The 69,260-nt window shown below is 56.1% G+C and overlaps 1 protein-coding gene and 1 pseudogene across 1 annotated transcript; both read right to left on the bottom strand.

Annotated features, from left to right (window-relative positions):
- Window positions 1–13,873: 13,873 nt before the first annotated feature.
- On the bottom strand, window positions 13,874–15,690 carry LOC118712233 (annotated as a pseudogene).
- An 11,074-nt stretch (window positions 15,691–26,764) lies between these two features.
- On the bottom strand, window positions 26,765–40,309 carry CUNH14orf132 (chromosome unknown C14orf132 homolog). The gene is made up of 2 exons (XM_036425801.2): window positions 40,147–40,309; window positions 26,765–27,073 (listed from the first exon to the last, which is right to left on the bottom strand). The coding sequence occupies exons 1-2, from the start codon at window positions 40,171–40,173 to the stop codon at window positions 26,849–26,851; spliced, it is 252 nt and encodes an 83-aa protein (XP_036281694.1). The 5' UTR covers window positions 40,174–40,309; the 3' UTR covers window positions 26,765–26,848.
- Window positions 40,310–69,260: the final 28,951 nt, after the last annotated feature.

The following is a 69,260-nucleotide window of genomic DNA, read 5'->3' as shown; positions in this document are numbered from 1 at the left end:
GCTTCAGTTTTTAAGTCATCGTCCTCCTCCCCCTCCTCATTTCCTGTAGGCACTGGTTTCAGTGAGTTTCTGTAAACAGCGGAGAAGGAGAAAACAATTTGATTTATTTTTATTTATTTTTTCAAAATATAGTTATTGATTTTTTACAGAGAGGAAGAGAGGGATAGAGAGTTAGAGACATCGATGAGAGAATCATTGATCAGCCTCGTATTGCACACCCACTACTGGAGATGTGCTTGCAACCGAGGTACATGCCCTTGACCGTAATCAAACCAGGGACCTTTCAGTCCACAGGCCCAGGCTCTATCCACTGAGCCAAATCGGTTTCGGCAACATTTTGATGTTAAATAAAATGTGTATATTGACTAATGAGCACAGGCTGGGACCTGGCCCAGAATGGCCAGCAATTCCCTGGAACTCAGACATCACGGAGCTCATGACTGTCATGCTTGTCACGTTTAAATACGGGGATGGAAGCAAGTGGCCTGGGCCCACCGACCTGGCCCCTGCTCCAGGTGGCTTTCCCCATTCGTGACAGGGCACCTTTCTGTTCCGTGTCTACGTTACTGCCGCTCAGAACAACTGACGTCCCGGACCGTCATGCTCGCCGCATGGGGATATGGAGATGGAAGCATGTGGCGTGGGCCTGGGAACCTAACACGCGAGGAGACCTGCTAAAGCCCCAAGGATCAGGCTGGACCTCATCTCAAGAGAGCAAAGCCCGAACCATGTGAAACTCAGGATCCCAAATCCGTGGGCTTTGAGAGCTCACACCCTGGTTTCCTTGCTGGAATATGAGTCCCCCGGATTGAGGCAGCAGCTCAGGCTCCTTTGGCCAAAAGGCTGCTCAGGTCCCTCCTAATCCGGGGCTTTTCCGAGCTCCCCATAAAGTAGGCAGAGTGAAAAGTGATGACTCACAAACCGCTGCCTAGGCCCACCGAACCCGCTGGGTTCCCAGTGCCCTCGGCTCAGCATCTGCTCTTCCAGTCTGTGTTCTTCTCCTCCCACAGTCGTACTCCTCGGCCTTATGCTAGAGTGCTTCCCTGTCTGCTTTGACCGACCCCCACCCTTAGGCACACAATCTCAGGGAGCACAGGCCCCGCAACCCTCCCTGGGCTGGGAGGACTCCCGTCGGAGCAGCTCAGGAAGCCAACCAACTCCCTGGCCTCCTGCAGACACTGTCTAATGCAAACCATCACCACATCATCGCCTGGGTACCAAAGCCCGATGCTTCCAGTTGGCACCTGACCAACCTCCGCTGGTCATTTGTACCCACTGCGTTACAGAGAGCCAACTCAGGCCACAGTCCTTTCTGCCCCAAACTACGATGTGGCTTTCCAGGTCAGCCATCCTGAGTGGGTGGCGAGCCGGCTGGAGCTGAGCAGAAGAATCCGGGAGAACGGTGAAGCAGCACCCTGACCCCGGGGTGCTGGGACAGGACCCTGTGGTCACTGTGACCTGGTCCCTGTCCCTCAGGGCCAGCCATACCCCACCACAAGGAAGGACAGTCCAGCAGCACTAGGACCGAGGGGTGAAGGCCACCCTGGGCCCACCAGATGCCTCTCGGGTTACTTGACTTCCAACCACCAGGTTTCCAGCACCGAGCCGCTCCCTCCTGCCTCATTTCAGGCAGCTCCCTCGGCCTCTAGAACAGCCTCCCATAAACACTCACTCCTAGTGAATCCCACTCCTTAGCGAGGCATGGAAGCCTTCCACATCTCATTGCCCCCTGCTCCGGCTTTCCCTCCTGCCACTGGGTGCGCCTTCCCTGCACCCAGACCACCCCTGCTCCATCTTCACGCCCCCCCACGTCCCGCCCCACTGGCTGGCCCTGGCTCCATCCGGGTCAGCAGCAGAACCCCGATGCTCACCACCACGCTTCCTTCTACACCTCCATGGAGCTCCTCACAATCTGTCTGCTGTGCACACACCGCTCACATCCCATCACCCCTCCTGGTGCCTGGCTACCGGGTCACAGGTCCTGTGTCCCTTGCAGTGTCTATGCCACATCAGGGCCTTGTCATGTCCGCAGAGGGAGGACAATCACGGCGCACCCACAACCCCCCCTCCAGATCACTCGGGGGAAGTCAGACACAGAAAGGGCTCATCCCGTGATCCTGGATCTCTCTCCTAGGTGCCTCTCTTCACCTCTCATATTTTTTAAACGGAGCTTAACTCAAAAGCAGAGGAAGAAGGGGCTGGCAGTGGGCCATGTCTTGGAAGCCAGCAAAATGCAACCACCCCTCCTTGCAGAAATCTAGACCATTCCTGGGAAAGGAGAGGCGAGGGCTCTGGGAAGATGGTCTGTCCCCTTGCCCTGCCCTGGGGACGCCAGTGCGCCAGGGGGCTCTCTGCCCTGAATGTGGAGGCTGGGCGTGGAGAGGGAAGCCCGGAGCCCTGGGGACAGGCGTCGGTCACCCCACCCGCTTACTTATTCTGAGGCCAGGCCCCCGCATGCTCTTCCAGGAGAGTCCTGCTCAGCTGTTTCACCGTGTTAATTTCGCTCGACAATTGCCTTCTTTCCTCCTTCAACTCCTTAGTCAAGAGGGTGAGCGACTGAAACAGAGATCAACAATGTGTCCCCCACCACGGCCCCTGTGGCTCCACTGCTGGGAAACTGCTCCCAGAGAAGAAAGGCCACGTGCACAAGAGGGCCTTTTCGGTAGGAGCCACACCTGTCCTCAGGACCAACACAGCCAGTGACATGGGGAGGACAAGTGCACCGGCCAATCGGGCGGCCACTGCCCACGTGTGGCCGCTCAGCACTGAAACGCAGCCAGTCGGAGCTGAGAGGCGCCTAAGTGCAAAATGTACAGCAGGTTCTGGGGACTTCACAGCCATTTTCAAAAGAAACGTAAACGATCTCATTAATAAGCTGCCCAGCAGTGGGTGGAGGGGCCTCCCAGGCACCAGGAGTTCACTGGTGAGATGCTTATTCAAGCAACACACCCAGGAAGAGCTGTCGATCCCCAGGAGGGGGCGTGCAGAGGAAGCCATCACAGATTCTCTCTCATCACTGATGTTTCCATCCCTCTCGCCCTCTCCCTTCCTCTCTCTGACATCAATAAAACAAATGACGGGCTGGATAGGAATTTCGGGCTGAGGTGGGAGGGGCAGGAAAGCCCAAGCTCTGGCTTCAATCAAACCGAGTCCAGACCCTCTGCCTCAGAGGTCTGACTACAGGCCCCCCAGCTCACAAAGGCATCGCGAGAAGTCAATGCGATGACATGGGAGCACAGAGCACAGAGCTCAGCCCAGAGGACAGAGAAAACGGCACTTGGCTATTTCCATGCACCGCCCCGACCCTGCAAAAGCAAAGGTCAGGCCCTAACCAGTTTAGTGCAGTGGATAGAGCATCGGACCTCGTACTAAAGGGCCCTGGGTTCCTTTCCGGTCAAGGGCATATGCCTAGGTTGTGGGCGGTATCCCCCACGGGGGTGGTGTATTATAGAAGGCAGCTGAATGATGCTTCCCTGTCATCATTGATGTTTCTATCTCTTTCTCCCTCTCCCTTGTACTCTCTCAAATAAAAAAAAAAAAAAAAAAATGTGCTTAAAAAAGAAAACAGCAAAGGTCCGCTGAAAGGTCTTTTCTGACACATCCCACCAGCCAAGGTGCTTGTGCCCTTTAAACACCTCTGGCTGCCTCCCGGACTCTGGGTGACATTCACACACAGTGTTTGGGCACAGACGCCAATGAGGACCCATGCGGACCTGGCTGAGCCCCCGCTGTCAGCTCAGGGCTCAGGCTCGGTGTCCTGGGGCCGGTGGGCCTCACCTCGCACTGGGCGCTGAGCTGTGGCAGATTGATTTCCTTAGAGCGTTGCTCCTCCATCATCTTGTAGTACATGTTCTGGAAGATCTGAAAATTCTCCTGCTCGTTCTCTAAGGAGGCCTGCAGATCCTGGTTCTTGGTGAGCAGCTCCTCCTGCCTCGCCTGCAGCTGCTCGGTCCAGGAGGTCAGTCTGCGGGTGGACAGCCACAGGGCCCAGGGCTGAGCACTCCCAGCCTCCATCCCAGGGGTGCGCCTCCATCACACCCACCACCCCTCAGGGCCTCAGGGTGTCCCCTGTAAATGAGGGCTGAGCACAGTCAGTGCTTCTCCAACTGTGCCCGCTGGGGTTCTATGTGGCCACCCAGTTGCCTCCTGTGGGCTGGGGACACAGGACAGGCAGGCTCAGACACTCCAACAGAGCAGCCTGTGACAGCCCTTCCCATGGAAGGCTCTGCAGAGCCGCATCCTTGGAAAACGGTTCTTGCACTCAAACACTTTTGGAAAACATGGAATCAGAACATCTTTGCTCTGAAACTGTCTTTGCCCAGTTCTTCTTCCCAGGCCAAGTCCCTTTCTGATTTCAACTCCTGACACAAATAAACTGTGAGATTCTGGAGCATTATGTAAAGCCACTGACATCATCATCATCATCATCATCATCATCATCACTGTCATAATTACCCGACTGGCTTTCTGGGGTAAAGGGTTATACCTGAAATCTCAATGCCCAGAGGCTCACAGACTCAATGTGAACACAGAGGGCCCCTGTTTGACCCACACAGCTTTATTATTTAATTTAAGTTAGTTAATTAGTTAATATTTTAAAATGTCAAGTTTCACATCAACTCTCAGCTATTGCCCTTCTCGGAGGGTGGGAGAAAGCATAAAGCAAAGGCCCCGGCAGGTGTGGCTCCGCAGAGACAGCGTCCGCCTGTGTACGGAACCGCCTCGGGTTGGATTCCCAGTCAGGGCCATGCACCTGGCAGTGGGACTGCTCTGTGGCATAGAGGGGTGTGTGCTGTAGGCAGCCAGGAGAAGTGTCTCTCGCATCGCTGTTCCTCTCTTGCCCACTACCTCACTTCCTTTAACTCTCTCTGAAGGGCAGTGCAGAAATTATCCTGAGATGAGGATTAACTTTTTGTTACAAATCAGAAACAAAAGGATGACCGGCAGCGCGGGCCTGCCTCTAGCTGACAGCTTTCAGAGGGTGTGCATTCTCCAGGAGGCCTGGCCTCTGGCTGACACTCCTCCCCCACCTGCTGGACCTGCCTGCCCCCGCAGGCACCTGAGTTTGTAGCCCCAATATCTAGTCCAACAAGGCTGCGCACAGGAAGGCTTCCTGTGGTCACGCCTCTGGGATGAGATAAGACCTGGATTTGAATCCTGACTGGCCACTAACCCCAGGATTGACCAGAACATCTTAGTTACTCTCTCAGAGCCCCTTTGCTCATCTGTATGGGGGGAAAAGGATAATAGCGCAGTCAGTTCTCACGATTCACAGGATAATGTCCTAGGAAGCCACTGTGAGCACTGAGTCAGTGTAACTGCAACTGTCCCAACTGTTCCTGGAGCCTCTGGCCACATTTCTGTCAACCAATCAAGACCTAAAGACGCTTTGGTCACTATGCTCACAGCCAACAGCACCATACCTCGGGCCTGAAGGACCCTCAGGTGCCACTCGGATATTTTCCCCAAGGCCCAGCGCAGCTTGCACTTGGGGACACTAGACAGCCCTCAGCACTCCATTCGGGGCCATTTCACACGGCGACATCGCCACCGAAAAGCACGAAAATAGAGCCCACGGTCCTCAATGGAGCGCGGAAGGGACGCTCGTTTGCAGTGTGAGAGCTGAAACAGGCAGGAGTCAGAGGCCTGTTCAACCGCAGCTGCAAATGTGCACGTCAGGCAACCCCCGTGTCTCCCCCACTGCACAGGCCCCTGAGAGGCCATGGGGACCGATGTGGGGGCGACAATGCATGTCAGCCTGCAGGTGAATTCACCCACAGAGAACGCGAGAATGATGCGGAGGGAGCACAGGTCCTTCCCGGGATCGCAGGTGTGAGAGGATGAAGCTGCCCGTGCCCGACACCGTCATCACCATCATCAAGTGGGATGGGCTGCCCTCCAACCCTGGACCACGCTCCATCCCAGCTGTCACTAGTCCTTCCAACCCAGCCACCAGCTGGAGGCCCTTCCCCCGAGACCATCAGCTGTGACCCTAATGGGAAAGGGGGGAGGGTGCGGGGGCCTCACTGGAGCTGAGCTCAGGGGGCGCTCAGAGAGCTGGTGGAATGAAACCCGGCAGATGCCGCTGCAGGGCGGAGGGGTTACCTGGCCACCTCCTGCTGCAGCCACTCATTTTCCTGGGTGACCAGGGCATTGGTCTCCTGCTCCTGCAGCAGGGCCTCCTGGACTTCAGTCAGCTGCTTCGCCTGCTCCCCCAGCTCCTCAAGCTGCTTCTCCTTGGCCCCCTCCTGGTTCACGGGGAAAAGGTGAGGATGCCTCACTGGATGCAGGCCCCGGGGAGCCACTCACTCCCCATCCCTGCACCCCCACACCCAGTGAGGGGCCAAGAGCAGGGCAAGTGCAGACCCCAAAGGAGCAGGGACACTCGGGGCAGGCAACACCCAGCCGTGCTGAGTGCAGTTCTCCCAGCGCTTAAGGAACTGCACTGGGACGGCCCAGGACATGACGGGACCATCGCATGGGGCTACGTGAGTCCCGTGTCCTCTCCACACATGGGAACTTTAGGGCAAATGGATCAGCTCCTTGGCTGCCCTCTTTGACCACATTTAAAACCCTATTTTTTAAAGCACATGGAACCTCAGTAAGGATGCAGAATACCTGGACAACACTAACATCTAATTTTCCCAGATATTGACAGAACAACTATCCACCCTGCATAGCCAGCAGCACCTCCTTCTCGGGCCCCCAGTCCTGTCCATCAACAACAAGATGGCCAGTGTCCCGGCGAGGCAATACCTGCCCCGGGGCCCTGCCGTGGCTGAGAACTGCTGGTCTGAGATGCCGCTGAGCTAGGGAACTGCTCACCGGGAATCACTGATCAATGACCAGGTCATGGTTGTGATCCTGGACCCTCTCTCTGGCAGGCAGGGGCAACGGGGGCCTGTGCTCTGAGTGCCTACCTGCAGTGACCTGGGCAGCATCTGAATTTCTATGAGTTTGAACAGCTTTTCTTTGAGGCTGCTCAAGCGATGGTTGGTGTCCTTCTCATTTCGTAGTTGGATCTCCAACTCTGCCACCTATAAGCCAAAGACCCAGCCCATGCCAGTCAGGTCACAAAGTGAACTTGGCTTTAACGAAACCGAAAACCTTTCACCCCATGGCACACCCGGCCTCCGGCTGGCCCATATGTTCCGGACACACACACACACACACACTCTGTTACCTGCTCCCGGAGCTGCCGGTTCTCTTTCATCAGCTCCTCATACTTGCTGTTGCTCTCCTGCAGGGCCTGGGTATCGCCCTGCAACTCCAGGACTGTGTCCTGAGGGGCCAGGGAATTTTGCCCCAGTGCCAGGGTCGCGCTGGAGACTGAAGAACAAAGTGGAGTGAGAGCCCCGATCCCAGGGCCTCCGCTCCCCTCTTGACTCCGCCTCGAGACGGTCATCCCTCCGAGAGGGCCATCCCCCTGAAGCCAAGGTCTAAAGACCAGAGACGGCCAGCTGGATGCCCTCTGTCGTTCACAGGGTGCTGTCGCTGTGGGTTGTGGCCCCTCTGCTGGCTCCTCTTGGGTGCATTGGGGAGCCACCCAGAGTTTAAGAAGAAAGCAGGTGACCGTGGACAGGCCAATACAAAAGTTCAAGACTGCTCGAACTGCTGGAACCACTTTTTGCCAAGTTCCAACCTGAACGTCAAGTCAAGGATTTCAGACACTCACAGAGAAGGCAAACACATGGCATGGTCTCTGCCAACCCTCAGAGTGGGGTGTTGGGTAGCTCAGCTGGCAGTGTGGGAGGCACAAAAATTGACCAGTATATCTGTGGGGGTAGAGCCTCTGGGGCGCGTGTGCCCAGAACTTACCACCCCCGGGTAAGGCCCTTGGGGAGGAAGGGTCCCTGAGCAGCCAGCCCCTGCCCAGGGAGACAGAGCAGACTGCACCCGATGAGGACAGGAACGGAGGAAATCAGCCCAGGCTCCTGTGACAATGCAGGTTAGTGACCGCTGGGGAAGGTGCCTGCCATCCAGAGCGCTCAGTCCCCCACGCACAGTTGTAAGACAGCCGCTGGGGGTCAGCGTGCTGTCCTCTGAAGGCTCCTGGGACTGTCCGCACAGGAGCTTAGAAAACTGGCAGCACTGACTTTGTAGTTCATGTCCTGACTTCAATGCTGCCAGACCCTTCATGTTCTCCTTGGGGAGAAGGCAGTTGACAGTTCCAAACAGCCCTTGAATCAAACCCCATGGACTTGGGCTGAGGATGGGCTGACCCAGGAGATTCAGAGCCAAGGGCTCAGCTCCCTGGCTGAGGGAGAAGCTGCGGCCAGGCCGGCTCCCCAGCGCCAGGGGCTGCTGCCTACCTTCTGACTCCTGGCCCAGCTCCGCGCTCCGGTGGTCGGACTCGTTGATCCTTAGGCCCTTCTCCACCTCCAGGGCCATGTTGTCCCCCAGCAGCTCCTTAAGGAACTGCTGGGGGCTCTGTCCAGGCTCCTAGTGCAAGAAGAGGGGTGGGTGAGCATGCGCACCAGGGCACCCTCTGGACAGGCCCTTCCCCGTGCAGCTGCCCTCCTTCCCCCCGGATGCAGGGCCTCCATGCACCTGCTCACTTCCTAACGCACAGCTGCACAGAAGTGACTCCAACACAGGGCCCCGCTGGGACACCTACAGCCACTAAGACATGCTGCCCCAGTGGTAGGTGATAGAGACACCCGAGGTCAGTGATGTCTGAACAAAGTGATGCACAGCCCAGAGCTGTAAAGCAAGGATAGGAGGACGGACTGCTCTGAGGCCCTTAGCCGGTTTAACATGTCTTGGAAAGGCCATGGGGACCAAAAATCACAGCTTAACGCACATCCTAGATGCCAGCAGAGACCATTTTTGCCACATCAGCCACCTACATCCATCCTTTCAGAAAAGCAACACAGCAGCCAGGCCTTATCTATAGTTTTTTTGTTGTTGTTGTTGTTTAAATATCTATACTAATAAAAGGGTAATATACTAAATAGACCAGTAGTCTTCTGGACATCCTTCTAGATAAAGCGAAGGTGGTGGGGACTAAAGCACAGGTGTTAGGAGTATCAGGGCGGCAGGGGAGAGAAGGTAGGAGTGATCAAACCAGCAGCAGGGGAGAGGAGTAAGGGAGGGATCAGGCTGGCAGAGGAGCAGTTAAGGGATGGTCAGGCAAGCAGGCAGGCAGGGGAGCAGTTAGGAGCCAGCAGTCCTGGACTGAGAGAGGGATGGCTGACTGCCATATTAGGCCTGATCCCTACAGATCAGGGAGCCCCAGATTGGAGAGGTGCAGGAGGCCAGGCTGAGGGCCCCCCACCCCGAAGCATGAATTTCATGCACCGAACCTCCAATGTATTTCTTTCAAATATATTTTTATTGATCACAGAGAGCAAAGGAGCCAGAGAGATAGGCACATCAATGACGAGAGAGAATCACTGACCACCTGCCTCCCACAGGACACCCCTCGACATGGAGCCACAACCGGGGCATCACCCCTTCAGCAGGCCCTGTCTGCTTTGAGGGCCTCTGTGGTGCCCATTAAGCCGCTAAGCTTAGCCTATGACTCTTGGCTGGCAGCAGGCCCCTGTGTCCGCAGGAGCAGAAAATCAGGGAAGCACACCACATAAACCTAACACTGCCCCATCTCTGGTACCCTGATGCGAGAGTGTCTGACGTGTACAGCCTCGCCTGCTTGGATGAGAGACCTGCTGATAGGTATGGGACTTCACTGAGCCCATTTCCTTAACCAGGAAGGGGTGGGGCTGAGAGCTATCCCAGTATGAGGGCTGAGCCTAGGCCTCTTAATGCCACAGTCACTCCACTCATCTGGGCGCTGGAAATAAATGGCTATTCGGGCGAGTTGTTGTTAAATACAGTTTCCTTCTGAACAGGTCACACATGTCGTCTCAGAAAACCAACAGCTCTGGACAGTGTCCCGGAAATGAGGGCTGAGACACAAGAGACAGGACTGTGGGCCTCCAGGGGTCAGGCACATCTGGTGTGGGACGCCAAGGCTGGCCCCTCAAAGGCCCCCTCACGGGAGGAGTCCATGGGGCCTATTCCTGTCCCAGGGCCCAGCACACACGGGGGAGCCAATCAGCTCTTTCTCTCATCTCTCCTCCCGCCCAGATCCCTCCCAGAACCAGCGGGTGTCCTCGGGGGCTGAGCCTCCCCAGTCTGCCTTCTCAGACTGGGAACACGCATACACGGGATGTGTCCGTTGCTCTCCGTGGGCAGCTTTCCAAGCCTGGCCCCATGCACAGTTCTAACAACTGGGAGTGGGCAGTAGCTCCAGCTTTTCCATCTCGTGTTCATTTTACCCCCACGATCCAGCACCCAAGTTTCTTGGTGGAAGGGAAGCCGTGGACCTACTGCCAGTGGGCGCGGTTCTGATCAATGCCTGGCAGCGGGAAGGGTTAGCTCACAGAATCTGGAGTCGCCTGAGCCCAGTCTCTCTGCCCATCCCCAGCCCAGGGCTCGGTGCCCTCTGTCCTTGCTCATTCAATCTTCACAAGAGCCCCGAGGGGGAGGCAGGGAGAGTCCCTTCTTACCCAGGAAGAGGCTCTGCACTCACCGACTGTATGTCCACCGGCTCTTCTCACACAGACTTTTCACACCGACTCTCCACAAACTGACAGTTCACCAAACTACTCTGAACCCTCCAACTCCACACAAACCCTCTCCGCTCCCACCAACTCCTCACCTACCGACTCCTAACCCTCCAACTCCACGCCTACCCACTCCACAACCACCCACTCTGCACCTAACATTCCACTGTCTCCATGCCCACCATGCCAAACGGCTCTAGGCCCCGCATTCTAAACGGCTCTGCCAGCGGCTCAGACCCCTCTCCCTACAAAACTTCAGATTTACCTGGGCATATAAAAAACAAAGAAACATAAAAGTTAATTTATACACCCTATATCATTATAAATGGAAACTAACCACTTCATTCTAATATGTCTAACCATGTTTTGAAAAATTACTTTCTTCCCATCAGCCAAATTATAAAGATTTGACCCATTCCTTTAAGGGAACAACACATTCACTTTATTTTGTGAAGTCTTACCTAGAGAGCTCAGCTCGGGAATTCTTCTCCCCATCCACTGGGAAGAGTTCAGACATAGAACCCTGAAGTCCACCAGTCAGCTGCCTAAAAAACAATTTGACAGACCACTAACCAATATGTATTTTATAAGAAAAATGACCAAAGTAATGCTGTATATTTGGAAAATACTTTATTTATTTAAAAATATATCTTTAGCCGAAACCGGTTTGGCTCAGTGGATAGAGTGTCGGCCTGCGGACTGAAAGGTCCCAGGTTCGATTCAGGTCAAGGGCATGTACCTTGGTTGCCGGCACATCCCCAGTATGTGTGCAAGAGGCAGCTGATCGATTATTCTCTCTAATCGATGTTTCTAACTCTCCCTCTCTCTTCCTCACTATAAAAAATCCATAAAATATATTTTTATCTTTGCCCATAGCTGGGGAAAGAAGTCTTATGGCCGGGCCATAAGAACTAGTACTGTAAAATCCAGTGTGGATTGGGACTGAGTGACACACAGGCTGCTGGAGACCCAGCTGCTCCTCTTAAAAGGCCAGCACCACAACTGAATTTACAAGCTCCCACTTGTGCCGAGCCAGTGCCTCACAAGGCTCTGGGGACCCAGACAAATACGGGGAGAAACTGGACTGTCTGGCATCGGGGTAGGAATGCGGGGGCGGCTTTCAACCAGATGGAGATGCTAGTAGTGGTCATTATTCCTGTGCTGGAACCTCCCTGGTGCAGGGCTGACTGGCAGCCATTTCTGTTTGCTCTACCCTGAATATTCCCTTAGACATCTCCTCACCCAATTTACAACCCCAACCAAGCTGTGAGCAAAGGCTATTATATATAAATGGCCTGTCCTTGTTCAGCCTAAAACTTGTCTACCAAGCTGCAGCTGGAACAGGAAACTGTAAAGCTATCAATAAAGGAACAGGATCAGTCGGAAATTATGTATACATGGACTAAAATAAAGAATAATATATGGAGATTTAGCAGTAGACTAGAGGATCCCAAGAATGAAATCAAAGTTCTGAAATATGAGAAAGCAAAAAACACCAACCAGAAAAACAAAAAGAAAAAAGAATCCAGAAATATAAAGATAGTGCAAGGAGTGTCTGGGACAACCTCAAGCATACCACTATCCGAATTATGAGGGTGCCAGAAGAAGAGAGAGAGCAAGATATTGAAAACGTATTTGCAGAAATAATGACAGAACGCTTCCCCTACTTAGTGAAAGAATCTGACTTACAAGTCCAGGAAGCACAGAGAGTCCCAAGCAAGAGAAACCCAAAGAGGGCCATACCAAGACACATGATAATTAAAATGCCAAGGGCAAAAGACAAAGAGAGAATCTTTTCAATTCAATCAATACTTATTGTTCAGATTATTACAATTGTTTCCCCTTCTCCCCCCATAGCTCCCCTCTACCCAGTTCCCACTCCATCCTCTCCCTTTACCTCCCCACCACTGTCCTCATTCATAGGTGTACATTTTTTGTCCAGTCTCTTTCCACACCTCCGAAGAATTGTCAGTCCACTCCCTTTCTATGCCCCTGATTCTTTTATATTCACCAATTTATTCTGTTCATCAGATTTTTTAATTCACTTGATTTTTATTTTTATTTTATTTTTTTCTATTTTTATTTTTTAGAGTGGAATCATAAACCAAAAACTGAATATTTATTGCTGTGAAAACAAACCTGTAGTACAGTAGATGAATCTTGGGTATTAAGCATCATCAGTTGAATCAAGTTAAGTTGAAAACCTGGTAAGAAATCTGTATGTGCCTGTGAGAAAGTCTGTAAGCCAGTTGACCCAAGAGCAACTGAGATATCTAACTGTTGAGTGAGACCAGACATTATTTTAAATCTCCATTTTTGGAAGGCAATTAAAAATTACAATTCCAACAGGCCACAAACCATGTTTCAAAAATTGTAGAAAGCAATTAAAACTACTTTCAAAGAGCCTTTTTCCCTAGCTCAATTTCAGCACCCCAAGGAGAAATAAAAAAGCATCCATGACTATCACAGATGAAAACAAAATGAACGTCACTGGAATCAGTTGTTTTTCCCCACCGAGGTATAAAATCTATATAGAAATTTGATTCTGTACTATAACAAATTGTACTTCTCATAGTTCTGTTTTAATTTCCTTTAAACCCTGTTTAATATAGTTTTGTTTTGTTTTTTTGTAAAAATGTTGTTTTCATGATTCTGAACCTGGTTCCATTTCTTTTCATATATTTTTATATCCATCTTTAATATACTGGCCGAGACCGGTTTGGATCAATGGATAGAGCGTCGGCTTGGGGACTGAAGGGTCCCGGGTTCGATTTCGGTCAAGGGCATGTACCTTGGTTGCGGGCATATCCCCAGTAGGGGGTGTGCAAGAGGCAGCTGATCCATGACTCTCTCTCATCGATGTTTCTAACTCTCTACCTCTCTCCCTTCCTCCTTGTACAAAATCAATAAAATATATATTTAAAAATATATATATGTATATTTAATATACTGGCTACCAGTTCTATCTTGGGAATTCTTCATCGTGACAGCATTTCCAATGGAAATCACTGCTGTGCGAGCAGACCCTCAGAGGTGCAGCTTTCCGGAAGCACATGCTGTTGATTATTTCACTGTCGGAATAGTCTTTACAATGACTCTTGACGAAAGCCTCTTCGACCTTGTAAACATCAGTGTACACAGTCTTGCTACGTGGCAGGAGGCTGGTTCACGGCGTTTGAGGAGTCAGTCTAGTCTTACTGGCTGAGAACCCTCACCTGCAGGAGGGAGCACTGTCCCCTTTTTGCTACTTAAGAATGTGGCAGAAATGTGTGCTGAGGTAGCCCAGTCAACCCTTATTGTTTCCGTGTGTGAATTTGGTCTCAGAATATTTCCGGAAGGGTGACGTTGCGGAGAAGCCACTGCTGGGACCGGGCTCCGCTGCAGTCTCTGATGCTGGGCACCTGGCTGTCCTCCTCCATGGCTTTGTCCAGGCACTGGTTGCTGTTCACATGCTGCAGGGTCAGTTTCAGGGGATCATACTCCCAAAGTTGGTTGCCTTTTAGGTGATGGCATTTGACCATTGTGACTGGGCCATTGAGTTTGGAGACATCCAAGCAAAGGTCATCCGTCCTAATTTCTTTGTTGGCAGTGTAAGAGAAAACCTGATTACCTCCCATACCATGACAGTTAAAGATTCCAACTTTTTCATTCTCTTTTCTAGCCATGTTATCAAGACATTGACTTGTTTCCACATTGTGTATCTCTCCCAAAGAGAAATAGTGACGTGGAATCTGCGAATCAGGATAAATATTCTCTAGGTACCAAGAGAAAGGTTTGCACTGGAGTTTGTGTCTTAGACCAAGTCTTGATGTTATATCTCCATAATCTACCTTCGTAACACCTGGAGAAATTATATAGAAGAAATTCTTGAATTCATCCATCCATACTTCTGCGAGGCATCTGTTATTTTTATTGATAATCTGTCCTGTGCCTCCTGGAAACGTATAAGGTGTCGCTTTCCGAAACACATGTCCAACATGTGAGCAAGTAACAATCTCCAGGGTGCCTCCCCATTGCCAAATCCTAAAGGAAATTTCTAGGTTTTCTCTTCCCCAGATATCCATTCCAGCATCGTATGTTCCAATCTCCTGGAAGTAATCTCTGTCTATGGAAAACAGGCCTCCAGCCATGGTAGGCGTTCTGACAGGAAGAGTCCGGTCACCTTTCCTTCTGTCCATTTCTCTCTGGGGAACAGGGTACCAGCCAAAACTGAGCTTCCAATTGAATCCCCCATTGGTCATATCAGAACCCGACATGTACTCAAAAGTATCATCACTGATCACGTCGATGATGGGACAGACCACCGTTTTCCTGTCCTGTTTGATCCTGGCTAAGAGAGGCTCCAGCCACCTCACTGTGCACTCACAGTGAGCGTCTAAGAACGTGATCACTTGGCCTTTGGACACAGCGGCTCCTTCTAACCTGGCTCTAATCAATCCAGAACGTTGTTCCATTCGAATTACATGAACTGGTACTTTAAATTTTTTCCACATAACTCTCCAGAGGTCTTTTCAAAACGTCTCTTTCACTGGCATCATCTACTACTGTAGAACAATTTCTTCTAGCATGGGTCTTGGTGAGCGAGTTATGACACTATGGATTTATGACACTATCGCAGAAGTGTGCTCCAGGCCTCATTGTGGAAAACAATCACCACACTTGTTGTAGGAAGATTATCTAGATACACCTTTGTTTTACACCCTTCTAGCCTAACATCTGGTAAAGATCTGTTGAGTTCAATCATCTCGCTTGCCACTAAGTTGAACTGATTGATTTTAAACATCTCTTTCATCTTTTCTTGATCCTCTTTAGGAATGACGACTGGTTTTCCCATTTCTCCCGGACCTTCATGAGCTTTTGTACTGGCTCTAAAACATCCCCAGCAGGAAGTCCTCTCTCCTTTTTTTCGTCACATTTGTTGCATTCACTGAGGTAAAGCAGCAGGAACATATCCAAAAGTACCCAAATCAAGGGGGTGGCTAGGACCACCTTGCAATATGCAAATTTTCTCATGGCACTTTAAGTCAAATGCAAAATTTTAAAATACATATATATAAATATACACAGACCATGAAAATGTTTCCAATCCACTTTCATCAAAAATCACATTCATAACCTCGGTCCCAGCATATTCAGTCATTTACTTTCCTCCATTTCTTTCATTTGTGATGTGTTTCTTTGTCTACGCATTTTCGCTGCTTTCCTGAGCTGGTAGAGTAGCTTTGTGTGCTAGGTGTCCTATAGGGCACAGTGGCTCAGCCTCTCCAGTTACCTGAGGTGGACACTCGGGGTGCACCCCTTTGTGGACGGTGTGCTCAGCCTTTTTGTAGTTGTCTTGATTGTTGTTGGTATCACTGGGAGGAACTGACCTCCAGGCCAAATGGCTGTGAGGATCAGCTGTGTCTACGCTGGAAGAACTTCTGTGCTGGCGACACTCTCATGAGATAAGACTTGCAAAATTGCAAAAGCCTGTGTGCTCAGCTTGGATGGGGTGGAGTTTCAGGGCGGAACAGACGGCTTTCCCGTCAGCCCGGCCCTATGAGGCCCCTGGGTCTCAGTGTCCCTCAGTAATCACTGCAAGCACCTCTGAGGGAAAGCCACCCTTGAGTTTTGCCCGCTGCCAGCCAGTCCAGTTTCTCCCCAGATGAGACGGGGTTCCCAGAAACTCATCCGGAACTGGAGTTCAGCACAGTTGCAAGCCCTTGTCTCCCTCCCACTTTAGAAAGACAACCACGCACTCAGCTGCCCGTGCACAGTCGCCCATCCCCTCCATGTGCGCATCTCCGTACCTCAGCCTTTTGCAGCTCCTCAGAATCAATGTGCTTTCCCCTTTTCTTTTAGTTGTAGAATTTCCACTCAGCTAGGTTATCTATGGTTCTGGATGGTGTCCATTTCGTCTGTTAGTTGTAGTTTTGATATTGTTGTGTGAGGCAGTTTAGGTATTTACCTATGCTGTCATCTTAGTTTTTCCCAAAGAGAGAATCTTAAAAGCAGCAAGAGAAAAAGTTGGTTACCTACAAGGGAGTACCCATAGGACTGTCAGCTGATTTCTCAACAGAAACTATGCAGGCCAGAAGGGACTGGCAAGAAATATTCAGAGTGATGAATAGCAAGAATCTACAACCAAGATTACTCTACCCAGCAAAGCTATCATGCAGAATTGAAGGTCAGATCAAGAGCTTCACAGATAAGTAAAAGCTAAAGGAGTTCATCACTACCAAACTAGTATTACATAGTATTTTTTAAGAAGAGGAAGAAGAAAAAGGTAAAGATAGAAAATTATGAACAATATAGTGACAACAGAAACATATCTATCAACAAGTGAATCTAAAAATGAATAAAAAAATCTGATGAACAGAATAAACTGGTGAATGGAACAGAATCAGGGGCATAGAAATGAAACAGACAGATGATTCTCAAAGGGAATGGGATGTGGGGTGATGGGGGAAGAGATTAGACAAAGATCTTATATGCATGTATGCAGTAAGTATGCTTCTTTGTATTTCAGATGATTACAATTGTTCCCCTGTTCCCCCCATCCCCAATAACTCCCCTCCACCCAGTTCCCACCGAGACAATAAGGTGGCAATGGCCTGCAGTGGGGTGGGACTCAGGTGGAGTGAAGCTATGGGGGAAATAAGAGGGATATCTGTAATAATCTTAACAATAAAGATTATATATTGTATATGAAGAGAAAACAGGCAAAAAGTCATCGCAAACACCTGACAATAGTGGCAGTGAGCTCCTCTCAGGGGCCCTTTATTCCAGCCAGCTGAAGTGTTTATGCTGGAAGAGTTAGTACTTTTCAAATCAGCGCATCAACATGCACACGGTAGGAGACACCCCCCCAGAGGGCACACGTTTGAAGACACCGTCTGAATGTGCAGTTCTGCTATAGGGCCACAGGGACTGGTGGAAGCAGCACAGAGCAACCTGCCCGGACAATGGGACCTGCCTGTAAGCACACCCTCTCACCTGCTAAGTCAAGGTGGACTGCCTCAGCCAGCAGTCCAGCTTCTTGGAGACAAGAGCACCACACATGTCTGTCTGCAATGCCACACATCCAACAGCACTCATTGTGAATCACATGCTGACCCTGGAGGAGGAGGAGGCGGGAGCAGGGCCAGGTCGGGGCATGGAGTCCTGTGGAGGGGCACTCTGGAAGGGACACCTGCCAAACGCAGACCTGAGGAACCAGCAGCTGTGCCCAGCCATGCAACCACTAGATGAAAAAGATCAAACTCTGAGGAACAGGAGCTGGAAGAGGAACCCAGATGGAGGGGCATGGGATAAGAGTAGGTTTCGGGGGCTGCTTCAATTGTCACATACATGTGTAACTGCTGAAGGGCAAACACTAAATGCTGCAAGCCTCCAGAGAAGGAGCAGATGGGTTGGAGCAAACCATGACCTCACAGAGGCCAGCACCCGTAGACAGGGTATATTCTTTATTTAATAAATAATGTCAACTGTGAACTCCCTATTGGAGATCCTCACTAAAGATCAACCTGAAAAGCAAGCCATGAACACAAGACGTCATGTTCAAATGTAACTTAAAAAAAGAGAAATTAGCCCAGGGGCAAGACTCAGTGGTAGACTGTCTACCAACGAACCAGGAAATGGGTGTTCAATTCCTGGTCAGCGCACATGCCCAGTTTGCAGGTTCAATCCCCAATGTGGGGTGTGCTGGAGGCAGATGGTCTATGATTCTCTCTCATCATTGATGTTTCTATCTCTCCCTCACCCTTCTTCTCTTAAATCAGTAGAAATGGTTTTCAAAAAACAAATTAGAATGCTGTAGTCATCAAGATAAATTCATGTATAAAATTCTATGGTGGAATGTTACCAACACCGGAATGGATTGACTCAAGTACAATTTCCTCAAATGTGTTGGACGTCTTCATATAAAATATAACTTCATATAAAAATAATTGAAAAGGAGCAATACCATCCATGTTGCTGGAGTTGCGTGAGCACACACGGTAATTCCGGCGGGACTCCCATATCTGCAGAGCCCTGATGGCTGAAGGATCCATGAGCAGCAGCAGCTCCATGAGGGACCGTGGACTTGGGACACACTCTGGGTCCCATGAGGCCGCTCCTGGCACCACACACCTGGAGCTCATGGGGCCCCTGGCGCCACTTCCGGTGTCCGTCCTGTCGCGAGGAAGGCTGAAGGGCCCAGTGGGCAGTGACCTCCTGGGCACACGTCCAGGGGACACCTGACCTGCAGCAGGTGGTCGGGTCCGTGGCTTTTACTCCCTGTCGGTGACTTTATGTGTGAGCCGAACCCTTGGGCTGAGGAGGACCCGGTCCCACACCGAGGCCCCGGGCTGAGGAGGACCCGGTCCCACACGGAGGCCCCGGGCTGAGGAGGACCGGGTCCCCCATGGAGGCCCCGGGCTGAGGAGGACCGGGTCCCACACGGAGGCCTTCGGCCGGGAACGCCCCGGAGCTGCGCCCGGATCGGCCCACACGGGGCAGAGCGGCCCGGGCTCCATTGGCCTCTGCGGGGAGGCGGCCTGGCAGGTGAGGAGGCGGCTTCCTCACAAACAAACCCCGACTCAGAGGGGCCCCCTCGGCCGCTGGAGCAGCAGAGCGGGCCCGATGCCTGGAGGACCTGGAGCCTCAGCGGGGTGGTCCTCAGCCCGCGCCCCAGGGCCCCGCAGAAGCTGACTGACCCCCAGTGAGCGCGGCTCCCCGCGGGGCTGCCCTCCGAGGCCGCAGGCACGCCTCCTCTGGGGCTCAGCCGCCTCAGGGCCCGCCCGCCGCCCCCGGGCCCACCTCCGCCTCGAGGCTCCCGGCCCTGCGCTGCCTGAGGGCCCTCGGGTCACGCAGTTCCAGCAGCAAGAGCACCTGCAGCTGACTTCCGGGAGGGGCGGGACTTCCGGGCAGAAGGCGGTGGGCGGTGCACTGTGAGGAGCCCGTGGTTGCCCCCTGCTGGCGGGAGGCGGCAGGGTGCAGCAGGCAGCACAGGGAATGAGCAGCAGGGAAATGGTTGTGTTCACCATGGTGGTCCCAGGACTGATGTGCTCCTGTCCGCGAGGAGGTAGTGGAAGCGTCTTCCTGTTTCTCTGTTCCTCACTGTTTGTCCCCAGGGCGGGACCCATTCCCGCGCTGCCCGTGGGGAGGGAGCTCTGCTGGGGAGGGAAGAAGGGCTGGTTCCAGTGAGTCCACCAGGAAACGGAGCTCCGTGACTTGGGGCTGAGCCCTAGCCGCTGTGCCCGGGCTCGGAAGGCCCGACTGCTGGAGCCTTAGGACGAGGCCTCAGGGGCTGCCAGGCCATTTTTCTGACTGTGTGTCATACTTTAATAAGACGCCGTATTGATTCAAGGCAGTCCTGCCCAGGCCCGCAGAGAGGGGGCCCGAGGGCTGGGTTCCGCCAGGACCCCCATTTACTTGGTGGGGCAGGTGTGTGTGTTTAAAAATATATTTTATTGATTTTTTTTTTTACAGAGAGGAAGGGATAGAAAACTAGAAACATGGATGAAAGAGAAACATCGACCAGCTGTCTCCTGCACACCTCCTACCAGGGGTGTGCCCGCAACCAAGGTACATGCCCTTGACCAGAATCGAACCTGGGACCTTTCAGTCCACAGGCTGATGCTCTGTCCACTGAGTCAAACTGCTTTCGGCTCGTGAAAACGTTTTGATCCGTTGCCTCTGCCCCTTAGGGCCAGTCCCCGGGTGGGGCCACAGCCATTGAAGGGTAGCCCTCCGGAGTGTCTGCTGGTGCCTCCTGCAGCGGGCATTGCTCAGGCAGGAAGCCACAGGGATGGCTGCCATCACCCAGCCCAGTTGGTGCCTTGGCCTGTTCATGTTTCCCATGCCACACTGCCCCCTGCTGGCTGCGGCCCCTGTGGTTTTCTGGGTGGGATGAGAGATGGTGCCCCGGGGGCAATTTTTAGGAATGAAAGAAATGCACTGGCGTTTTCTGGACTGGGCAGGCTTGTGAACGGGTTTCTAGACTGAGCATCAGCTTGCTCTCTCAATCTATGGGCCACTCTCCGTGTTGTTTATCCTTTTGTTGTGAGAGCACTTAACATAAGAGCTACTCTCTGAGCAAATCTTCAGTATACAACGCAGGGCTGTAATAGGCACTATAGTTCTTATTACGTCGCACACGTGGCATTATTTAATTATTTCTTTTGCTCACGTATGTGCCCCGAGTATCTGGACTCATGCGTGGCACACAGTAGGCTCTCAGTCAGCGAGTATTGAACAGAGGAGTCCATGAGGTTCAGTCTTCTTTCCTAAAAGCTGCAGACTTGGCCTCTGACCTGGGCTGCCTGCCCGCCAGGGAGCCGCTCCTCACGTTCCCTCACCCTGGCCCCAGGCCCCCATGTCCACACGCACACCCTGTTGTCTCCAGCTGAGCTTGGATTACCCCCCCCCCCCCGCCCGCCCGCCTGGCCTCCAAGACAATGAGGAGGGGCCCTGCCTGGTTCCCTGAGCTTCCCAGCGCCCCGCCCGGACAGGTGGTGGTAGGGCCGCAGGTGTTGCTGGGAGGGCACCAGCCAGAGGTCAAAGCTGGTTGGAAAGTGCTTTGCAGCACCCGTCGGCGCTGGTTGCCGTTACCGTGGCAGTTGATGTTATTTGTGTGGTTTGCAGAAAAGTCCCCGGCAGCGGCTTCTATAAATATTAATCTCCACTTCTGCTCAGCCAGCTTCCCGCTGGAGCCTGAGTAGTTGGGGTCCGATGAGGCCCAATGGAAAATTCCCCTTGGGCTGGGCTCCAGGCCACTAGGGGCTCCTCTCTGTCTGCGTCCGCCAGGCCTGGCTGCCTGTGCCCTCCCAGCTCCTCCCACCGTGAGGAGGATGAGGCTGTGCCATGCCTGGGCTGGGTATCCTGGGGACACAGGTTGACCCCAAGGGGGTCTTTGCCCCCTTGTGGGACAGGCAGGCTTTTCCAGGAGAGGGGAGCACACCCGCCCCTCCCCCTCAAGCAGCCCCTGGTCCAGAGGGAAGAGCTGGGTTGTCTGACAGGTTATTTATAAATGTACGGGCCCCACGTTGAGTGTGACAGTCTGCTCCGGGAAAGCCACCCCAAACCATTCAAACACCCAGTCTCACTGGCAGCAGCAGGTAGAGTGACCCTAAGCATCCGTGAAGCCAGAGGTTTACTATGAAGGCCAGTTGGGGTGGGGGTAGGGGTGAGGGGGTGCCAGTAGGGAGCAGGGGCCGTGCTTGGTAGGGACTGGCCTCACGGTTGCCTCTGGAAATGTGAAGAGCAGCACTGGGCTGTGGCTGCCGCCTTCTTCTCCTGAAGAATCTCCCTCTGGCTTTCTTTGAGGGGGGGGGCACATCTGTAGTCCAAGGCTTCTTGGTCATAAAACCCTTGACCTTGGGCCATGAATCTCGGGACTGGCACACTCCTGCCCTGCCCAGAGGCGGCCCCCTCCTCTCATTTAGGATGCCCAGTCTCTAAGCTGGGACCCCGAGCTTTGGGTCGAAATTCCATGAGCTGCTCCTGCATATGCCACTGATCTGGGCAGCCCTTGCCCCCTCCGCTCCGGCTCAGTGGGTCCTGGCCCCATGGCGGCCCTCCTTTGGGGCCTGGTGTGGGTTCTTCGGAAGGGACCTGGGGCAGAGCCCACTACAGGGGTCTCTATGTGCTGCACACGAAACCCCTGACGATGACATTATCTGTGCCCCTCTCTACACACTGTGTTCCGGGGTAGGGGCTGCTCACTGGCCCAGCACCCCACTCCTGGCATGGCCCCCGACAGTCCATGCCCCACAAATGCTGAGGGGGCACTCACAGCCACCATAAGGTGGACACAGTCAATCCTGGATTCCAGTCCTGGTCTTGCCACTCACCAGCGACATGGTCTTGGTGAAAACCTTTCTGTGCCTCAGTTTCCTCATCTGTACAGGCCGGCTAACAGCGTGCCAACCCGATACAGGCTGTGAGCAAGGGGGTCACTGTGTGTGATGAGTTCGGAAGGGCACCGAACACCCAGTGAGGGCTGCACACTCACTGCCCCGCCTGGGCGGGTATCACAGCTGTCACTCATTCATTCACTCGCTCACTCATTCCCTGAATGCCCAGCAGGTGTTTGCTGTGAGCCAGGCGCTGGGCTGGGCACAGGGGCTGGCTCTCAGGTGACTCAGAAGGGGGGTGGGGGGAGGAACCGGGACATGGGGCAGGTGAGTAGCGCTCCTGGGACTTACTACAGGCCGAGGATGGGAAGGCGCAGGGGTGCCGGGGACGGGCAGGGATAACGCACAGGGAGGACTCAAACACGTTCCTTGCGCTGAATGATCACAGCAGACAACCCGGGGGCAGGACAGCGCCGGCAGGCAGCCGAGGGACACGGTGCCTCCTCCGCCCCAGCCTCACACCAGGACGCCAGATGGTCCGACCCCAAGGCGCACGCGGAGCCCACGCGGGAAACAGCCTCCATCTCCTCCAAGCAGGGGCGGGGCAGCGAGGACAGAGAACAATGGCTCCAGTGTCTTCCTTTATTCAGCCGGAGGCTCACATCACAAGGTGGTTATGAAAACATTAAGAGAACAGACACACTCCGGTTCTCGGGGAGGGACTGGGATCAGAGGCGGCGGCTGGTTACAAGAACATGGTTTCTGTAGAACTTTGGGGAGAACAGAGTGGGGGGGAGCCTATGGCTGGGGAAGTAGGGCGGGAGGAGGGTCAGGATGTGGGTTCGCCCAGAGGCGGTCAGGCACCCCATTCCAGCCCTTTGAGGCTTCTCCTGAGGCCTGGGGGAGGCCAGGTCCCTCGGGGTCGTTACTAGGCGGGGGTGGGGGACGGCTCAGGGCCCCTCCGCCCCGCCATCAGCGGGGTTTTCTCCATGGCGGCTGCTTTGCTCCGAAGAGCTCACACTCATCCGAAGGGCAGAGGGGACCTTGGGGAGATACCGGTGTGGGATCAGATGGGACGGCCTCCCTTGGGTTTCCCAGCCTCACCGGCACCACGGCTGTTTGGGGCCAGAGAGTTCTGTCCCCGGACTAGTCAGCGGTGGCGCCGGCCCCTGGATCCCAGCAGACCCCTCCCCTGCGGGCTGTGAAAACCAGGTTCCTGCAGACACTGCCACGGTGCCGGGGGCGCTGAGCAGCACTGGGCCGGCCTGCAGTTCAGAAACTTTGTGGACCGATGCCCTGGGCTCAGGACCCCGGCCTCCTGCTGGCCTGCCCCCTCCTGACCCTCCGGGAGACTCCGTGTCCTTGAGGGTAAGAGGTGGGCAGGGGGGTCCTGGTCAGGCCTCTGGATCGAGGGGACAGTGCACGACTCCCATGTTGGGGGGAAGATGGCTAATGAGATAGACGGACAGACGCTGGTCACAGGTGCCGCTCAGGCCCAGGGAAGGGCTGGGGAAGAACGGGGACGGAGCAAATTCGGGAGGCGCCATGCCCTCAGCACCTCCCAGGGCTTCCAGCCCTGATTCCGTTTCATGACAAAAACACTGGCTTCACAGGGACTCGGAACAGACAGCGCAGCTGACACCAAAACGCGTGTGGTTGGTGTGTGTCCGGCCGCACCAGCACACTCCCGGGAGCCCGGCTTTCTCACGCTGAGCAGTCCGTCCTCTCCTTGGCCTCCAGGGTCAGGGAGGGGGTCCCCTGCACCCCACCCCCCCACAGGGAAAGGACACACAGAAGGTGGGACCTCCGAGCGCCTCGCGGGGACTCTGCTCCTAGGCTCCTTTCTGCCCGGCCCTCGGGCTCCGCTGACCCATGCCCTCCTCCCTGCCTCTCACTGAGTGACCAGTCAGGCCGGGAGCGGCGGGCGGGGCCATTCCGCTCTGGCTGCTCCTTGGCCGCCCCATCCTGCCAGCCCTATCTACTTGCTCTGGGGACAGTCCAAGGGCCTCTGCCAGGACGTGGCTGGTGGAGGGGCAGCTGACAGGTGGCAGAGAACAGGGTGCCGGTCTCAGGGCTGGGCTGGTAACCCAGGGCCTCCCCTGCTCCCCTGGAGCACCCAGCGTGCTGGGGTGAGGGGGTGCCTGGGCCAGGCGTCCGGCCTCGACAGCTCCCCATGGACCGACTGCGTGGCTCCGCTGCCCTCTGGCTGGGGCCTGACTGACATGCCCCCTCCCCACCCAGGGCGGACAGGGAGCTCCCTCCTTTGGGGCGATGCGGCCCAGCTGAGGGTTCGGGCACAGCGACCTCAGCTGCGCAGAAAAGTGGGACAGTAAGGACAACCAGGCCTTTCTCCGCACCCCACTCCTGCCCCGCACCCCACCCCTGCCCTGTACCCCACTCCTGCCCTGGGAGTCGCCTGTGCCCGGCCGCCCATTAGAACGGGGTGCAGAGGGCTGTCGCCCCAGCAGAGGGACAGCCCGCCCCCTGGGATCCTAGAGAAGATTGATCGCCTCTTCCTGGAGGGGGAGGGTCAGGGGGTCTCACGTGCCTCTTGGCCTTGGCCTCCTGGAAAGGGGGAGGGGCAGCGTGGCGGAGCAGGAGCCGGCAGAGCGGTCACCATGCCCAGGCCCCACAGGGCGGCACCCCTTAGGGCACCCCCGGCCAATGTGTCCTCCGGCCTCTTCCACCGAAGCCCCGGTGCTGGGACTCCCCACCTCGCACAGCTGGTGCTGCTCTGTTCCCCCAGGTGCCCTCACACAGACAGCGCCCCGGGGGACACCTGCAGCTCGCAAAGGGGGAACGGCATTAAAAAGTGCACAGAGAACATTCCAGAAAATGCAGGACCCTTTCTCCGAGGAGCAGCCGCTGCAGAGGACAGCCCTTCCTTCTCAGCCCTGGCTCTCTGAGTCAAGGGGGGCCCTGGACCCCTCACCCAGGAGCCCAAAAGGGAGCCACAGGCTGGGGTCTGAGGGAGCACCTGCCCTGCTTCGGGTGCAGCAGGAGGCCTGAGCCTGGCCGGAACCCGCATGCCACCCGGACCGTCCACACCCTCCACAGCGATTCTGGCTGGAGCCTCACCCTTTGGGGTTCTCGGGGCTCCCCTGTGCCTGCACCCTGGGGAAGCCAGGCTCTGGGGGCTTCTCCGGCCACACACAGAGGCCGTGGCCAGCTCCGAAGAGGGGTCAGGCTCTGGATCTCTTGCTGCAGCCTGGCAGAGAGGCCCCAGGCCCCATTCCCAGTCCCGTCCCCAGGCTGGTGTTGCAGAGAACAGGCCCCTGTCAGTGGCTCCAGACATCCCTCTCCAGTGTCACGCCAGCTCTCCACACCCCTGTCCTCACGGAGCTCAGCACTGCGGTGGCCGCAGTGACGGATGGGACCAATAAGGGCCGGCAGCCATGGGCCCGTGCTGTCTGGAGGTCGGGCTGGTAACCCCGTTGCCATGGCAGCTCCACCCTCCCCAGCAGCAGAGCACACGGCAGACAAACTGACTTGACAGTTGGGTGTCTGAGCGCCCTGCCCACCTGACATGACCCCCGGACACTGTCGCCGAGGGCGGCTGAGAAGGCAGGAGCCAGCTGGAGGCGGGGCTCAGCGGGGGCCTCAGACCTGGCCCCTCCATGCGGGCCGGGGACCGGGGACCGCAGGCAGACCGCACCGGCCCCACGCCTCCGCGTGCCTGGGCGGACAGAGCCCTGCTCGCCGCCTTCTGCGTTTCAGGGAGAAGGACGCACATCTTCACGCGGGGCCCGGCCTGGCCCGGCGCAGATCTCGGTGGGAGGGTGCCGTCTCCTCTTTTCAGAAAGAAGAGGGCCACCCGCAGGTGAAGACCACCACCCCCGGTCTCCAGCGGCCTCCCCCTCCTCGGGGTGCCCGCGGCTTTGGGGTCTCCTAAGGAGCCGTGTCTGGGGACAAAGGGGTCGTTTGCAAGTCACACGAGGAACGTTCCAAGGCCCTTCGCGCAGCCCCCACCCATATCCCGGGGGCTGAGAGGGGGTGGAGACACTCAGACTCTGAGGGGGCCCTCGCCCGGCGCCCCGCCCCCAGGCGTGACGGACGAGGTGGCATGGAGACCCGACAGCTAGGCGGCTTTGTGCCGGGGAGCCCTCGCCCCGTGATGTCTGTGCTGGGAGCCCAAGGGGCGGCCCCCTGGAGCTTCTTGTTCTTGGGGTGCAGCCTCACCACGTCCCCGCCCTGCCCCTCGGCAGCCTGGCCCCATTGTGCCCGGGGGTGCTGGGCGCTCCCGCAAGGGCTTCGGGTCGGCGGGGGTGTGAAGTGAGGGCGCTGGGGCTTCAGGTCGGCGGGGGTGTGAAGTGAGGGCGCTGGGGCTTCAGGTCGGCGGGGGTGTGAAGTGAGGGCGCTGGGGCAGCTCCAGACAACCGGTGGAGGCCCTGGCCCGGTGGGCACTCCTGGTCCCGGGCCATGGGCGCTCCGCCCCGCCCCGCCCCGCCCGCAGAGCCGGCCTCAGAAGGTGAAGGCGTACACCACGCCCACCACCACGATGTTGCCCAGCGTGGCTATGACGGCGATCCACAGCAGGATGGCGTCGTTGGAGGAGCGGGCGGGCTCCTCGGGCGGGCCCTGGCCGCCGGACGCCGCGTGGATGTTGGTGGAGGAGTTGAAGAGCGAGTACTCGGTGCTGAAGTCCTCGTTGGGCGAGTCCATGAAGGCTCCTCCCATCATGGGCAGCTGTGGAGAGGGGGAGAGAGCGTCACTGGGGCCTGGGAGCTGGGGGAGGACGGCCCACCCCCCCATTCCTCCCCTGCCCCCCACAGGGCTGCTCAGCAGAAGGAGGCGGCCTTTGGTCCCCAAGTGATCCTGCCGAAGAGGGGAGGAGATGGAGGCTACATAATCCCTCCCCACGCTGGGCGCCTCCTGAGAAAGGGACAGAAAAGCCTTTTGAAGGGAAATCTTCCAAGCACGAAGCCAGCCCAGCCACAGAGGAGGCGAAGCGAGAGAGAGGGCCTCGGTGGCACAGGCTCGGTGGGGTGTGGGCTTGTGGGCTTCACCCTGTGTCCACCTCCTTCCCCAGGAGCCACCAGCAGGCCCTGGCACGCTGCAGCCAGCCACGACGGGCATCGTGCTCCTGGGCTGTGGGCCGTACAGTTACATTTGTTTGGGAGGGAGAACGTGCATCTGTTCCTGGCGTCCTAGGAGCCAGGAGACCAGGGTTCCGGCCCCACCGGAGCCGTGCCCCCTCTCCGAGCCTCGCCCCCTGGGGAGTGATCCACAGGGTCAAGGCCAGTGCTCAGAAGTCCTTGCCAGGCCCTGGGATGGCAGCTGTTGGAGGGCGAGGTTGTCAGATAAACCCGTCGTCAGGTAAACCTCAGAAAAAGCGGGACACCGGGTTCAATCGAAGCTTCGGGTGAACTTCAAAACAATTTTTTTAAATTATGAGTATACCCCAAATATCGCATTGGACATAATTTGGTAGACGCTGATACTTGCCCAGCCAGTGTGGCTCAGTGGTGGAGCGTCGGACCCATGAGCCAGGAGCTCACCGGTTCCATTACCGTAGATCAGGTCACAATCTACTGAGTTCAGTCCTGGGGCCTCCAGGGTCATAGGTTGCCGCTCAACCTCTGAGCCACGCCGGCCAGGCCGGATCTTGTTAATTTTAAATGAATTCTGCTGGGAACTGAGGAAAGACGGGCCACCCAGGGCGGTCCCCTGACCGGGGCTGCAGGGAGGGCGGAGCCTCAGGAGAAGCAGGCACCGGCTTCCATTCCTGCCTCACGGGTCAGCACAGGCTCCTGGAGGCGGGGGTGGGGGGTGGGGGATGGAGTGGGGGTTTATACTAATTCTACACAGTCTCTTCCGGAAAGTAGAAGAGGACACTTTCCACCTCATTTCAGGGAGCACTCCCCACACCGCGCGAACGATGCCAGCATCACCGGCCGCTGAAATCAAAGCTATGACAAGAAGCTGCAGATCCCTGGCCTGATTCCACACGGATGAAAAGTAGACGCAGATACTGGCAACGAGAATCCGGAGACTTAGAAAAAGGACACAGGATGCCCCCACATTCAAACATCCACAGCTGTGACTCACCGCCCTGGCAGAAATAAGAGGCAGCCAAGCACGGGCCCGGGGTAGATGCAGAAAACGCGTTTGTCAGAACTAAACACACGTTCCTGGTAAAAACCCTCAGCAAACTGGACCTGTAAAAACTCTACAAACAAACAGCCCAGAGCTAACATCGCACTTAAACTATGAATGGTATTTCTATATGCAAGCAACAAACCGCTGGGATTCAAAAAAAGTCCCACTTACAAGAGCACCAACATATAAAACAGTAAGTATAAATCTAACAAAATGTGTATGCGCTCTCTATCGTAAAAATAATAAAATATTGATGGAATAAATAAGAGAACATATAAATAAATGCAGAGATTTCCTATGGTCATAAGCTGGAAGATTCGATGTGAAGATGTGGATGCTTCCCCAGTTGGTGTCTGCATTCAGAACCACCCTCATTAAAATCCTAGCAGGCGTTTTTATTGATATACGTCTAGACAACATGGTTCCAGCGCATACACACCAAGTCAAAGGACCAAGTCTAGTCAAAATGGTTGGAAAAAGAAAAACAAGGTAGATGAACGCAGAGGACTTATTTCCAGACTTACTATAGAGCTATGTTATCCCAATAGCGTAGTGTTGGCAAAAGAGAAGGTACACAGACCAGTGAGTGGGACGCAGAAAAGGGCCCAGAAATAGAGTCAGATAAATGTGGCCCATTGATTTTTTTGTTTTTATTTGTTGTTGTAATCCTCACTCAAGGATATTTTCCTATTGATTTTTAGAGAGAGCGGAAGGGAGAGGGAGAGACAGAGAAACATCGATCTGAGAGAGTTACATTGATTGGTTGCCTCCTGCACACACCCCAACCAGGGCCAGGGAAACTGCAACCAAGGTACGTGACCTTGACCGGAATTGACCTTGAGACCCGTTAGTCCTTGGGCCAGTGCTCTATCCACTGAGCCAAACCGGCTAGGGCCAGTTGATTTCTTTAAAGACTGTGGTTGGAGGCCAGAGATACTGCTCTCCATCCCACAGAGCACGGACAGCCCCGGTCACACAGTTACCCAGCCCCCAAGGTCAATGCCAACGAGGGGAGAGGGCCGTCCCCACCTGCTGCTCCTGGCATGGGGTGCTGTGACATCCCAAGAAAAGAATTTTCTGAGACGTGGGCAGGAGAACGAGTGATTCTCATTTTAGTGTAATCCACCCTGAGTTTCCAAGGTTTCTTTCCCCTCAGTCTGGCCGAGGAGGAAGTTCGTTTGCCTCCCTCCATGGGGGTGAAGATCAGCAGGGTCCCCAATTTTCTTTCCGTGTCTGCACGGTCCAATACTGCTCCGGCTTCCTCCTGCCATCCACAGGCCCACATGACTATAGAGGAAACATGGGTGAATGTAAGGAAGCCACCAGCAAGAGAGAGAGAGAGAGAGAGAGAGAGAGAGAGAGAGAGAGAGAGAGAGAGAGAGAGAGAGAGAGAGAGAGAGAGAGCCTTTATTCTAAAATGTCCCTGTGCTTGTGGTGGCCATGCCGAATCTGGCCAATGATCTTTGTTCCCAGGTGTGACTGACAGGCAGGTGCCTGCTCGTTGTCACCCCAACATTACTGGGCATATGTCTGTCTTCCCTTAGTTGGGTCCCAGTGTTTTGTGGGGTACAGGCCATGGCTCTCTGAGGAGTGCAAAGCTGCAGCTTCCCAGTGAAGCTGCCCGAACGAGGGACGAATCCCTCCTCCCCCACTCCACCTGGCTCCCCCTTTCGCCTTTCCTATAACCCGCTGGTTACCACGCATCACCAACGGCGTGCAGGCTGGGAGGCCTGATTGTTATGAGGCTCAGAAGCAGGCAAAACTGGCCTCAGGCCAGGATATTCGTTCCTCCTGGGGGGTGGTGAAATCTGGGAGGAGGCAGGAGGGGGTTCTGGATGGGGGCTGGAGGGCTGCTAGTTCAGATCTGGGTCCCGGTTACACGGGGACGTGGAGGAACGGCATGAGCTCCCGCAGTCCTGCGTTTATTCTCCGTCAGCAGGGGTCCTTTAAGAAGATGCAGGGAGCGTGGCCGGTGCGGCTCAGTGGGTGAGTTCCGACCCAGGCACCAAGAGGTCACGGTTCCATTCCCAATGAGGGCACAGGCCTGGGTTTCGGGCTGGATCCCCAGTGGGTGGCGTTGTGCAGGAGGCAGCTGATCAACGCTTCTCTCTCATCACTGACGTTTCTATCTCTCCCCCTCTCCCTTCCTCTCTGACATCATTGAAAACATATTTTTTAAGAAATCAAGTCTGTACTGCGCTCTGCAGGAACCCTGCCTGCTGAAGAGAAATCGTCTCAGAAGCAGACACCAGGGCCTCGGAGGCTCACCAGGCCAGGCCCGGGGTCGTGCTGACAGCCGTGCAGTGGGGCAGAGAGCGCCCTGCAATCCTCTGTGCAAACCCTGGTCCACTTCAGCTTGGAAAGGATCTGGGCCTGTCCCCGAGGGGCCTGGAAGGGGGCGCCCACAGAGCAGGCCCTGAGAGGCCCCTGACGCCCCCCAGCGGGTGGAGGGAGCCGGGGTGGGAGTTTCCCAAGAGGAGGTTGGAAGGCCTCCTTTCCCATGGGAAAGGACACCCTGGGGCGTCAGAGGGCTGGCGCTGCACACTGCACACTGCACACCGCACACTGCACGGCGGCTGGGGCGGCGCTGCCCGCCTCTGCACAGCAGGGGAGAGAGAAGGGAAGACACCAAGGGCGATACCAAGGCCCACTGGTCTTTTTGGCTTTTCTCTCCTGATTAACGGGGAACCACCCGAGACTGTGATGCCCGTCACGGGGTGGGAGGGGAAAGGGTGGAAAGGGAAAGGGGGAGGCAGGGGCTGGGGTTCAGCCAGGTGCCAAGGCAGGGGCTGTCCCCACGGACGGCCCAGCCACAGACGCGCTAGCTCACCCAAGCCCGGTCCTCCCTAACCTGGGCCAGCACGCCGCCTGCCCCGCGGTGGGCAGGGGGGGTCAGAGGTGATGTGGGCACAGTGGGCACAGTGGGTGACTTGCTGGGGATGCAGGGGGCAGAGGAAAGCTGCCAGTGAGGGCATTTGACCTCAAACTGCGCCGAAGGCCCAGGGCAGCGGGAGAGAGGATTTATCTTCGGGGGTGGAGGAGGGATGAGCTTCTGAGACAGAGATGAAGCATGAGGATAATGTCCTGTGGAGGATCAGTGAGCACACCTCAGAATTATGCTGAGGCGCTTCTTCCTGTGCACCTGGCTCACCCACCATCTGTCCTATACGGGCTATCCAGCAGATAATGAGCTCTACTTAGAAGGAAACACAGTGTCTGACACACACACACACACACACACACACACACACACCTACTCATTCATATCTATCACTGAGCCCAGATGTCTGTGATGCCTGGCCCTAACCATCTGCTATTTGTCAAAGACTTAAAGCAAACAGCTCCTCTGTAGAAAGTCAATAAAAATAAATAAATAAATAAATATTCCAATCAGGAGGTAGAGATTTTCAGATTGGATTTTAAAAACAAGCTGAAGTGGCACAGAGATCCGGGTTTGAATTTTAGTTGTGTGCCCTGGGCGAGTGCTTCTGCCTCTCTAAGCCTCAGTTCCCTCATCTGTAAAATGGGTCTTAACATTGTCTGTTCCACGGAGCTCTCAAGGATTTAGTGAGACTCTGTGTATTGTCCAACAGAAGGCCTGCCTGGTATCCCTCGGCATGTGATACATGGCATCTATGAGAAGAAGGCACAGGGGCATCTTGAGGGGATAGAAGGGAGTGAGAGTGAACAGAGGGGGGTTTCCATCATCTCAGAGTAGGAGGAGGTGGGGCTCAGACCCCCCTCCAAAGCAGGCCTGGCACACAGTGAATGCTCTAAAACAGCGGTCGCCAACCTTTCAGACCTCACGGACCACCAGTGGTCCTCAGACCACCAGTTGGCGACCACTGGTCTAAAACACTCAAGTTTTTAATTGGAGATGTGCAATGGCCTCGATCCAGATGCCCCAGTTTTCTTAGCGCCGTGGGATACAATTATTGCAAGAAAGACAGAAAGCCTTGGCTCTTAAAACACCATCTGAAAATCTGGCCCACAAAAAGCACTACACAGTTTTACTTTCTCTTTAACTGCTCATTGCTCCCCTGCAAACAGGTAGCCATGTATTCTCTCCCAAGGCTGGGCTAATTAGAATCCTATATAAGAAAAGCCTAATATGCAAGTCGACCGAATGGTGCAACTACCAGCGGGAAGACCAGTCGCTATGGCGCACACTGACCACCAGAGGACTGATGCTCAATGCAGGAGCTGCCCAAGCCCGCAGGCCCCAGGCCAGCCAAGGTGGGTGCCAGTGGGGGGCCCCCAAATTGCCCTGCTGGTGGTTCCACAGATGGACCCTGATCACTGGCCAGCCTAGGGACCCTACCCATGCACGCATTTTGTGCACCGGGCCTCTAGCGATAAAATATTATATTTAAATATTTTCAACAGGGTCTTGGAAGTGCAACAAGGCCCTTCTGTTAAAAAGATTTGAGAGAACAGAGTTTGTACTGTAATGATAACGCTCGCTTTAAAAAAAGTAGTCCCTGGCTGGGGACACATTCTCTGAGCAGCAGATTGCTGGCCTCCGTGGAATTCTGTTTTCTGGGCAATCTGGGTCCCTCTGGGAGGAAACACTCCTGCTGCTCTCCTGCAGAAACCTGGGGCGATCCCCAGCCCTGCACTGGCAGGACCAGGACAGTTCCAGGAGACATCCCATCCCCTCAGCAAATGTCTTGTTTTCCTTCCCTCCATGGAAATGATTAAAATGCAAGTTAGCTGTGAGCCTCCCAGGAGCCAGAGGGAGGGAGGGGTGGAGACAGCGGGGCTGGGGGAGGTGGCGGCTAGGCTGAGGCCACACCTGGTGTCTTTCAGAAAGGCCCACCCGTGTCCACATTCCGTCCAGTGTCCACATTCCGTCCGGGGGGACCATGGCCTCCCGCCAGCAGGGCCAGCGCTCTAAGTGCAGGGCTGCGGGGAGAGGGGGGAGGGGTGCCTGCGCAAACCCAGGAAGCCTCCTCAGATGGCTCCTGCAGGCAGTGACCCCGCCGCTCCCGCCCGCCTCCTCCCTCCACCCGCGTCCCTCCATGACGCAGGGAGCGGTCTCACCGGGGGTGCACAGCAGCCTGACTACATGGAACTGCCATTTTGGAGGTCACCATGGTCCACTATCAGCAGCCCATGTGTTCAGCCTCCTCCTTCTGGATGACTTACTTCTCTCCCGGTGTGGCTGTTGACGACAGGGTCCTGTCCAGCCCCATCCACCGCAGCCCCAGACACACCCCTGCTCGGCCAGGACCCAGAGCTGGCTGCCGCCATTCCTTCCCTCCCTCCCGGACACCATGCCGCCCCCACTTCAAGGGTGAGATCTGATCCCCACCCCACCCCCAGCCCCCCAAGCCTCAGCACTCCCTGGGCCCAAAGAAAGCGAAGTGAGCGACACTGGACTCCCCAGGCCGGGTCGTAAGGGGTGCTGCAGCGTCCGTCCACCCGGGGACGCGTTGGAGAGGGAGGCAGGGCCACAGGAGTGCAGAGACCGCCTCTGGGCACGCGCGGGACAAAACCGAGCGGAGAGCACGGGGTCCAGCTCGGTTCGGGTCCCGCACAATATTTAACTGGAGATTACTGCTGTACGCCGCTAACTAACCAGACTGATAAATTGAAACAGCTCACATCACGGCTGGCTGGTGTTAAAAGAAATGAATTAGTTGCCAGGATGTGAAGATGCAGACTGCGTGCACAAATCCAGCTTTCCGTTTTTGGGGAACCTGGGAAGGAGCTCCAGGGCGGAGCGGAGCTGGGCTGAGGGCTGCGTCCCCTCCAGGCCAGGCCCTGCTCTGCAAGCCCCGGCCCCTCACCCCTCGCTCCAGCCCATGGAGTCACCTGCCTGGCCCCCAGCTCCCTGGTTTCATCTCCCGCCCCTTCCCCACCCTTGGTCCAACCAATGGGAACCTGCAACCCCCACCCCCAACAGGAGACACTCTTCCCAGCCCAGTCCACTGCCAGCCTGTGTGCATGCATCCCCTCCGCATGGAACGCCTCTGTCTTTACGGCCGTGCGTCCGCACACTCAGCCCAGCTCACACCTCCAGGAGCCTTCCCTGGCCCGGGGCCTCCTCCAGGCTCCCGGACATCTGGGTTGACCTCCACCTGTCCTGGATCGGGGACGCAGCAGGGCCTGTGCCCCCCCTCCTCCCCGGCCGCCAGCACTCCAAGCAGGGAGGGTCTGGCTCATGGGAAACACTTTCTGAATTTTGTTCCCATTCCACAGGTGATGAAACTGAGGCTTAGACGACTGATCTGCCTACTGCTTCTCTCAGAGCAGTGGCCAGAGCCTGCTATGGGTTGAACTGTGTCTCCCAGGAAGACAAGTCCTAACTCCCGGTACCTGTGAAGGTAACCTTTGAAACTGGGATCTCTGCAGATGTCCCGGAGCTGAGATGAGTCCTGAGGCTGGCTCTAATCTCCTGATAAGAAGGGGAGAAGAGACACAGAGACGCACAGAAAGAGTGCCGAGAGCGATGATGGAGGCAGAGATTGGAGGGCTGTGTCTCCGAGCAGGAAGGCTGGGCTGCCAGCAACGCTATGGCGCTAGGAGAGGTGCGGAGTACACCCCCTGCAGAGACCTCGGCCCCGTGGACCAGCGGCAGAATGGGGAGAGGATAAACGTCTGCTGTTTGAGCCACTCAGTTTGTGTCCCGCTTCAGCAGCCGCGGGAAATGAGTGCAGAACTCTCTCACGACGTGTTTAAAACGCACACAAACACAATGCTGTGTGTACCTGGCAGGATCCAGAAGTCCTGAAGCTGACCGTGGGGGTCCCTGGTTAACACCCCCTCAGGTTAACCCCCTGCCCCACAGCACCTGGACTGCTCATCGAGGTGGTAGGTGACATGAAAGGATGGTCCAGTGGTTAGCAGATGGGGCTTCCCTCCTGGCCCCTCTGCCTCGTGGCCGAGCCACCCTGGCTCTCCATCCCCTCCAGTCTGTGCCGGGGCGGGGGGAGGAGTAAACACCCTGACACAGGTTTCCCACCTGCGGCAGGTGTGGTCCGGAGGGAGGGGAGGGAGAACCTTCATTTGGGAGCAGGCTCCCAGGTCTGCCATCCGGCCCTCACTATGTGAAGTAGCTGAATGGACGCTGGGGTGCCTTCCAGGGACCGTATGACCTTTATGACCGAAAAGGAACCAGAGGGCCACGGATCTGCCCCGTCTCGCCAGGGGAAGGCAGCCCTGAAGGGAGGTTTAAGCTCCAGTCTCAGCCTGGCCTGGACACTGGAATCGGCTGGGGAGGGGGAGGAATGCTCTGAGGGAGTGTCGGGGGGCGGGGGGGAGCAGGACTCTTGGACACTCCCAGGGGGTCCAGGGGCCACAGCAGCTGGCACTCCAGGGTCAAGGTAGGTCACTGGGGTCAGTGCAAGATGAGACCAGACTGGGCTTCGTGCGGTGCTTGCTCTGCAGGCGCCTCAAACAGGAAAATGGGAGCGCTGTCCCCGTGCTGGCCAGCACACAGTAGGCGCCTTTTGTGTTCACCCCTTCCTGCAGCGTGGAGGTCGAATTCCTTGCGGACGGTGGACTCCCTCAGAGCGAGCATTCCCAGAGTTCCCGGAGGGAGCTGCCCGCTTCCTACCAGCTCCCCCGGGGCCCCGTCACCCCACGGCCTCTGGTCAGGGAAGCCACCAAGGCCAGCGCGGATCTGGGGAGAAAGGATGAGATGGCCCCTGATGCAGGGGCAGCATCACTTCCAGGAAGGAGGGAAGGGATGAAGGGGGCCGTCTGTGGGGAGGGGCTACCCACCAATGACTCAGTCCTCAGAGTCTGTGGTTCTCCAGCCCCTGGGTCTGGCTAGCCTGCCCCCTGACCACTGCTGGCACAGAGAAACAGACTCCTGTTCACTGCCCAACCCTCCAGGGCCCCGGGGGCTGTGTGTGTGTGTGTGTGTGTGGGGGGGGTGCTGGGTGTGTCCAGCCTGGAGGAGGTGGCTGAGCACCGCCAGGGCTCAGGGTGAGTGTGGTCCGAGAGCCGTGTTCTCACAGCTCCAGGGCCACAGCCGCCTCTAAGCCGAGCACAGCTGGGCCTCCACGCCCAGCACCCGCAGCACGGAGGATGCGCGGCCTAAGAGGATTTGCCGAATAACGATGTGCACCCTGTCCATCCACGGGGGTGTCTCTGCAATGCCTGGCTTTTGAGAGGGAAATCTTTCTGAAACAGCTTATGTCCCCTGGGTTAAAAAGCCCCACAGAATTGTTAACTAATTTCAGAGAGGAAGGGAGAGGGAGAGAGAAACAGAAACATCAGTGATGAGAGAGACTCATTCATTGGCTGCCTCCTGCACACTCCCCACTGGGGATCCAGCCCAAAACCCGGGCCTGTGCCCTGACCGGGAATCAAACCGTGACTTCCTGGTTCATAGGTTGATGCTCAATCACTGAGCCATGCGAGCTGGGCCCCTGGGCCTTTTAGAGCCACAGACAGGAATCACATTTCACAAAATTCTGAAGGTAGGCAGCGTGGGTTGGGGTTCACTTGGGTCTGAGTTCTTGGGCTCAGTCAGTCCGTCAAACTGTGGTGCGCCCCTGACTCCCCCAGCCCTTCCGCTTGGTCCTCTATGGCAGCTCACGAACCACCAGGTGTCCGTGACCACAGGTTGGCAACCGCGGCTCTATGGGGCTGAGGTCTGCCCCAACCGCTGCTCAGCCTCCACGTCCCTGCTCCGAGACCTGCTGGTTCAAGTGAACGTCTCCTCCCACCTGCCGGCGCCTCAGTGACTGGCCCCGGCCTCTCCTCCAGCTCCCTGCACCCCTCCCTGAGTACATGGGTGGGGGGGAAGGGGTCTCCTGCCTGCCTCTGCCCAGAACGCCCTCCTTCCCGGGCCCACCAGGAACCTTACCTGCTCTCCTCCACCAGAGCTGCGCCCGCACAGCCCGGTGATGCAGGGCTGTGGGAGGAGAGCCTCTGGCACCTCAATGCACCGCCTTTTCCCGAGAACAGCTGCTCATGCTCCTGCATCTTCTCTGGCCCCCATCTAGCAGACACCTGTGGAGGACCCACTACGTGCCAGCCAGCTTGGTCACCCCTGCTGGGGATGGCCCGGCTCATCATTTCTCCAATACCCGGGAGTACCCAGAATGCAGCTCTGCCCCCAGAGCCCCCATCCCAGGGCCTGACACGGAGCTTGGCCCAAGGCAGGGACTTGACATCTGCTGAGCACGTGGCTGGGGTGCGACCACCTCTCCCCTACGGCTCGATGCTGATGTGCGGGGACCGGGCCTCAGCCTCCCACTGCACGCCCGCAGCACGCTGGCCACGCACTGTCAGCGCCACAGAGAAAGGAGTGAGGGTTCCTGCCCAGGGGGACAGGGCAGCACCAGATTGCCACCCCGTGGACCACCGGAGAGATGAGCCATCCTTAACTATGTCCTCCCTGCATCTCCACCGTGTCCCAGGGTGAAGCAACGAGGTGGAATTCTGGGAGAGCATCAGCTTAGCTCCCCGGACCCAGGTTTGAAACCCAGCTCTTCCCGTCCTCGAGGAAAATGATTGGATCGTGTTGACCTTTGACTTCCTGACCTGTCAAATGGGGGCGGCAGCACCTGGGTTCCAGACTCACGATTCCCTGTAAGATGCTCTATAAACCCATTACAATTCCCTGTAAGGTGCCCCATAAACCCAGGGTGTCGCCCCCATGCCCCACTGCCCCTTGTCCCATGCCCAGGGCTGAGTGTGGAATAAATGCGCCACTGGAACCCAGAGTGCAAACCAACAGGAACCCAATCTCTGTGCAGGCTCAGCCTATAGGCGCTCCAAAGCCCTCTGTTTATTTTGTCTTGTTACCATAGCAACTCATGATGCTCCAGCCAGCAGAGATCAACTTATTTTTTTAACCACAGAAGTGCCAGCTGTTCGGGGGGACCCAAAGGGGAGCCGCTGGCCCCTCTAGAAATAAGTCCACGGAGACTGCCTGCCACCAGGTAGGTGAAGTCACCGCTGTGTGAGAGATGTCCACGCGGCAATATTTTACACGTGGGTTTAGAAATAGGAGACCGAGGACTCGGCGGGGAAAGGCCAGCGGCCCTCTAGAGCACATGTCAAACACAAGGCCCGCGGGCCAAATCCGTCCCGCCAGGCCTTGCAATGTGGCCCGCACCGCGCTGTCATCACTGCACTCTGCCGCGTTTCCATCACAATGACAGTTTCTGACTGTTCAGTAAACCATTCGGCCCGCGATTTAGGCTGGATTTTAGATTTTGGCCCCTTCTCTGATTGAGTTCGACACCCCTACTCTAGAGCAATCGGCATCATGGCAAACTCGACCAGAGCTGCTGGAACTGGCTCTGGGTTCTCTGGAGCCAATCTGGGGCTCCTGCCTCCCTCCTTTCATGCCTGCCCCTGGGGACTCTCTGTCCCGTCAGCCTGGATTTTACTGTTACTTTAAAAATATATAATCCTTTATGGATTCCAGAGGGGAAGGGAGAGGGAGAGAGAGCTAGAAATGTCAGTGATGAGAGAGAATCATGGATCACCTGCCTCCTGCACACGCCCCACTGGGGATGAAGCCCACAACCCAGGCATGTGCCCTGATCGGGAATCAAACCATGACCTCCGGGTTCATAGGTCGACGCTCAACCACCAAGCTGAGCCACGCCGGCCGGGCTTCACTGTTACTTTTTAAATAGGCCTCCACCACCGAGAAGTTTGGGGGGAAAGAAAAGTGTCCCCTCAAACTCCACCCCTGCAAAATGAAACAGCGGCAAGTGGGCCCGGCTACAGGCCCAGGGCACAGTGGGAGCCTCATGGCCGTCCCACCTCTGAGCCCCCAGACTACCCAACCTTACAGCCGGTGCAGGCTCTGAACTGGTACATCGGGACCTATTTTCCCAGCCAGCCCAGCGAGGCCCTTCCCTGGAGCCAGACTGGCCCTGGGCTCAGAAAGGTCACTCAGCTAGAGGAGCGTGTGTGTGTGTGTGTGTGTGTGTGTGTGTGTATGTGTGTGTGTTCTGTGCTGGGAGCCTTGAAGGCACAAAGGATCCCTGACCGCAAGGCTCCAGGGTTCTCTGGGAAAAGAGATGGAGGATGGGAAGTCACCTGTGCCCCAACCTGTTCTGCAGGGGAAGAGTTATGGTCCCGCGCTCTGATGGCTACAGACTGGGCACAAAGCAAACAGGAAAAAACCATCGCTGTGCGTGGCGCCTGGCGGGTCACAAAGCAGTTTCCGGCTCCGCTCTGGTCTCCGCTTCAAGAGGAGAAAGGGGAGGGGGGGATGGCAACTGACAGATTGCCTGGCGCCTCCGGAAGACAGAATGGGAAGAGCGAGGCTGCTCGCCACCCAGATGCACACATCTGGGCTGCTGGGCCCTGAAGGGCTCCAGGGTCCCCCCTCCCCCGCCCGCCCCAGAGGAACAGCAGGTGGTGGTGGCGGCGGGGGCGGGGGGGCGTGTGATCAGGGCGCGGGGCGGGGCAGGGGGGTGGACAGGGCGGGGGTGACCCGCACCGCCAGGCCCTTCGCAGCCTGGGAACAGGGGACCCGTGAGGTCTGGGCACAGGCCCGCCCACCCCCGGGCACCCGATCAAGCTCGCCCTCCGGGGCGCGCGCACCAGGTGGGGGTGCCGGGCGCGGGACAAAGGACGGGACGTGGATCCCCAACCCAGTGCCCGCCCGGCCTCCCGGCGGCTCAGCACAGGGGTCGGTGGGGAGACCGGGCCGGAGCCCGCCCTAACCCGGGCGGTACCTGCGCGGCCATGAAGGAGAGGTCCATGGTGCCGGCTGCCGGGGCCGCTGCGCCCGCGCCCGAGTCTTCGCCGCCGCTGCGGGCCCGGCGGGTGCACAGTGCGGGGGGCGGCGGGCGGCGCACAGCGTCCGGATCGCAGCTGCGGGGGCAGGCGGCGGGCGGCGGGCGCCCCCTCGGCGGTCCCGGCGCGGCGACGTCCCAGCCCGATCGCGCCCGGGGTGGCTCGGCGCTCGGGCTCCAGACAGCAACTGTGCGGAGGGCGGGGGGATCCGATCGGAATCGGGATCGGGGGCGGGGCGGGGCGGGGCGGGTGGACCGGGTGCTCCCGCACGTGACCACGTCCAGACCCACCCCGAGGGCGGGGCGGGGCGGCGGAGCGGCGGAGCCCCTGGGCGTTCACAGTCCTTTCTCTGTGGGCCCCATGGAGAAACTGAGGCCTGAGGTTACCGAGCTGGTTGGTGCTGGAACCCCAGTCCACTCCCCACCCCGCCCCGGGCTGCTGAGCCCCGCCCGTCAGGGGGGCGAGCAGGGCTCTCCTGGGCCTGGCATGCCTGTTCCCAGCCTGGAGGGCCAGGGTCCCGGTGACCCAACGAGGTCTGCCAGCTGCGCCCCCGGTCCGGCGTGCTGGGCCTGGAGCTGGGCAGAGGGAGTTTGAACATGGCCTCTCTTTGGCGCGCTCTGCCAAGGTAGCGTCTTTCTGAGCCCTGGCTTCCAGTCTGCAGATCGAAGACAACAGAACCAGAGAATTAAGGACAAAATGTACCGGACACAGTGTCTACAGGGATGTGAGCTCTGCCTGGGCAGCGTGGCTCAGGGGCTGAGCTTCCACCTATGAGCCAGGAAGTCACTGTTGGATTCCCACTCAGAGTGCTTGCTTGCCTTGGTGTGGGCTCCATCCCCAGCAGGGGGCATGCTGTAGGTGGCAGATCCATGGTTCTCTTCATCATTTACATTGTTATCTCTCCCTCTCCTTTCCTCTCTGAAATCAATTTAAAAAATTATGTTTTTTAAAAGTTGCCAACAGCCGAAACCGGTTTGGCTCAGTGGATAGAGCATCAGCCTGCGGACTTTAAGGTCCCGGGTTCGATTCCAGTCAAGGGCATGTACCTGGTTTGCAGGCACATCCCCAGTAGGGGGTGTGCAAGAGGCAGCTGATTGATGATTCTCTCTCGTTGATGTTTCTAACTCTCTATCCCTCTCTCTTCCTCTCTGTAAAAAATCATTAAAAAAAAAAAGTTTCCAACAAAAGCTTGAATGGAACTACTTTTGCTGGTAAACCACTCTATTGACATATACTTTTCATGCATGTACCCATTTTACAGATACAGGTTGAAGAGTCTGGTACACACCTGAGGAGAGCGGCTGCAGTGTCTGGGCAGGTTCAAGCCTGGGACTAATGAGAGGGCACCATCCTCTCGTGGCAAAGCCACCTGCAAGTCCCAGCACAATTATAGCCAAAGGCTGTGGTTGTAAGCTTGACGTATGGTCCAAGCCTGTGGGCCCACACGGCTGAGTGATATAGGCTGCAGGTGGTGCAGCAGGGAAACAAAGCTTGGTCATGTGCATGTAATTGAGTAGATTCGAAACTGAGAGAACATTGTGACCATGCCCTCACTTTGCCTCGTGGAATCTGGGTATAAAATAAGACTCAGTTTGCAGGTTGTGGCGCTCTCTCTTCATCAGAGAGGGCAACGTCCCACTCAGACCCAGCTTTATTCTCTTGTCTGTCTTTTCTTCATCCTTCACTGCCCCCTCTCAGGCTCACTGAACCTGGCTGTGCTGGTGCGGCACCCCCCTCCCCCCATGTAATCAGTACTACAATCAAGTGAGGGAACATCCCACTCACCCCACAAGCTCCCTCTGTCCTCTGCAGCCCCCCCCCCCCCCATGTTCCCCAGCCCCAGGTTTCTGTTCTCCAGGTGGTGAGATCGGGCAGGTGCCTCTCACTACAGGTTAGCTGTGTCTTTCCGGGATCATTCTGTAGACGGAATCACGGGGAACATGCTCCTTCCTGTCTGGTTTCTTCCGCTCAGCAGGATGGTGTTGGGACTCCCCATGTTGCCGCATATATCTCGGTAGCTCCCTGTTACGCCCAAATAGCAGGGGGATGTCCGGATGGTCCACAGGATTGCCCGTTCTCCTGCCATGGACGTTTGGATCGTGTCCAAGCTTGGGGCTGTTGTGAATACAGCGCCGGTCACGTCTTTGTAGAGGCGGCTGTGCTCATTGTCTTGGGCAGTAACGCAGGCATGGAGCTGCTGGGTTTTCCATTGATAAGGAATTGCCTCACTGTTTACCTAGCATTTGGACTCTTTTCATTCCTCCCGACAGTGGATGAGAACTCCATTCCTCCTTCTTCTCACCAGCACTGGGTGTGCTCATCGTTTTCAACTCGGCTGTTCTAGTGGGTGTCACAGTGCTGAGTTACAGCCCACACCAGCGTCTCCCTGATGGGGGCAGTGGGGGCGGGGTTTTGGGGGGGTGGAGGGTGGGGGTGGGGGGTAGAGAGGTGGGGAGGTGGAGCGTGTCTCCCACATGCTCATCATCCACCATTGGTATGCTTTCTGCTGTGAGAGCCTGTTCCAGGCTTTCACCCATTTTTAAAAATTGGATTATGCCCTAACCGGTTTGACTCAGTGGATAGAGCTTCGGCCTGCAGACTCAAGGGTCCCAGGTTCAATTCCAGCCAAAGGCATGTACCTTGGTTGTGGGCACAACAACAGTGGGGAGTGTGCAGGAGGCAGCTGATCGATGTTTCTTTCTCATCGATGTTGCTAACTCTATTCCTCTGCCTTCCTCTCTGTAAAAAATCAATAAAATATCTTAAAAAAATAAATAAAAATTGGATCACTCGTCACTTAATTATTGAGATGTAAGCGTTTTTCCTGTGCTTTGGAGACAAAGCCTCTGTCAGGTGTCCGATCTGCAAATGTTTTCTCTCCGCCGTGGCTTTTTTCCATGGTCTCAATGGTGTTTGTCACAGAAAAGTTCTTACGTTTGATAAAATCCAATGGCTCTTTTTTCCCTGTTCTTTTATGAGTGAGTTTTGTGATCTAAGAAACCGCTGCCTACCTCAATGTCAGGGAGATCTTCTTCCTCCCCATCTTCCCAGGAAGTGTTATGGCCACAGCATTTATGTTCACGTCTATGACCTGTTTCTGGTTTTATATATGATGTGAACTAAAGCTTGAGGTTCTTTTTTTTGTTGTTCTTTCCCAAAAGGATGTCCAACTGTGCCAGCACCATTTACTGTAATGACTTCTCCTCTCTCCATGGAATTAGCCAGGACTAAGACTAAATTTAAGGAAGCACAGCATTTAAGGCGGCACACATTCTCGGGTGCCAATCCTGCACTTGTGCAACCCTGAGCGTGCCTGTTTCCTTAAAATCGGATGCCTGGGCACCTTGCTGGCCCCGCCCACTGACGGGTACGCACCTAGCAGCTCTGTACATGGGAAACATCACTCTCTTCTCTGTAAGGCGCCTGGGTGGCCTCATCCCAGCGGGTCATGATCCAGGGAGGGCCGGGCAGGGGGTACCTCTTTACACAGTGCCCATGGAGGACACGGTTACAGGGGCAGATGCCAGGCTGCTGGGAGGCCACGTCCTGGATACATAATTCATGTGCGCAGGGAGCTCTGGATCCTGCGAGGAGGACATTCCATTCCTTCAAAGGTTATCGCCTGAAGGTCACAGCAGGGGGCCTGGCCTTGTCCTTTGAGCCTCACGTGGGGAACAGATGGGGAGGGCAGGGGGCCACGGAGACCCAGCGGGTGGCGGCCTACAAAGGGCGTAAGAATTCATGAGGTTCTCAGAGGGACCAGATAAATTCATAAATTACTCAGGGCCCATCGCTGGGGTGGAGATGGCCCAGGGCCTCTCCTCTCCTTATCAGGCAGCAAAAGGCACAGGAAATCCTGCTGTCCTTGGAGGCCTGGCCCGACACCCCTCCTGTCCCTCTCTCGGTCAGACATGCGTTTTCCTGTCTGTTCAGCACACAGTCTCCTCCAGGGTTTTTCCAACAGTGACCCCTCGGTCAGCCTCCAGACCACCAGGGACCCTGTAAGGCAGATAGATCTCTCCTCAGTCAGGTCCTCGACATGGACTATGCAAGTGGGACATACATGCGCCCAGGTGATTCTGAAGCAGCCACTCTCCATCACAGCCAACTCTCCCCCCATTCTCCAGGCTCCCCGGGCCTCTGTGGGGAGATTCTGAGCCAATTCCATTCCTCTTCTGAGGTCTTTACTGAGCACCAGGGCAACACCACACACAGATGCAGCATCTCGTGTGCGTTGCCTCCAGACCTCAGAAAACAGGCTCCAAGAGGTTCAGAAACTCACTTGGGTCACTCAGCAAATAAGGGCCACACCAGTATTATAATCCAGATCCGATGACCGCAGAGTCCACATGTCTTCTGCCCTAGGGTCCCTGCCCATGAGGAGCCTATACTTCAGTCACATCAGTGCAAAAACAAATCATTATAAATTGATTCATTCATAGTTCCATTCAGCAGGCATTCCATCCATCCATTCACAACGTATTTCCAGAGCACCTCCTGGGTTCTGAGCACTGGGTGCCTGGAAGGGGTAGAGAACTGTGGGAAACTTCAACAGCGATGAGCCCTCATACATGGCCCACAGCTCCCCGCATGGGGAGGCTGAAGAATAGTGGGGGCATTTTGTGTCTGCCACCTGCTAGCGGGGTGACATCAGGCAAGTTACTTAACCTTTCTGAGCCAGAGTTCCTTCCTCTGTAGAGGTTGGTTGTGGGAGTGCACTGACCACCAGGGGGCAGCTCCTGCATTGAGCATCTGCCCCCAGATAGACAGTGTGTGTCATAGTGACCAGTCGTTCAATCAAATGGTTGTTTGGTCGACTGCTAATAACAGTCACTTGGGCTGATAGATAGATAGATAGATAGATAGATAGATAGATAGATAGATGTTTACATTTTTCTTAAGTTTCCTTTTCAAGGCCTGTGCGATGCAACTGAGCAGGTGACCCATCTGTGAATCCAGCAAGCAGAACCCATAAGCAGGGTCATGCCGACTGACCAGGAGTCAAAACACCATCTCATCCACATCGTCTCATCCAAGGACAATAGCGGACATCTGTCACCTCCAAGGCTGCTCGTAGCTGCATTCCGTTCCTGCCTCACCCTAGCCCCTGTCCCTTTGTAATCCTGCCCCTGCCCCTTTATAACTCTGCCCCTGCCCCTTTGTAATCCTGCCCCTGCCCCTTTATAACTCTGCCCCTGCCCCTTTATAACCCCGCCCCTGCCCCTTGCTGGAAAGCAGGATTCGAATGCTGGTGAGTGCCCTGCCTTCTTGGTGAGCTGGCCTTCTCAATAAACACAGCGACAGGCAGCCTGAGCCCTCCCGGGGTTTCCCGGTAACACAGCCAAGTCCTTCCAGAGTGAGTGCACAGAGGGCTGCAGAGTGGGCGCAGGATGGCTCTTACTTGCCCATGGAGTGCACCAGCACCTAGCAAAGGCCAGGCTTCAGTGACGTGCCTGAGGACGTTTCCCAGTGAACAAATGATGGAGCTAGTGAGCAGTTATGGCTGAGTGCATGGATGGACGAAATGAAGTGGGAGGGCAGAGGAAGTGACACATCTCCCTCGAGTTCAGCCACGTGTGGGAAGGACTTACCCACGTGCTTTAAAAAAAAATTAAAAAAACCAATCAATCTATAATGATTTGTTTTTGCATTGATTTGACTGAAGTATAGGTTCCTCATGGGCAGGGAGCCGAGGGTGGAAGGAGGAAGAGGAAGTGACCCGTCTCCCTCGGTCCCCTCCACGGCCTGCCTGCTTCCCTGTCCGGCCACACATTAGGGCCGACACTGCAGGTGGTAAGCTAGAGCTCCATGGCCCCACCGCCCTCCTTCCTGAGCCGGGGCGGGAAGGGGAGCCCCACCCAGAGGACTAGGGACCCACATCTCCGAGCCCCATTTCTTAACGGGAGGGCAAAGGACCCCTCGGAAACCACTCCTTCACTCCACAACGACCACGAAGCTCCTACCAAGAGCCGGCACTGTGCCAGCTCCCTGGCGGGGCGAGTACACCTCAGTGGGCTGGGCCACGGCCCCCCGGGAGGCAGATGCACCGGGTGAGAGGAGATAGGCCATCACCCCGTTCCCCCGGCACAGGCCTGCCTGGCTCACTGGGGTGGCTGTGCACCACTTGTGCCACTGAGCACTCGAAAGGCGGCCAGCCTGAACGATTGCAAAATACAGGATGTTGGAGACTTGACCTAAAAAAGGAATACTTGTTAATGTGGCTGACCTGTGGACATGGCCGTATTTTGGATCTATTGGACTAAACAGAGCACATGTGAGAGCTGATAGATCCTCCCTTCCTCCAACTGATGGACAGACATAAACTCCACCTGCAGCCGGACATTCCTGAGCACTGAACCACCCATCAGCACCTGCCAAATACTCTACTCCCCCGATTCCTAAGTCCCTAGGTCCCTAATCATAGGCCTTCCATGAAACCACCAATCAGCATGTGCTGAGTGCCTGAGTCCCATCCCCTCTCCTTCCTCCCCTTAAAGGTGCCTGTGCCCCGGCCCTCGCTCTCTCCCGTGCTCTCTCTCTGGAAGCAGCCGGCAGTGGTGCTCTTCTCTCCAATAAAGCCTGTGTCCTGGCCCCTCTGTTTCATCTTCCAAGAGCCAACTTCCCCTGCCCCTTTCTGCCTTTTCCCTGTGGCTGCTAGAATCCTTCACGCTGCGAGTGCAGGATGCGGCCTGCACCCCGTTTCTATGGAGAGCAGCTGCCGGGATGGTCCGGAGCAAACAGCTCCTTGCGGGGTGTGTGTGTGTGTGTGTGTGTGTGTGTGGTGTGTGTGAGATGCAGGAGTCTGGGGTGGGTCTCCCCACTTGCTCTGTGGCCTTGAAGGATGCCCTGGTTTGGGGCAGGTGAGCAGAAAGGGCGACAGACCAGCTGCCTCCAGCCAAGAAGCCATTTTGACCAAAAACAGCCACCAGCTTCCCGCCTAGACGGAACAGGGGCCTCTCCAGTCTCCCACACTCATTTCCCTCTCCGGGGAGATAACAGCCCCTCAGCCCTGGCACCTGGGCCCAGGCCAGGGACCTGACGGGGAGGGCAGGGCGGTGGGGGCGGGGAACTGCAGGGGGTGGGGCTGGATGTGGAGCTCTATCCTCAGAAACCCCAGGCCCCTCAGAAATGCGGACACAGGGAGGGAGGCGGTCCCCTCCCCAAACCCCGCTGGGTCCCTCCTGCCTCCCCCTCGGCTTCTCTCTGAGGAACCGCCAGAAGCCCAGGCCTGGCCCCAGGAGGGCACTGCTGCTTTGGCTTCCTTTGTTCCCTGCGCCTCCAGACACGGATGAGCTCACTTTAATTAGAGCGCTGATCGCCTGGGTCGAAATGGGGTGGGGGAGGGGTGCCAGGTCTGTGGGAAGGCAGCGGCCATGACGCAGGAGGATGCTCTTCCTCCGCCCCCCCCTCCGCCCCCTCTCTCCCTCCCAGGGCCGCAGGCCAGCTTTTCCTGGTAACACAGCAGCAAGGAGGGCGAGGCTGGCAGCCATGGGGTCACCAGGCTGCTTCGGGTTCCCACATGCCCATGGCCAAGCCCCTGGGTGCCACCACTGGTTTCTCCTCCTCCTCCTCCTTCTACTCTTCTTTCTCTTCCCCTTCCTCCTCCCCTCACTCCTCCTCCTCCTTCCCCCCTCCTCGCAGCCCACAGGAGCTGTTAGAGTGCCATTCGGAGAGCAGAAACCAACCCCTCAAATCTAATTAATGAGCCAAAGGGCATCTGGCAGGAGATCCGTCCACGGCTTAGCCTCACATCCCAAGTCCCGGGAGGAACGCGTGGCTGGGACTCCCAGGGTCAGAGCACGGCCACATCAGCTGGCATGGGCTCTGGGAGCCCCCATTTCTCTGTCGAAGGGGCTGGTACCACAGACGGTTTAGTAAACATGGGCGCTCCATTGGAGCCCGGCTGTGCCCCCATCCCCACCCCCTGCCCCTGTGTGTCCAGGACCCAGTGTGAGCCCTGGGCACGGCCCCCGCCTTCCCAGCATAGCCCTGCAGCCCCCAGCCTCCTCGTCCGTTCTCTTCCACGTCCCATCTTTGAATCCTCTGCTCTGGGCCTGCTGCCCTGTTCCCTGTGTCTCACAAGTTGTGTTACCTCTGCCTCGGGCTCTCACCGATTCCCTGCCACCAGAACCCCCTCCTGCCTGCAGCCGCTCGCACCTGGGGCTCCATGCAGGCGCCCCTCCTCCTGGAGAGCCCGGGGCTGGGGGAGCGCTAACTGCTTCCCACACGGAACGTGTCGCCCTAACGGGGAAGGCAATGCCACTGCCTTCTCACCTATGTCACCCTGACCTGAGGCTCAGGTGAGCAGGACTTAGGAACCAGGCCTGGCTGGGGTGCTGTGAGGGGCTGAATTGTGTCCCCCTAAAAGCCACGCCGAGGTCCCGAAGCCTGTGACTACTTCCTTGAAAGGACAGTCTGTAATCAGTTAGACTGAGATCCCCAGGGTGGGCCCTGACCAGTACCAAGTGTCCTTCCACAGCAAGGAGGTGCCCGACATGGAGGGAGCGGCGATGGGGGTGGTGGAGGCAGAGAGTGGAGTGGTCCACCTGCCAGCCCGGCTCAGAGGAAGGCCACAGCCCCCGAGGGAGAGACGAGGAGGGCGCGGGCCAGCATCTCAGAGGGAGCGTGGCCCTGCCAAAGCCTCCACTTCCGACGTCCAGCCTCCAGGCTGAGAGAGAGAATCTGTTGTTTGAGCCCGGTTCACAGTTCCTGGCTACAGTGGCCCACGGACTCAGGCGACACCCAGCTCCCCAGCTGACGCAGGGCCTGTTCGCGCTTCGGTTCCTTGTAAAATCAGGATCATGATTGGTACCAACCTTCTAGGGTGTGAGGACTGAATGAGTTAATGGTGTGAAGCCTAGCACATGTGTCAAACACAAGGCCTGCGGGCCAAATCCGTCCCGCCAGGCCTTGCAATGTGGCCCGCACCGCGCTGTCATCACTGCACTCCGCTGCGTTTCCATCACAATGACAGTTTATGACTGTTCAGTAAACCATTCGGCCCGCGATTTAGGCTGGATTTTAGATTTTGGCCCCTTCTCTGATTGAGTTCGACACCCCTATTCTAGGGTGTGAGGACTGAATGAGTTAATGGTGTGAAGCCTAGTAAACAATAAATACTATCTAAGGATGTGTTATTATTTATAGGCCCGGTGCACAAAATTTGTGCACATTAAAAGGGGGACCCAGAGTCAAGTCACCATTTACCCACATGTACCTCAAAATTGCGTGAGACCCAGCCCCAGCCCCCTGCCCTGCCCCCCCAATTGGGCTATATCCAGACCCAGCCAGTCCCACCCTTGTCAAGCCCCACTGGGCAGGGGGCATAACCTCAGGTCCCCTAGCCTGGTGCCAGGATGGGGGTGGGCCTGAGGTGCCCAGTTGGGGCGGGAGGAGTACTTTGAGGTTTCCCATCAAGCCCTGCCAGGTGGGGATGCGGTCTGAGATCCCCTGTTAAGTCCCCTGGGTGGGGGGCATGGCCTGAGGTTCCCCAGCCTGGCACTGGGGTGGAGGAAGCAGCCTGAGGTCCCCTAGCCCAGCACCAGGACAGGAAGCCCACCTTTGAGGTCCCCTGTCAAGCCCTGCCGGGTGGGAGCCGTGGCCTGAGATCCCGTCAGCCCCATGGGGCAGGGAGGGTGTAGTCTCAGGTCCCTGCTGATTGCTCATTAAGGCTCCTTCTGGGTGCAGCCATCTTTGTGATGGAGTGACAGTTAATTATCATATTCCCTCTTTATTAGATAGGATAACTGATGCTCAAAAATTTGTATTAAACTATAACAGATGAAAGGCATTCCAGAGCCCGCTGCTTCCCTTTCCTTTGTCCTCTGCAGCTGCCGTTGGAGTCTGGAAACTGAGTGGATTGGCATTGTTTGTGCCTTCCCAGCATCCATCCTCCCTCTTCTGGTGACAACACCCTGCTTTTCCTTGGGTAACCCCCATCCTCAGTTCTCTGATCATGTGGCTCAGCCATGGGGGACCCCCCTCCCATTACGAGAGAAGGAATCTCTGTTGTTAGAGCCGCCGGTTCGAGGTTCGGGAACGTGGCTCAGGGATGGACACGGAGACCCAGGTTGGTGGGGTGACGTCAGCCCTGGCGTTCCCACTGGAAGAGAAGCTGTCCTCCTGGAAGGATGTGAATCTGAAGCTGCTGGCAGCCGTCTTCCCACCAGAGCCAGCCCCAGGGAAGCGGAGTGGAGACGAGGAGGGCCTCCATGCCATCCTGTGAACGCCTGAAGGCGCATCTCCCTCCGGACTTGTCAGGTACAGAGAGAATAAACGTGAGTTTTGTCTCCTGAAACGCCGAGATCTGACTCAATGCTGAAATGGGTAGCAGAAGTGGGTATTGCAAATGACAGAACCTCAAATGAGGTGAATGGGGAAGCGATGAGAATACCCCTCGGCAGCGGGGAAGTGCCGGGCCTGGTTTTGTGGGAGCAACCAGCTGGCGGAGAGCCACGCTGGTGCTGGGCTTTGAGAGACGTGGCGGGAGAAAGGACGGGCGCGCCGTGGGCTCAGTGTGTTCCCACGGGGAGGAGATGAGCTTTGAGGGAAGCCGCCCCGCGGAAGAGCAAGGGTAAACGCTGCTTTCCTCACAGCCCTCTCCTGCTGAGCTGAGAGTGGGGCCGGAGGACAAAGGAAGCCTGTGTCTAATCTGTGGAATTTTCCAAACCGTGGCCCCCGCCAGCAGACCACTGCAGGAGGCTGGGCCAGCACCTTCCTGAAGTCAAACCAGGGTCTATTCTAAGGCCACTGGATGCCCGAGGAGCCCACTCCTGGGAACCCAAGGGCCTGGGCGGCTCGCCCTGGAGGCAGCCCCAGGCCCGGAACTCACACCCGAGGAATGGGGTTGCCGAGGGCCGGCAGCTCCCTGCGGGGCGGAGCGACCTCCGTGACGCCGTGAGAAGGGCAGCAGGTGAGGGTCTCAGAGACGGAGCAGGGGCAGCGCCAGGGGGTGTCCACTGGGAAAGCCAGGCCTTGCTCTCACTCGTGAGCTGGACACTGCGGACAAGGGCAGTTCTCATGCAGCTTCTCCCGACTGCTTCTCTCAGAGGGATTTGTGTTGCACTTTTTCTTTTTCTCTCTTCACTATTGTCCAGACATACGTAAAGACAGGGGGTTAATTCATCATTCGTCGTTGCTGCTGGGCGTCTGGACAGCACACCCGGCCTCAGCGAGACGTGAGATCACTGAGCGGTCGTGGGCAGTCTGTGCCCTGCCTTTAGGTTGCCTCTGGGGTGCGGGCAAGGGCAGTGTTTGCACGTGGTTTTGGTGCAAGATGTTAGGTGAAGACATTTTTAAAAAAGATTTTATTTTAATGCAAACAATTTTTTTTTTTTTTGAGAGAGAGATGAAGGGTGAGGGAGAGAGCGAAACACTGATGTGAGAGGTAAACACTGATTGGCTGCCTCCTGTCTGCCTCCTCGGATTGAGGATTCAGCCCGCAACCCAGGCAAGTGCCTGACTGGGACGCCAACCTTTCAGGACACTGGACGGCGCTCAGCCAACTGAGGCACACTGCAGGGCCGGTGAGGCATTCATTGTTGTTGTTAATCCTCACCTGGGATATTTCCCACTGATTTTTTTGAGAGAGTGGGAAGGGAGGGGAGAGAGAGAGAGAGAGAGTTAGAGAGAGAGAGAGAGAGAGAGAGAGAGAGAGAGAGAGAGAGAGAGAGAGACAAGCATTGATGTGAGAGTGACACATAGATTGGTTGCCTCCTGTACTTGTCCTGACCAGGGCCAGTGGTTGAGCCTGAGACCTAGGCATGTGCCCTTGACCGGGAATCGAACCTAGACCCTTCAGTTCACAGGCAGATGCTCTACCTACTGAGCCACACCACCCAGGGCCTGGGGGAGGCATTTTGAATGCCTGGGGAGGCTGGTCTGTCTTGTTGGTAGTGACAGTGCAGGATGGTGCGGGATGTAGTTGACATCCAGGGTTTGTACTGGCCCGATACCCCTCCTTGCCTCTCCTGCGCTCAGCACCCTTCTTTTCCTGGGGCAACAGACCTTCCCAGCGGTTACATGAGCCGTGTAACTCCTCAGCCTGCGGCTCCTCCAGGACCCGCGTTCCTCGGTCCAGCAGGAGAGACATGCCATCCTACAGGAGCTCAGCAAGTACTTCCTCAGGAACCACCCCTCAAGGCCATGACCCTGAGAGGGAAGCTGCTGGGAGCAACTTTAAAAATATACATATTTTATTGATTTTTACACAGAGGAAGGGAGAGGGATAGAGTCAGAAACATCGACCAGCTGCCTCCTGCACACCCCCTACTGGGGATGTGCCCGCAACCAAGGTACATGCCCTTGACTGGTTGGAACTGAACCTGGGACCTTTCAGTCCACAGACTGATGCTATATCTACTGAGCCACACTGGCTAGAGTGCTGCTGGAAGCATCTTGCTCTGGTGAAGCGGAGTAAAGCGGGAAGGTGCCCGAAAGCCAGGGCAGAACGGGAAGGGAGAGGGAGAGCGGCTCTGACCGCACCTGCCCAGCCCCTGGAGCTCTGGAGCCTGCATTTGCCACTGAGCCAGCCAGTGAGAATGGAGCGTCTGCCGCTGCAGCGGGCAGAGTCTGGTCCTGTAAGAAGGCACGTTGGAGCACAAGGACATGGAATTTCGTGTGGAGCAGCTCTTCCCCTGACTGTGCTCAGAGGTCTTAGAAAACTCATCGCCAGTGGCTGTGTTTCCACAGCTGTGCGAACCCAACAGAAACTCGGACCTGGTTAGCCACCGAGGCGTGGACATTTCACCCTTTGACTACAGGTAGCGTTGTCCCTCTGCAAGGGGTGTGGGGGTGGATAGAATCATCACTGACCTTTGTTAGGTAACTAGAGGCCCGGTGCATGAAAATTCATGCACTGGATGGGGGGGGTCCCTCAGCCTGCCTGCGCCCCCACCCCAACAATCCAGGAGCCCTCAGGGGCGGGAGGCAACCCGGCAACAAGGGAAGGCATTGAAGTTTTTATCTCTCCACCCTTCTCCCTTTCTCTCTAACAATCAATACAAAACCCACATTTAAAAAAAGTATCAATGCTTGATTCTGCCACAGTGGGATGCCATGAGCACAGTCAGATGCAGGTGTGGTGATGGGCAGACGGCCACTCAGTTCCCCACCGAGGACAAGGCACCATCTCCCCGCTGCCAGGCAACCGCTGAAGGACGACCCCCAGGTGGGCATCTCTCGTCCAGTGACGAGTTCGTAGGGAGAAACTAAAGCTGAAGCCCTGTGCCTGGTTCAGGACAGCGGGAGGGGCTGTTCTGGTCCCAGAATTCCCGGGCGGTGAGCACTGTGGCAGTTCAGCGATGGCCTCACCGGTCTGGCCCCTCTGACCCCCTCCCCAATCGGTGTCACTGTGAGAACCCTTCCCAACCAACCGCTCTGCCCGGTGTCAGCTGCAGCCCTAGGCGCCTGCCATGAGGAAATGACACCTCCCCTCGTCAAACCGACTAATGTCCTCCTTTCCGAGATCTTGCTTTGGCTCTGCAGTTATCCGTGTCTGCCACCGTGGGTCAGAATCGCGCATACCCCTGCTTCCGCCCAGTTCTTCCAGGAATCCGTGCTTCTAGCTGTGACGCTCTGACCCGTCTGGAGGTCACCCCGGGGCAATGTGTGCAGTGGAGTCTAGTTAAAGCTCCCCGCATACAGCTGGCCCCCAGCACTCCTGGGGAAGCCACCTTCTCCATGGAGTTTGAATGGTGTGTGATTTGACTTCACAAGTAAAAAAGTCTGAACGTCTTGAGAGTATTATGCTAAGCGAAATAAGCCAGTCAGAGAAAGGCAAGTATCCCACGATCTCACTCATATGTGGAATCTGATAAACAAAATAAACTGATGAACAAAATAGATCCAGAGGCCTAGATGCCTGGAACAGACGGACAGATCTTGAGGTGGAGGTGGGGGGATAGAGGTGGGTAAGAGGGGATGGGAAGAGATGAATCAAAGACACAGACAATGGAGTGGGGAAGGCCTGGGGTGGGGCGGGAGCCGGGTGGAGGGGGGCAAAGGGTGGGGGTGAAGGGGGCATCTGTAATACTGTCAACAACAACAAAAATGTCTGAACATCTTAATTTGGGATTTGTCCAAGTTAGAAGGTCCAATTGAGGCAGAACCACCATGTAGCCAGCAGGGGGCTCTGGTGCATAAGAAATGGGCTAAGTTCCTCCATTACATGGTTGGCTTTCTCCGAACAATTCTGACTCAGGCAGAGCCAGGCTTCCGCAGCTGCGGGCTGGGCCCATGGGTGAGGCCTCTCTGCTGTGCGTGGTGCAGCCTCCGGGGGCTGGCGGAGGAGAAGGTGCTCCGCTCTGAGCATCCCACAGAGCAGCCGGTCTACTAAGCAGGGCGTCTCCTGCTGCAGAAAGGCTTAGACAGAGGCTCCCGAGATGCCTCAGCGGCTCCCAGAGACCCGAACTGTGGCAGTCAGTGCATTTCGTCCCGCGCGGCCCTTTCACGCACACAGCGGGTCCCTGTGGAAGGGTGGGCTCTTCAGCCCAGAGGGAGGCGTGAGGGACATTCTCCTTGGCCCTCATTTCCTGGAGGCCTGGCATCATTTCGGTCACTAACTCCAGGAGCGCCGTCAGCCCGCTCGGTCCCCGGGGCGCAGCAGTGTGCCCGCGGTGCGTGAAGTGCTGTGAGGAGGCCGCTCCCAAAGAGCCCGAGAGGACGTGCTGTGCCCAACCCCTCACATCCACCGCCCCTTGTCAGGGAGGTGTCCCCTCCGTGGGCTTCTGCTGTCCTTGTCCGGGAGCCCCCATTGCTCCCCTCCCACCTACACCCCTCCAGGCATAAGAGCCAGGGGCCCCTTCTTTGCTCGGAGCCAGGAGCACTGGCCTGGGAGTCGAGGGAGCTGAGGTCCAGCTTCGGCTCTCTCTCTGCTGCCTCGGCTGTGCAAAGTTCCTGGAGTCACTTCCCTCCCTGGGCCACCCCCTGGCCCCACTCCTCGAGGCTCTTCCTGCCGTGGGGCACTGCATAGCTGTCACACAGTGTGACCCACGCTGCCTCTAAGAGATGCAGGCCCATGAGGGAGCGTTCACACTCCGGGCCGAGATTCGGTGAGTCCAGCCGTGTGACCTTTGACTAAGCCTCAGTCTCCTCATCTGTGAAACAGGGGTCACAGGTCACTCCCCGGAGGCTCCTGTGAGGATTGAGTGAGATGATCCCTGGTGAGCTTTCCCCATCGTGGCCAGTATTTGGGCGTCTCTCCCCCCTTTCTCCCAGTGAGTTGCAGGCCCTATAAAGCAGGCTCCTGCTGTTGGTAGTTTTACCTTCCACGTCTAGCCTGACACACAGTGGGGCTTCAGGAAGAGCGGAGAAAAGGATGAAATCAATGCCAACACCACTCCTGGATCACTACATGGACACGAGTCTGCATAGACGAAGGGACGGGAGCTGACGGGACTTCTCTGGGGACCAAGGCTGACCTCTGCGTCCAGACACGCGCCTGGCAGTGGCCTCCTCACTGAGGAGCACGGCTGGCAGACGCCGACCTGTAAGAGGAAGGAAAGGCTCTGACTGAAGAGCAGGTGGGTTTGCCTGGCCCCTCCCAGCTCAGCCTCCCCTCGGGCCTCCCGCTGTCCTGTGAGCCGAGGGCATGGCTCTGGGTTCCCCCCGTGGCCGCACAGAAAAGAAGCGTATAACACACAGCGTGAGCCCTCCCGCCCCCATCCACCCGCCACCCATCCTTAGGAGACGCGTCAGAAACAGCAGAGCCCCCTGCATGGACGCCAGCTCTGTGCTGTGGTTTATGGCGGCAGAAATACGCAAACAACTAGAAAGATGCCGCAGCTGGGACACTGGCACAGCCCCGTAAACTGGAAAATCCACCCGATGAAACACTGGCTGCGAACACGGCCATAACTCGGGGCGCGGCTGCAGCTCAGGGAGCCAGGGGAGGAGCTCCGAAGCACGGCTTCATTGGCGAGGAGTGTGGGGCACTCGGATCAAGTGGCAGCTGCCCCAGAGCTGTGCTGCCCCATGCAGCCCTCCTTCCTCATCGTCTTTCTTGCTAACACAGCACTGCTTGTGCAATAGGAAGCCGGAGACTAGTATTGTTTTTTAATGCCAAGGCATAACTGGGCAGTTTGTCTTCCTTTTCCCCGCATTCAAGCTGCTTTATAAAAGAGCCCGCTTGCATTCAAGTTGGAGGAAGTATGAAACGGTGCATTGTGTATGCGTGTGCGTGTGTGTGAGAGCATACCTGTATATACATGTGTGTGTGTGTGTGTGTGTGTGTGTACACATGTGTATGTGTGTGCCGGCCCAACACCTCTGAGAGGCCAGTCCAGGTGACCCCCAGCCCTGCCTCTCTCTGCCTCCCTTCTCCAGTCTCATCCCTCAGCCGGGGGATGCTTCCACAGCTGCCTCTCCGGCGCAGTGTTACTGAATGTGCAGGCCGGCCCGGCCTATTCTTAGTGCGGGCGGATTCTGTGGAGAAAAGTGAATTCCATCGGCTCAAGGACAGCGAGCTCAGGCCGCGCAGAGTGCCGGGAGAAGCACGCGCTGCGGGCCTTGTAAGACAACCGGGCCTCCCGGACAGGGCGAGGGTTTTAAGAAAAATGTTAGTAAGAATGTCAGGGTGCAGCACAACGACGGTGACCTTGGGAATGAGGGGGACCTCAGCTTCGGCAGCGTCTCTGCCACTCTCCCGGTCGATGTACTTGACTGCAGTGGTTAACCTGGCGAGGAGCACGGGAATGGAAGCCTCATGAATGGCATGGAGAGCTTCCACGTGAGCAATGAGAGGAGGGAAAATGAATGGCAGCTTCTTGCTCGTGTGACTGAAAACTAGGAACCAGAAAAACGAAGCAGGTGAGACAAATGAGAAACATGAACAAAATCTAAGGAGCAGGAGACAGCCTCTAAGGCACATGTGTCAAACACAAGGCCCGCGGGCCAAATCCGTCCTGCCAGGCCTTGCAATGTGGCCCGCACCACGCTGTCATCACTGCACTCCGCTGCGTTTCCATCACAATGACAGTTTATGATTGTTCAGTAAAGCATTTGGCCCGCGATTTAGGCTGGATTTTAGATTTTGGCCCCTTCTCTGATTGAGTTCGACACCCCTACTCTAAGGTCACACAGCTGTGAATGTCTGGGTTTTGCCACTCAAAGGCAGAGTCTTTCATGGCGGGGCAGAAAAATAAGGTCCAACTGTATGCTGTGTCGAAAGAGCGATGCTTCAGGTAGCCCTCGATGCTTAAGGAGAATGGCGATGGTGAATGGTTACAAGCTAAAATACAGGCATCAACGGGCTTCATCTCTTCCACAAATACACATCTGAACATGGGAACAGATGAAATATTTCACTTACAGGAGTGGTAAAAACTCTAAAGTATTTGGAAGTAAGCAGAGTCAGGAAGGACAGGATCCCTGTGAAAACATCAGAAAACCTCACTGAGGGATGTGAAGATTGGATCTGAAGGCAAGAACGCGAGTGAGAAACAGATACGCACCATGAAGAGAGGAGGCGTGACATGGAGTAATGTTCCCACGAGAATGTCAAAGTCTGCGTTATTTCTGGGGTTTGCTACTGAGTAATATAAAACGTAGACACATGTGGAAAACCAAATGCCGGATGATTGTCCCCACACATACGCCAAACAGGTGTGAGTCCCGGGAGAGACCATCGCCGACACATCAGAGCTGTAGACGAAGAATGAATGGGTCGCCTTGCCTGATATCAGAACACCTTACAAAGCCATTGTAACCAAATTTGTTTGGAATTGGCTCAGGAACAGGTTTGAATGTATGTGCTTACTGATTTCAGAGAGGAAGGGAGAGGGAGAGAGAGATAGAAATATCAATGAGAGAGAGTTATGGATTGGTTGCCTCCTGCACGCCCCACACTGGGGATTGATCCTGCAACCGGGGCATGGGCTCTGACCAGGAATCCTGGTTCATAGGTCAATACTCAACCACTGAACCATGCCTGCTGGGCTAATATGAGACTTGAATATATAACACAATGGTGGATGGGGAAATGGACCATCTAAGTGGTACTGGCTCAATGGGCTGTCCGTTGATAAGAAAACAAAACAGAATCTCTATTTTTAGATCATATAAAAATTTAGGTGGATTATAGACTATGTTTTAGAAAGATAAAATTAAAAACTTGCAAGGTTAACCATAGGCTTGATCTAGGGTTTGGGAGGAAAATCTTTCTGAACCAAAACCAGAAACCTGGATGTTATAAGAGAAAAGGTGGACATATCTAAAGCTTTTAAACATACACGCAACAATGAAAATTCAAAGACTTTCATGAAAATGAAATGAAGTTCATGAAAAAAGTAAACATAGAAATGGCAAATTTGGGGAAAATACTTGTGGCACAGCCTACCGCTAACGTATATGCAATACACTGAGTGACCAGATTATGATGATCTCTGAACACATAATAATCTGGCCACTCGTGTGTGTGTGTGTGTGTGTGTGTGTGTGTGTGTGTATTAGAGGCCTGGTGCATGAATTCTCGCATGGGTGGGGTCCGGTCAGCCTGGCCAGGGGGAGGGGACATGGACGGTTGACCAGCCTGCCTGCTGGTCGAACTCCTGGTCGAGGGGCCAATTTCATATTAGCCTTTTATTCTATAGGATAGACACTGAGTGGCCAGATAATTGTGCATTCAGAGATCATCATAACCTGGCCACTCAGTGTGGACACAGCATATACTGGACGAGAGCAAACACCACAGGAAAGGGACCCCTGGAATAACAGCTCCCACAAGGACAAGCCCACACGGCCAGAGCGTCTCCAAATGGTCCTCGAAAGGCACCCCAGTCCACAACATGCAAATTCCAGCCACCACGACGCGTGGCTCCTGGGAAATGTACCAGCGGAGAGCTGCTGCCAGAGGGCATGTGAAAGGCTCGCTCCTGCTCCTTTCAGGAGAGCCATCTGCCAACATCTGTTCCCATAAAACATTCACACGCCTTCACCTCACCACCGCGCTCCTGGGAATGCGGCTCTCCCACAGAAAGGAAGCCACCAGCACGCAGCTCGTGGGGGCGGACAAAGCATCTGGAGGGGAGCCGATGCCTTCCTGGGCACCCTCCCCCTTTTAAAATCCTCACCCGAGGACATTTTCCCATTGGTTTTAGAGAGAGTGGGAGAGAGAGGGAGAGACAGAGAGAAATACTGATGTGAGAGAAACACATTGATGGTGGCTTCCTGCACCAGGGCCTGGGCCAGGGATGAGCCTGCAACCGAGGTGCGTGCCCTTGACCAGAATCGAACCCGAGACCTTTTGGTCCATAGGCAAATGCTTTCTCCCCTGAGCCAAACTGGCTTTTAACCGGGTCCCGTGGCACTGCCCGTGGGGCCGGCTGGTGGCCTGGGAGCCCTCCGCAGAGCGGTAGGGAGGTGGGTGCTGACTCCGAGCCTAAGGTCAGAGGGCCTTGCCCACCAGGCTGAACTGGACTCGGTCTGCGCTGGGCCCTCATGGCCACGTGATGAAAGGGACTGGACTGGGGAGACTGTTTACCTCCGTGGCTTCTTCTCTGCTGCCCGAGGTGTCTTAGCAGAAATGGCCCAGACGGTCCCACCCACAGGCTCCAGGAGGACAACCTTTTGAAGCAGAGGTCACCATTCACCCCACTGCAACCCCCATTCCCTCTTCGGGCCCAGGTCTCACCAGGTCAGGGCTGGACCAGGTGCTGTCCACGCTGGAGCCCGCTTCGGTGCCGGGGGCAGGGCTGGGCATTGCCTTCTGGGAACCGAGGACAAGGTGCACTCTCTCTGCATGCACAGGGTGGGAGCTGTTAGCTGTGAATTTGGATGGACGGATCAACCTGATGCCCCGGCCCTCGGCACAGACCTGTTATCAGAACCAAAGTCTGACTCCATCATTCAGTTCACAGGTGACCTCCTTGGGGCCCTCAGTGACCCACGTGGCTGCCTTGGAGGTCCTCCCTGAGCCCTCACATCCTGTTGCTTACCTGCCTGTCTCCCAAGATGGTCAGCTCCTGGGGGGGCCGAGGGTGTCCCGTTCACCTGGATTGGCTTTGAGTCCCGCCCTAACCACTTCCTGCTGGGGGGACGTGAGCCTCCGATTCCTCATCCTTCCCAGCCGAGTTTCCCGTTAAAGACGCACAGCAAAGGCTGGTTACAGACGGCAGCTCTGCCCCCTCCCGAAACCCTTCAACATCGCAGCCAAGGGATCGTAAAGGAGCATTAGGTCCTCGGAACCAAAGAGAGAGAAGAAGAGAGCGAGCAGTGAGCCTGGCCTCTGGAGCTGGGAGCTGCAGAGCTCCGGGTGGGATGTGAATGACTCAGCAGTCTGGGGGCTGCAGGTCCGGAGTGAGTGGGCCTGAGAAGGGGCGAGCACTGCAGAGCGGGGGGCTCCGGGAGTGTGGCGGTGGGCAGGGAAGTTGGGGTGACTCGGGGTGGGGAGCAGGAGGGCTGGTGAATCGCTCAGAAGCAGACTTCCTGCTTGCTTCTGCCGCTCATATCTCCCGGCATGCCCTTCCCGCTCCCACAGAAGACAGGAGCCGTGTTCCCTGGGGAGAGTCAAGAGAGGCGACCTGGCCGGCGTGGCTCAGGGCTGAGCATCCACCTATGAACCAGGAGGTCAGAGTTCAGTTCTTAGTCAAGGCACATGTCCAGGTTGCCCAGTGTGGGGGGTACAGGAAGCAGCCCATCAATGATTCTCCCTCTCCCTTCCTCTCCGAGAGAGAGAGAGAGAGAGAGAGAGGGGGGGGGGGGGGGAAGAGAGAGAGAGAGAGAGAGAGAGAGAGAGAGAGAGAGAGAGAGAGAGAGAGAGAGAGGTGTCCTGGACTTGGGTTGGCAAAGATCCTACGGGAAGGGGAATTCAGCGAGCATTGCAGATTGAGGGAAAGCAGCAGACGGGTCTGCCTTGGGGCAGCGATAAGAGCACACATCTGTGGTAGAACTGCACAAATATGATAAAACTGACTACACCTTGGTTTGCTGCCTGGCTAGTGTGGCTCAGTGACTGAGGGTCGACCCATAAACCAAGAGGTCATTGGTTTGATTCCTGGTTAGGACACATGCCTGGATTGTGGGTTCAATCCCCAATAGGGGGTGTGCAGGTGATAGCTGATTAATGTTTCTCTCACCAATGTTTCCCTCTCTCTCTCCCTCTCCTTCCCTAATTAATAAAAATATATTTTTAAAAAACTTAGTTTTGCCGAAACCGGTTTGGCTCAGTGGTAGAGCGTCTGTCTGCGGACTGAAGGGTCCCAGGTTCGATTCCGGTCAAGGGCATGTACATTGGTTGCGGGCACATCCCCAGTAGGAGGTGTGCAAGAGGCAACTGGTCGATGTTTCTCTCTCCTCGAGTTTCCAGCTCTCTATCCCTCTCTCTTCCTCTCTGTAAAACATCAATAAAATATATTTAAAAAAATGAAAATAAAAAAACTTAGTTTGCTGCCTGACACATATTAGAACTACAATTATTTTTTAAATGAAGTATCTCTTTGATTTGCGTTCTAAGTAAACCGTGTTTACTGTTGAATTGGGATAATACAGATGTAAGTTTGAGTCCAGCACATTTTTATTGTCCACCTTTTACTCTCTTATTCTCTGAGGAAGTTAATTAGAAGGATGCCCAGCAGCTGCAGACTCAGCAATGCTCATCGCTGGAGAGCTGCTAACATTTCTGATCTGCGCCAGCCTGCGTCTTTTGAAGGGGAGTCGGAATCAGCCCCAAGAGCACAGCGCTTGTTGAGACAGACACGGGACTTGGCACGTCACCTCTGTGGTCTGTGTGGCCCTTGGGGTCTGATTACTGCTTCACCTACCAGTAAGTAAGTCAGAGAATGGTGGGAACTCAGACATTTGCTTGGTAAGGGAAGGTTGTAGTTCTGACTAAAATATTTTACTAAATTTACAGAGCATCTACACTAATAAAAGAGAAGTATGCAAATTGACCATGCCTCTGCAATGCCCACCAGCCAATCAGAAGTGAGTATGCAAATTGACCCACCAAAGATGCCAGGTTAATTTGCATACACAGGCAGAGCAAAGACTGAAGGTTCTGCCCAAGTGAAGACTGAAGACTGAAGAAGCTTGGCTTCCACACTGGGGCCGGAGCGAAGGGCTGGGTCCCGGGTGCTGGAGGAAACTGGTGCTGGCAGCTGGGGAAGGAAGGCCTCTAGTCCTTGAAATAGAAATTCATTCTTCTTCTCAACCATGAACAGCCTGCTTTCAAACCAAAGAAGAAAGTAAAAGTGATTAATACTGATCCTTAATGATTCTAACGGAAGATGATCTTTTCATCTAGAGAAAGGGGCTGCCAAGATGGTCTCTTCCAGAAGGCCGCTGGGCGAGGCTCTGCTATCTGTGAGAGCCCTGATGATCTTTCCCCCTTCGCTCCAGAAAGAAACGAGGAGTCCTCCTGGGAAATCCATCAGCTCAAGAGACAGGAACTAAAGACTCTAGATCTGGGATTTCGCCTGGCTGGGTTGCTCAGTGGTTGAGGGTCGACCTATGAACCAGGAGATCATGGTTAGATTCCCGGTCAGGGCCCATGTCTGGGTTTCAGGCTCCATCCCCAATAGGGGGGGGGGGGGGGTACAGGAGGCAGCCGACCCATGATTCTCTCTCTTCCTTGAAGTTTCTATCCCTCTCCCTTCCTTTCTGAAATCAATAAAAAATATACTTTTTTTTTTTTTTTTTTTTTAAAGCTGCATTTCCCCACTCGAGCACACGGCCGAGCTCCCCGCCACTAAGACTTGCAGTCAGCTCTGAATGAGGACTTGTAACTGCTACTGACCAGCTGGGAAGCGGTGGGGACCCACCCCGGCAGCAAGCTATTAACCAGACCAATGAAGAGGCCACGCGAGGACAGGAGGGCCAGGCCGTGAGGAGGGAACTTCCTGTCAGTTAGCCCTGCTGCCGTGGCCGTGAGCGCCCTCGCCGTCTCCGTGGTAAGGAAGAACGCTTTAGGACGAGGGAACGGCTGTCACCAGCGCCACTCCAGGGCCCCAAGAGGACTCTGGGAAACGGGAAGATCTGAGAGCAGAAAGAAACACCCCACCGAGGGGCAGCAGGGTAAAGCGGAAAAGCCTCCTGAAAACTAGAGCGGAAGACAAAGGTCGGCAGGTGGGAACTAAGTCAGCCGATTCCAGGACTAGTTGACGAGGCCCCATCGCAATTCCAAAGCCAGCAGCCGCGAGGAAGGAAAGAGACAAAGCAGAGGCTGAAGGATGGGGGGGGGGGGGCGAGGGGGGGGGACAAGAGGCCTCCAGCCAGGAGAGTGGGTGCAGGGGAAGGAAGCGGTTGAGCGAAATCTCCACATGCTAGTGAAGGCGGTCAGAGGTCAGCTGGGTGGCAGGGGGAGGGAGGTGAGGGCAGATGGGGCAGGGCAGAAGGCTGGAGGAGGGCGGGGTGGGGGTGGGGGACTCTTTAAGGTGATAGATCACCTGGTGTGTTCGGATCCACGGGAGATTTACAGACCTGGAGAGTCCAGGTCTGAATGAGTGACAAACATAAAAAACAGACAACAAGCGAAGGGTGTGGGGGAGAACCAATGATTGACAGTTCAGTTGGATGAGAAGGACACCAGGATGGAATCAGGTGCTTAAGAGACTGATGGGGGGCGGGGGCAGACGGAGGGGAGGTCAGAGAATCGGGGAGCCTCAGCACACATGCAGGGTGGGCTGGGCGAAGGAGAAGGGGTTGGGGGTGGGGGGCTGGCTAGCATCTGGGTGCAGGCATCCAGGACCAGGGAGGGCTGTTCTCCCTCCAGAGCTGCCCATGGGGAGCGCCTGCTCTGCAGGAAGGACCTCGGTAAGTCCTGGCTGCAGGGATGTGGTCTTGGCGAGCAGCGTGGAGCTGGATCGGGGGAGGGGGGGGGCGCTAGGCTGTCAGTTCTGTTTCTGCAGCGAGAGCTCTGAGGGTGCGTTCTCCCAGCCACCGACCAAGGAAAACAAGACAGTTTGCATCGCCCTGAGGGACATGGAATGACACAATCGCCTGCCAAGGTGAAGGCAGGAAGGCGTGTGTGGGTGCGAGAGGTGGTGAGAGAGGCCAGACCCCATGGGGAGAGGGACTGGGCAATGGCCACGCCGCAGCCTAAACCTGACTACCCAGGTGCACGTGGGGCGGGAAGAATCGGCAACGGGAGTGGAAAGCGGCTGTCCCTGAGGAGCAGGGCAGCGAGGAAGGAGGAGGAGGCGCCAGCGGCAGGGGCGTGGACTGTAAAAGCTAGGATGAGAAGCCGGGCCGAGGCCTGGCCCCGAGGAGTGCTCAGGACGCAGCCGTCATGGCCATGGGCCCCCTGCACCCAGGGCCTGGTCCACAGGTCTCACCTGGGCTCGGTCCAGTCCCTCCCTGAAGGGCAAAGGGGGCTTGTTTTTGAGGTTCTTCAGGAAGCGATCAGAGCCTTCGAGTGTCCACCCGCCTTCAAACCTGCCCCCTCCCGGGGCCTGGGCTGATGCTTCCCTCCCCGTCAGTGTTTCCGTGTGGGCAGCCTCCCTCCCGCCCTCCCTTCCCGAGTGGGTCGAGTCTGTGCTGCAGAGCAACGCCCTCCGCCGTGCGGGAGGAGAGGCCTGTGCCCTTCAATCAGCAGCGCGGGGGAGGGGGGCGGGGGGGGAGAGGCAGAGCTGGGCTGCGGTGACGTCAGCCCACAGAGGGCGGGCAGGTGAGGGGGGCAGACTCGCTGCAGCATCGCCCGCTGTGTGTGAGGAGCGGAGGGGTGGGGAGAGGGAGGCCTCAGCACACCTGGGATCCGCTGCCATGCACCTGGCGTTGGAGGGGAGGCCTGTCTCAGCCCCTCCCCAGGGGTGCCCCTGAGGAGGCCTGGGCCTGCCGCCCAGCTGCAGCCTGGCAAGGGGCACCGGGGCCACCCCGCCTGCTTCCTTAGCCCAAGTCCCATGGCACTTGCGGAGGGAAAGTGTGAGCTGTGTGGCTGGCGGCTGGCACAGGCTGATGGCAGCAGGCACAGGGCTCACCTGGCCCCTGGACACCCGCTTCCGGGACCGGCTCCGTGCCTCTGGGGGACTGAGCAGTCTCCTCCGGTTCCCGGGGCTCAGGGTCTCCATCTGTGAAGTGAGGGTGTCCTCCTCCATCGTGGCGCCTCAGGCTCCTCCCTGGGCAGTGCCCACGGCAGCAGGCCAGCCATGGCCATCTGCGGGCGCAGGGCTCCAGGCTGTCACCCCTTTGGGCTCGGCTGTTTGGGATGGTCCGCTCTCTACCCCTTGAGTGTCAGGCATAGGGATGGAGGGCCGGCTGCGGACAAACTGGGGAACCCTACGTGGGGCTTTCTGGGGCTTCCTAGGGCGGGGGAAGACACGGCGCCCCGGGGAGGAGGCTGCGCGGAAAGAGGCGGCCCGTGCCTGTGGGTTACCATGGCAACAGCAGGTGGTGGGAAAGGCAGCAGAGGCCCAGAGCGGCTTTCTTACTGCGTGGGAGAGGGACAGGAGGAGGGCGTGGGGAGGAGAGACGAAAGGAAGGGGAGGCTCAGGGTGAGGGCAAAACTCCCCTTTAAAACTAAAAAATCACCCCTTTCAGCAAGCCAGCCGGGCCTGTTCCTGACCGAGGCAGCAGTACATTTCCACAGCCGCAGTGCCTCCCGCGGCTCCGGGGGCGGGATTCCTGGAATGTTGGCGCCAGAAGGAGCCTCCAGGCTCCAGGGTCAGGTCAGGAGGGAGGGCTACAGAGGAGGGGTGGGGCCTTCGGGAGCCCCCAGCAGAGAGAGGGGGTTCAGGTAACAAGCATGGCTCAGTGGACAGAGCGTCAGCCTGAGGACTAAAGGGTGCCAGTCTTGATTCCGGTCAAGGGCACAGGCCCTGGTTGTGGGCTCAATCCCCAGAGTGGGGTGTGCAGGAGGCAGCTGATCAATGGTTCTCTCTCATCATTGATGTTTGTATTTCTCTCTCCCTCTCTGAAATTACTTAAAAAAGAAAGAAAAAAGAAGAATGTATTGTATTTGAAAACACAGTGGCTTAAAAAAAGAAAGAAGGAAAGGGAAAGTCTATTCCCTGAGCACCTACAAAGTGCTGGCACTGGCCAGGAGTTTCCGCACACATTCACTGGCTGATTCTTTGTGGCTAACTCTTTTTAACCCTCTTTTTGCACAATAGGGAAACTGAGGCTGGGAAAGAGCACCAGAAGCTCATCCACCATCGAACACTCATGTCAATGCTAGCTCCTCTGCTTCACCCCGGCGGGGCCTGGTGGGGCTGGAAAGGCTGCACCCTCGGCCTGAAAGTGGGAAAGGAGGAGTGTCTGTGATCTCTCCCCAGAAGCCCGGGGCTGGGTCTTCCAGGGGAGAGATCAAAGGTCACGCCTTTCACTGGAGCCAGCATTGGAGCCAGCCAGTGTGGACAGCATTCCCCAGGCATTCCCCAGGCTTGGCGGAGGAGAGCAGAGTGTGGTGCTGTACACAGGCTGGCAGGGGCCAGAGCTGGCATCCCTGACACCCCAGAAGACAGGAGAGGAGTCCGCTGGGCAGCTGCCTTCCACTGGTCCGTGGCACGTCTCCAGGGAAGAGACTGTTGTATTGGAAGGTGTTGCCGGTGTGGCTCAGTGGATAGAATGTTGGCCCATGGACTGGTGTGGCTCAGAGGATAGAGTGTCGGCCCATGGACTGAAGGGTCCCGGGTTTGATTTTGGCCAAGGGCACGTACCTCTGCTGTAGGCTCAATCCCTAGCCCTGGTCAGGGTGCATGTGGGAGGCAACCAATCGATGTTTCTCTCTCTGTGTCTCTCCCCTCACTTCCATTCTCTGAAAATCAACGGAAAGATATCCCCAGGTGAGGATTAACAACAAAACAGCAAAAGAAGGTGTTGTTGACACAGTCCTCTGTTTGCTAGTGCAGAGCATGGGGGGGTCCTTGGGGAAGCTGCTTTTCGGGGATTCTTGCAAAGGGGAACATCATTGAATGGGGACTTATTGCGACAGAACAGAGATGCTCTGGAGAGTTGTCATGTGACAATATCGGGTCTAGTAATAATTAATGTCGTTTTTAAACATTCGTTTAAAATCTTGCTTGGCGTTGACTTGTATTGACATAACCTTCAAACACGTGGTATCTACAGAACGTGTGAAGTGCAATTAACAAGTTTTGCTTGAAAAAGTTTGTGTTTGGTTTGGTTTTTGTTGCAAAACTAGGGCTAAGAAGATGGCGGATGAAGAGCATATTCGGCACTGCATGCTTTACGAGTTCCAATTAGGAAGAAAAGCAAGTGAGGCTGCAAAAAACATCTGTAGTGCTCTTGGTCAAGATGCAGTTAGCGCCAGAAAATGCCAGCGTTGGTTTGAGAAATTTCGCGAGGGAAATTTTTCGTTAGATGACAAGAGTGGTCGAGGCCGTGTGTCCAATTTTGATCAAGAAGCTCTTCAAGCTCTTTTGGTGCAAAATCCTCAAATTACCCAACAAGAGCTTGCGACAACTTTAGATTGTTCACAAAAAACAATTTCTAATCAATTGCGTGCACTTGGCAAAGTCCAAAAGTTTGGAAAATGGGTTCCTCATGAGTTGACCGACAACAACCGTAATCAAAGAGTCACAATTTGCAGTTCGCTCCTCTCTCGTCAAAACCGTTTGCCGTTTTTAGAGCAAATTGTTACTGGAGATGAAAAATGGGTGCTGTAAGTTAGATAATTTGAAAAGGCGGCCTCAATGGTTGGACAAAAATGAGGCTCCGCAGCCCATGCCAAAACCTGACTTGCATGCGAAAAAAGTGATGTTGTGTGTTTGGTGGAATTTTAAAGGAATTCTTCATTATGAACTTTTACCATCTAACCAAACCATTACAAGTGCAGTGTATAGTGCCCAATTGGAAAGGTTAGCCCAAGCTTTTTTTTTTTTTTTTTTTAAATCAATCTTTATTGTTCATATTATTACACAGGTTCCTCGTTTCTTCCCCCCTCCACCAGGTTCCCACCCCACCCTCTGCCCCCTCATCCTCATCCATTGGTGCACAGTTTATGTTCAGTCTCTTCCTCCCTCCCTTTCCCCGATAGTAAATCCCTTTTCAGATAGCAAATCTGTTACTTAGCATTTTCTCATATCAATAATACCTCCACATGCCCAATGATACACTTCACACAAAAGACGTTTCCTAATAGGACAACCAGCCTCATCCAGGCCCCACCCAAGGCACTCACAGATCAACACCCCAGGACTATACTAACTCAACACATCCAGATCTAAGCCTTCATCACTTGATTCAGCAGACCCTCAAGTTCCCGCAAAAGTTTCCAGCCATGTCTGAGAGGCAGTCGTGGGGCAGGGGCAGGTGAGGAGCGAGCTGTTTTGGGCCAGGCTGCTCCGGGCCTGGCCTCTGTTGCTCTGGTTTGTTCCACAACCAGCTGCTCCGTGTCTGGTCACTGCCGCTCCTGACCCAGTTACTCTGGACTTGGCTGTTGCTGCTACAGGCCTGGCCACACCCGACTCAGCTGCTCTGGGCCCAATTGCTCCGGGCCCGGCCGCTCCGGGCCTGGCTGCTCCCAGCCTGTCAGCCGCTGCTCCGGACCTGGCCGCACCAGACCCGGCTGCTCCGGGCTTGGCCGCTCCCAGCCTGGCAGCCGCTGCTCCGGGCCTGGCCGCACCAGACCCGGCTGCTCCGAGCCTGGCCGCTCCCAGCCTGGCAGCCACTGCTCCGGGCCTGGCCGCACCAGACCCGGCTGCTCCGGGCCTGGCCACTCCCAGCCTGGCAGTTGCTGCTCCGGGTCTGGTCCCTGCTTTCCGACCTAGTTGCTCTGGACTTGGCTGTTGCTGCTACAGACCTGGCCACACCCGACCCAGCTGCTCTGGGCCCGGTTGCTCCGGGCCCGGCCACTCCGGGCCTGGCTGCTCCCAGCCTGTCAGCCGCTGCTCCTGGCCTGGCCGCACCAGCCCCGGCTGCTCTGGGCCTGGCCGCTCCCAGCCTGGCAGCCGCTGCTCCGAGCCTGGCCACTCCCAGCCTGGCAGCCTCTGCTCCGGGCCTGGCCACACCAGACCCGACTGTTCCGGGCCTGGCCGCTCCCAGCCTGGCAGTCGCTGCTCCGGGTCTGGTCACTGCCACTCCCGACCTAGTTGCTCTGGACTTGGCTGTTACTGCTACAGGCCTGGCCACACCCGACCCGGCTGCTCTGGGCCCGGTTGCTCCG

Source organism: Pipistrellus kuhlii, unplaced genomic scaffold (assembly GCF_014108245.1).
Source record: "Pipistrellus kuhlii isolate mPipKuh1 unplaced genomic scaffold, mPipKuh1.p scaffold_m20_p_85, whole genome shotgun sequence".
Lineage (NCBI taxonomy): Eukaryota > Metazoa > Chordata > Mammalia > Chiroptera > Vespertilionidae > Pipistrellus > Pipistrellus kuhlii.
Note: the sequence above shows the minus strand (reverse complement) of the source record. Positions and strands in the feature narration are given on the sequence as shown.

What these genes read in the sequence shown, in the direction of transcription:
- CUNH14orf132 (XM_036425801.2), bottom strand. Translation starts at nt 40,173, where the DNA reads ATGGACCTCTCCTTCATGGCCGCGCAG. An exon ending in TCTCCTTCATGGCCGCGCAG is followed by an intron (nt 27,074 to 40,146) that starts GTACCGCCCGGG and finishes CCCTCTCCACAG; the next exon opens with CTGCCCATGATGGGAGGAGC.